This window comes from Lactuca serriola, chromosome 2 (assembly GCF_051521515.1).
Source record: "Lactuca serriola cultivar US96UC23 chromosome 2, Lser_US96UC23_V15, whole genome shotgun sequence".
Taxonomy (NCBI): Eukaryota; Viridiplantae; Streptophyta; class Magnoliopsida; order Asterales; family Asteraceae; genus Lactuca; species Lactuca serriola.
The window spans coordinates 124,680,486-124,752,574 of record NC_136409.1 but is presented as its reverse complement, the minus strand read 5'-3'; the positions used below and the strand labels follow the sequence as shown (position 1 = coordinate 124,752,574).

Here is a 72,089-nt window from a genome sequence, read left to right as displayed (position 1 = left end):
AAATTAGCATTACCTGTAGAAAAGCTTGATAATGTCCTAATTGTGGAAGTTACCAATTGCAAATTCGTACCTGTTAGTGATCATATTAAGAACATCATCATTGACTTAAACAGAAACGAATTTTATGAAGAGCTATTACCCATAGAGTTGAACGGTTTTGACATCGTTTTGGAAATGGATTGGATTAACACTATTGGAATAGTGTCTAAGGCTGCAACTATATTAGGCAAGTATTTGACCCGGTTGTGCATGGTCCTTTTGGGTTGCCTTCACCATAGCAACTTGATAGGATGATTTAATAAGAGAGAGTAAATATTATTAGTATATTATGAGAATAATATAAAGAATAATATATTGTTATTTGATTAATATAAGTCATAGAATTAAATGGAATTAATTTGGTGACTTAAAGAGGTTAATTAAATAAAGGGGTATAAACTGTCAATTGTTTGATAGTTAAGCTTTAGACTGTAAATCCTTATAGATATACAAGGGACGGATTCTAGAGGCTAGGATAGCTTCAAAATCGTCCATGACTTATCTAAGGAAAGGATTTGGATAGCCTTAAGAGAAGATTATCCAAATTAGGGTTTAGGTTGTAACCCTTAAGGAGTCTACAAGTATAAATAGATCCCATGGGCAAGGCAAATCGGCACCTCACCTAAAGTAAGAGAACCCTGGCCGATTTCCTCCCCTCTCCTCTCTCCTAAATCATCTTTCTTGCTATTGGTGTTTGTAAGCCATTAGAGGAGTGACAATTGTGACTCTAGAAGCTCCAAGACAACAAGGTCAACAAGGAACTCAAAGGTATGGTTCTAGATCTGTTTCAATGTTGTTATTTAACCTAATTAGTCATTAGAAGTATTGGATTCAAAGCATGTTTAATTAGAAAGCCTAGATCCAAGCATTAGGGTTTTGCATGCGCACATAGGAAAGTTCTTATGGCTAAAACCCATCGGTGGTATCAGAGCCTAGCTTGGTTTTCTTTAAATTGTTGATTGATTAACTGAAACAAACCTGAAAAATTCGATTTTTTGGTTTCTGATTCATGGACTCGGCGAGTCTCAAAGTGGACTCAGCGAGTAGGCCTGACTCGGCGAGTCCCTTTGTGCACTCGGCGAGTCCAGGCGTCAGGAATGGCCAGATTCGGGTTTTTTTTCATAATTATCTTATGGAAACTTACCTTAATCATAATAGATCAATCTAAATCCGATTTTATGATATATATGACTATTATCTTGATCTAATTAAAGATATTTATCAACTAATAAAATATTTGATTTTCTTATATGATAATTAATTAATTATTTTAATTATTTTGGTAATTATCTTGCAAGAAATCTTGAATAAATCAAACATAGATAATTAGGAAATTAATTGTTAATTCGAATTATTTGTTATTTGATCCTCCATGTTTTAAATGTTTAAAACTTGTCCTCAAGTTTTGAAATTTACATTTTGTGATTAAAAGTTTTAATTTAGAAAATTTAAATTTCAAACCCTAGATTTTAAAATGTTTAAAATACAACCCTATACTAATATGATATTACTAGAATAATATATATATGTATAACTAAATGCTAGTCTTACCGTTAGTAGGCCTCATTCACGAAGCCGATCTATAAGGTGGGTATAAGGTTGCGGCCTATAAAATGGCGCTTAATGGGTGTACACTCACACCCACCGCTTGCTTGATCGGTGGAGGGTCGTTAGCCGAACGGGTAGGATAGGGCAACCTCATCCTCTCATTAAAAGTATAATAAGTAATACAAAGTAACTACATATTTTTTTAAAAAATTTCCCAATCATAGTTACTTTAGGAAAAGTGAATTGATGCAATCCCATGAAATTACACTTTGCACCCTTGCTAAGAAGTTAGTGGAGCGTGTGTGGTTTACCAGCACACTAATTGGTTCTAAGCAAAGGTAGCAAAGGGTGATTCATTGTTTATCATAGTTCGATGGAGCGTGTGTGGTTTACCGGCACATCGAATAGGTGATCGTTACAATGAAGGCACCATGTGAATTTGCATGGTAATTCACACCCGCTTTGTGATCCTCGGTATCCCAGTCACAAACAAGAGGGGCATATCGAGATTTAAACATGCCATTGAATAGTTTCAATGAATCTCATCCGAACCTAGGAATTCTCAATACACTTAGGACTAATAGTTTAGGTTTTTGTGATGGAGAATTAGTGAATCGTCATTCACTTACCTTCAATTTATTTGCATGTTAGATTACGGCATCCCTTTTCTAGTATGTAAATGTTATTGTTGGATCCTAGCCCTAATTTTTCTTATTGGGTGATAATTAGGGATTCTTATTCTAATCTATCTTTGTCCTTTCTATTTGTAGATGTCGAATGCTAACAACGCTGCTGCTAGTTCTTTCACGTTGATGAGCCTTTGCCAAAAGGTCACCTTCGATGGAACGAACTTTAGCGAATGGATAAGATACATTCGCACCATTGCTCGCTATGAGGATAAGGAGTATGTCCTCGATGAGAAGCTCGAGAAGATCAACCCCGAAATCGCTACTCCGGCCGAAATCACCGCTTTTGAGACTCATGAGCGAGATGCAACGAAGGTACACTGTATCATGATTACCACCATGAACTCCGAATTCCAAAAGTCCTACGAGGACATGTACCCGTACGAGATGCACCAAGACTTATTGGAGAGATACCAGCAAAACACGAGACAAGAGCGTTATGAGATTTTCACTAACATGATTTCCGCTAAGATGGGTCATGGAGAATCTCTTACCGTGCACTTGCAAAAGATGCAAAGGTATGCCGACCGCCTTCGCAAGTTAAATGTTGACTTTGGGGAAGACTTTGCGATCGACATGGTGCTTCACTCTTTGTCTCCGATGTACAACCAATTTAGGATGACCTACCACGTGAACAAAGAAGAGGTCACCCTAAGCAAACTCCAAGGTCTCTTGAGGGTTGCTGAGAGCAACTTCAAAGACAAGTCTGTTGCACCGACTCCCAATCCACCTGCTGCTCCTGTCTTGGCTATTGGTCAAGGAAAGGGAAAGAAGAGGAAGGCTTCATCGAAGAACTATCGCAAGGTCAAAGCCCGAGATGGTGCCTCTTCTAGTGGGACCAAAGTTGATCCCGCTAAGCCCTGCCCTAACCCGAAGGAGGCAGAGTGCCACCACTGCCACAAGATAGGACATTGGAAGAGAAGCTGCCCAGAGTACCTGCAAGCAATCAAAGAAGGAAAGATCAAGCCATCTTTCGCAGGTATATACACAATTAAATCTAACGATTCTAATCATGCTATTTCTTGGGTTCTTGATACCGGTTGTGGTTACCACATTTGTTCTAATGTGCAGGGACTAAGAAGAAGTAGGGATGTGGAGCAAGGAAGAATCAATCTAATCATGGGGAACAGAAGATCGTCGCCTGTGACCAAGATTGGAGTGTATTCTTTAGTGCTTAGGAATAATTTGTGTTTAGATTTGAACAATTGTTGCTATTCACCAGAAATGGCTAGAAACATCATTTCATTTCATGGTTTGTTTAGACAAGGTTTTAGATTTTATTTTAATAATGAGAATGGTTCTATTTTGGCTTATCTAAATGGTGTCTTTTACTTTGAAGCTATACCATGTAATGGAATATATGAAACTGTTATGATTGTTGATAACTTAGGAAATGATGTTTTGAATATAGATTCTTCCACTAGTATGGATAAAGCATCCTTGTGGCATTGTCGTCTTGGACATGTCAACAAGAAACGCATAGCCCAACTCCAAAAGGATGGAGTGTTGGAGTCATTCGACCTTAGGGAAGATGACACATGCGAGTCTTGTTTACTTGGAAAGATGACTAAGTCACCCTTCACGAGTACATGTGAAAGGGGTGAAGGTCTATTGGACCTAATACATACCGATGTATGTGGACCGTTTAGATCAACCACGAAGGATGGGAACCGCTTCTATGTGACTTTTACCGATGACTATAGTAGATATGGGTATATCTACTTAATCAAGCAAAAGTCAGAAACTTTTGAAAAGTTCAAAGAGTTTAAGAATGAAGTAGAGAATCAATTGGGCAGGAAAATCAAGATGCTTCGATCCGATCGAGGAGGAGAGTACCTAAGTCTTGAATTCCACGATTATCTCAAGGAGTATGGAATAGTTTTGCAATTGACGCCTCCTAGGACACCGCAGTTGAATGGTGTGGCAGAAAGGCATAATCGAACCTTATTGGATATGGTTCGCTCTATGATGATTCGTGCTTCACTACCTATCTCTTTCTGGGGGTATGCCTTAGAGACTGCTGCCCATATCCTTAACCGAGTCCCTACCAAGAAGGTTGCCAAAACACCTCACGAGATGTCGACAGGGAAAGCTCCCTCGTTGGCACATATCAAGGTTTGGGGTTGCGAGGCTTTCGTAAGACGAGATACTCACGAAAAGCTTGAACCTCGAAGTGAGAGATGTATTTTCATCGGCTACCCGCAGACATCCTTTGGATATCTCTTCTATAGACCGAAGGACAATGTTGTCTTCGTTGTGAGGAGAGGAGTTTTCCGAGAGCGAGAACTCATAGGCCAAGAAGACAGTGGGAGGCAAATCGAGCTTGAAGAGATTCAAGAGTTGATAGATGAAGGAACCTCTACTGCTGGCACTCAACCCGAGGAGGAAACTCCGGTTGAACCAATTGACGAGTCCTTACCTCTTAGACATTCCGATAGAGTTAGAGTTCTACCCCAGTTTTATGGTTTTCATATTACTACTGAAGGGGACACGTATATTAGTGATGGTACACTAATAAATCTTGATGAACCTAATAGCTATAAGGAAGCCATGGCAGGCCCCGAGTCTGCAAAATGGAAAGAGGCAATAGATAACGAGATCCAATCCATGTATGACAACAAAGTTTGGAATTTGGTTGATTATGTGCCCGGACGTAAGACCGTTGGGTGCAAATGGATCTTCAAGAAGAAGACCGACGTGGATGGAAAAGTACACACATATAAAGCGCGATTGGTTGCGAAGGGCTTTACTCAAACTCCCGGAGTTGACTATGATGAGACCTTCTCACCAGTTGTGAAGATTAAATCTATTAGAGTGATGCTAGCAATTGCCGCATTTCATGATTATGAGATTTGGCAAATGGATGTCAAGACCGCTTTCCTTAACGGGAAGTTGGTTGAGGATGTTTACATGGCTCAGCCAGAGGGGTTTGTGGATCCGAAGCATCCGAATAGAGTGTGTAAGCTTGAGAAGTCCATTTATGGACTTAAGCAAGCGTCTCGCAGATGGAGTCTTTGCTTCGATGAGAAAGTCAAAGAGTTTGGATTTGTACGAAGCGAAGATGAGTCATGTGTATATGTCAAAGCTAGTGGGAGTGTAGTAAGCTTCCTCGTTCTATATGTCGATGACATATTGCTCATAGGAAACGACATCCCGACTCTGCAGGAGGTTAATTCCTGGCTCGGGAAGTGCTTCGCTATGAAGGACCTCGGAGAGGTTTCTTACATTTTGGGAATAAGGATAGTAAGAGAAAGAAGTAAGAGACTAATTGGACTTAGTCAGAACACTTACTTAGAGAAGGTACTAAAACGATTTAGTATGGAAAAGTCGAAGAAGGGAGAATTACCGATACAAAGTAATGCCAAGTTGAGTAAGACTCAAAGTCCGAGTACCGAAGCTGAGATAGCAAAAATGAGCCGAGTACCATACGCTTCCGCAGTTGGCTCAATCATGTACGCTATGACTTGTACTCGTCCTGATGTAGCCTTCGCTTTGAGCATGGTTAGTAGATATCAAGGGAACCCTGGCAAAGCCCATTGGATGGCGGTGAAGAATATCCTTAAGTACCTTCGGAGGACGAAGGAATGGTTCTTAGTCCTCGGAGGGAGTGATGACTTGAAGGTCCGAGGGTACAGTGACACCAGTTTTCAGACCGACAGGGACAACTACCGTTCGCAGTCGGGTTGGGTCTTTACCCTAAATGGAGGAGCAGTGACATGGAAAAGTTCCAAGCAGGAAACCGTAGCTGATTCAACGTGCGAATCAGAGTACATTGCAGCGAGCGAAGCATCGTAGGAGGCAATATGGCTGAAGAACTTCATCGGTGATCTTGGAGTTGTACCTGCCATAAAGGAGCCCATGGAGATTTTCTGTGATAACAAAGGAGCGGTTGCCTTGACCAAGGAACCGAGGGATCATGGTAGATCAATACATATCGACAGAAAATATCACTTCATTAGACATCGTGTAGAAGAAGGACAACTCGTAGTGAAGAGGATATCATCAGAAGATAACCCAGCAGATCCGCTTACGAAGGGACTGAGTAGGGTTAAGCACTTGCAGCATGCTAGGAGTATTGGGCTGAAGGATGATATTAGCATAGATTAGATAGTATTAGAAACGTGTAATAGATAAATGTAATTAACATTTGATGATTAAATAAATGAGTTTTATTTATGAGTAATGTTACTGCCTTATGTTAATTGTTTAACTATTGTTTCACTTTGCATGTTTTGACTTCCAGAATAATTGAATTTATTAGGAATAATCGAATTGTTCAAATTGTCCACAATCGTTCATATGTTGGAAGTAGATATGAATGAAGATTGTCATGAATTGGTGTGTAGATTGTCTAAATGGTGTTAGACATAGCAAAGGGTTGCTGCAACGTTCATGAGTGATTATGAACTAGTTTTGAGCATTGGAACAAACCCGCGCTTGCTGGAATCACCTTATGGAATATGATATAAAAGGTGATCGCAAGACGATAATATCATATAGTCTTAAAACCTAGATATATGGTTTGTTATTTCCTCCCCTCTCCTCTCTCCTAAATCATCTTTCTTGCTATTGGTGTTTGTAAGCCATTAGAGGAGTGACAATTATGACTCTAGAAGCTCCAAGACAACAAGGTCAACAAGGAACTCAAAGGTATGGTTCTAGATCTGTTTCAATGTTGTTATTTAACCTAATTAGTCATTAGAAGTCTTGGATTCAAAGCATGTTTAATTAGAAAACCTAGATCCAAGCATTAGGGTTTTGCATGCGCACATAGGAAAGTTCTTATGGCTAAAACCCATCACAACGATGCCGAGATATTATGCCGAAAGAAGATAGTAAGAGTAAACCCACCTGGAAAAGAGTCATTTATGGTGTACGGGGACAAGCGCAGAGTAAATTCTAGAATCATCTCCCTGATGAAAGCCAAAAAATGTTTGTCCAAAGGATGTGCATCATATTTGGCATTTGTGGTCGATGTTAAAAGGAAAAGAAGGAGGTGCAGAATATACCAGTGGTGTGTGATTATCCGGAAGTCTTTCCCAAAGATCTTCCCAGATTACCGCCTGATAGACAAGTAGAGTTCTGAATAGACTTGTTACCAGGGACGACACCAATAGCAAAAGCACTGTACCGAATAGCACCGACGGAGATGAAGGAGCTCATGATGCAACTTCATGAGTAGTTGGACAACGGTTTTATTAGACCTAGTTCATCACCTTGGGGAGCTCCGATGTTATTCGTGAAGAAGAAGGACGGAAGCATGAGAATGTGTATAGACTACAGAGAGCTGAACAAGGAAACGGTGAAGAACAAGTATTCATTGCCAATGATTGATGACATATTCGATCAGCTGCAATGTTCGAGGTATTTCTCAAAGATCGATCCTAAGTTAGGATATCATCAGCTGAACGTAAGAGAGAAGGATATTGAGAAAACTGCGTTCAGAACGAGATATGGACACTACGAGTTCTTAGTTATGTCGTTTGGACTATCCAATGCTCTAGCAACATTCATGGATTTGATGAATAGGGTTTGTAAACCATTCCTCGATAAATTCGTGATAGTGTTCATAGATGACATTCACATTTACTCGAAAATCCAGATATTACTGAAGATTTATCTAATGCTTTTCTTCGATAGCTACTCCATTGACAGCTTTGACCCACAAAGGAGCTACTTATACATGGAGTGAGAAGCACAAAGAAGCATTCGATAAGCTGAAGAAGAAGTTGTGTGAAGCACCGATTCTTTCTCTACCCGATGGAGTTGAAGATTTCGCAGTGTATAAAGATGCGTCGGGAGTCAGGTTAGGATGTGTTCTAACTCAAAGAGAAAAGTTGCTAGCATATGCATCTCGACAATTGAAAGAGCACAAAAAGAACTACCCCACTCATGATCTGGAGTTGGAAGCGATAGTATTTTCCCTAAAGATATGGAGGCATTATCTCTATGGCACGAAGTGCAAACTTTTCACTGGTCATAAGAGTCTCCAGTATCTCTTTAATCAGAAAGAATTGAATATGAGACAACGACGCTGGCTAGAGTTATTCAAGGACTACGACTGTGAGATACTTTACCATCCTGGTATAGCAAATGTCGTCGCTGATGCTCTCAGTCGGAAGGTAAACCTTGAAAAGAAAAGGCCAAGAGCATTAAGAATAGAAGTTGTCTCGACTATTGTGTAAAATATCATGAAAGATCAAGAAGAAGCTTCTGAGAAGAATGACCGAAAGGAAGAACATTTGGGCAAAACATTAGTGTTCGGTATAAACAGTCAACGACTGAAGGTATTCCAAGATCGTATTTGGGTACTTAAGACGGGAGGAATAAGAGATCTTCTGATGGAAGAAGCGCACAAGACCATGTACTCGATTCATCCCGGTAGCATTAAATTTATAGGGACCTAAAACCCTACTACTGGCCAACGATGAAGCTCGATGTTGCAAAGTATGTAGCCGAGTGTGTGACATGTACGAGAGTTAAGGCACAACATCAGAAACTGTATGGGAGTTTAGAACCTTTACCTATACCCATGGGTAAATGGGAAGACATCACCATGGATTTTGTGACTAAACTGCCCAGGAGAAAGAACGGTTACGACATGATTTGGCTAGTCGTGGATCGTTTCACTAAGAGTGCACACTTCATAGCAACCAACGAGAGGTGGTCTATTGATAAGATCGCAAATGCTTACGTGAAGGAGGTAGTCAGAATTCACGGTGTTCCTCTCACGATTGTATCGGATCATGATAGTCATTTCACGGAAAGGTTTTGGAGAAGTATACAAGAGGAATTGGGTACGAAGTTGTGTTTGAGTACAGCTTACCATCTGCGGACTGATGGTCAGAGCGAAAGAACAATTCAAACACTGGAAGATATGCTACGAGGATGTACCGTGGAATTCCAAGGTAACTGGGATGAGCACTTACCTTTGGTAGAGTTTTCCTACAATAACAGTTTCCACTCGAGCATCAATGTGGCACCTTATCAAGCCTTGTACGGACAGAAGTTCCGTACGCCATCTTGTTGGCTTGAGGCTGGAGATAAGCAATTTATGGGCCCCGAGATAGTCCGTGAGACTGTTGAGAAGTTAAAGGTGATCAGGGAAAGGATGTTAGCAGCTCAGGATCGTCAGAAGAGCTATGCTGATAAGAAAAGACGATCGATGACATTCGAAATTGGAGATTTAGTTTTGCTTAAAGCCTCACCTTGGAAGGGACTTATAAGATTCGTAAAGAGAGGAAAGCTAAGTCCAAGGTTTATTGGACCATTCAAAGTTCTTCAGTGGATTGGGAACCAAGCTTACAAGCTCGAATTACCAGAAGAACTATATGGTATTCATAACACTTTTCATGTGTGTTATTTGAGGAAGTTCATGGGAGAAGTTCCCGACATAATACCAATCTCATAGTTAAGGATGGATGAGAATAAGAGGCTAACTGAAGAGCTCGGGGCAATCGTTGACCGAAAGACTAAGAAGTTACGACGCAAGATGGTCGATTTAGTGCTTTTTCGTTGGAAACATACGAATGAGTCGAACCTCACCTGGAAAACAGAGAGTGATATGATGAGTCGCTATCCACATCTGTTTGTTGATGTGTGATTCCGGGATAGAATCATCCTAAGGGGCAGAGAATTGTAACCCCCGTATTTCTAGGCTAAGCATTAATGTGATGATGTAATAGTTAGGGTCAACAATTATAACCTATTTGACGTAACAAAGAAGAATTATATGAATATTATGTGTTTCATGATTATTATAATATAATAAAATAGGAAAAATCAGCCGAATCGTCCGTAAATCGTAAAAATAAGTGCGCCAACATATATATATATATATATATATATATATATATATATATATATATATATATATATATTAAATATTTAGAAAGTACACGTCTTCCCGATCCCGAAAATATAAATTTTATAGAAATCCGACTCCGTATAAATTAGATATGATTTTTATAAAATATAAAAGTGAGATGCGCACAAGGAATATGTGACTTAAAACGCTACGAAGAGAACGGTTGACTTTTAGCTAATGCGACCAAAATGAAAATCGTAGTACTCCTTAAAATATTAATTTTGAGAAAAAGCATGCCAAAAACGAAGTCCGTACGAGAAAGTTATGATTTTATCAAAATGATTTAATTTTATAAAAATAGGGACAAAAATATAAATTCAAAACTAGCCGACGAAGTCTAAACGAAAGTTGTAGATCTCGTCTATAGCTACACATGGATATAAAGAACGTCAAAAATGGAGTTCGTATGAACACGTTTTAATTTTTAATAGAACATTTATGTATTAAAATAAAGTATAAACCATATATACGTATACATATATATACATATGTATATATCATTAGAAAGGTATTGACGATGTGGTCGTTATGAGACTAGTGTTGAGTACTTTCGACAATAGTTTAGTGCAAATATCATTAAATCTATTTAAAATAGTATTATAAAGGGGTGTTTAGTCATTTAAGTAAATATAGAGGGTAGTTTTTGAAAATTCAATTCCTATAAATAAGAACCTCTAGCCTCTCATATTTCTTGCACCATTCTCTTGATTCAAGAGTCATTCTCTTCTTATCCCCTGAGCATTTCGGTCCCTCGTGATTCGAATTCTCTTTCTGTACTTTTTAGTATAGTAAGGTGAGCGCTAAAGCATTGCAAGAATCTTTCTTAGAAAGATTCAGCAACGAAGTTCTGCCCCTGTAGAGCCCGACTCCTAGCTAAGTAAGTTATGCTACCCTACTTTAAATATAGCTTATAATATCGTTATTATGAACCTATAAATAAAATTTATTAGTGATTCAAAGTCGTTATACTGATTGATCTACTTATGGGGATGATGTCTAGGCTGTGATTTAGTGAGGTGTTTAAAGTAGGATTTCCAAACAGTATACTTCGTATACCAAACGGACCCTACCTCCGATATAATCCTACCTGGTTGTTCCTTACTTGATAGATCATGAAGTAGACTCTGAGTTAATGACGAATCTAAACTAATAATTAGTCGCAATAAATATAAGACTAAAATCTAGTGGTAATAATACTAGGTTTCGTCGAATGAAATCATATTGTTAAGAAGCGAAGCGCTGGTCAAATTTTGAATCGTCACTGTAACAAGTGAGTGCATAGTTACTTTCATCTTACACATAGATATGAAGTAGTTTATATAAATTACGTGTTATGTGTGCATATTATCTATTTACTTGATATGTATGCTGGATGAACATTTTTATACATGTTTTAAATAATTTAAACTGTATATGTATTTTATATCAAAAAAATGTGTTGGGTAAAACATGGGTAGATGTAATAGACGATGTGTTATAAAATGATGAGAGGCCTTGATGTTTTAAGATGATCCAGTCATCTAGCGGAGTATAGATGACAACCACGGACTATTCTAGACAGTATAGAGGAGTGCTAGCAGGCTCACAACCTGTAGGTGTTTATTTGAACTTAGTGTTCACCAGCAGTACTCCATCCCCCACATGGTTGCCTTATTTGACATAAATTGTTGAGTAACCCCCGAAGCAGTGTTTTCACCCCGATGAAAGTCCTTAGACTAGGTCCCTTGAGTTAGATGTTTTAGGGATGTAAGGTGAGGATAACGGGAACGGGTAATCGGGTTTGTTTGGTTTTATAAAGTTAATAATTCTATATATTGTGGGTTGAAACCCCTATGTGCTCACCAGGCTCCCAAGCCTGACCCACTCAGTTTCTTGTGTTACAGGTAGTGGCACTCGGGCATAGATGTGATATTTTGGATGAGGGATTACGGATTATAGGCCTGTAGATATGAATAAATGTTGTAAGACTTATATTGTACTGTTTATGCTTCTGATCTGTATCGAACATGACATCCCGAGGTTTTTAATAAAATACATTTCTTCGGAAATGCTTTGATAAATCTTTATCATATTTTATTTTGGGAACAAATTCCGCAACACTTTTCTTTAAAATGTTACTCTGATTTTTAAACAAAGCATAAACAAAAAAACGGTGTTTTCTGGCCTTGAAAATGGGGATGTCACATACTGCTATCTGGGAGAAGTCCTGTATGAATCTCTGGTAATAGCCTGCTAACCCAAGGAAACCTCGAATCTCAGATGGAGATCGGGACCTCACATCTCATCACGACCTCCAGTTTGGCCGGGTCGACCAAAATATCGTTCTGGTTGACAAGGTGCCCCAGAAACTGCACCTCCAACAACCAGAAATCGCACTTGGAGAAATTGGCATACAATCTCTCCCTCCTCAGGGTATCCAAAACCTCCCACAAGTTCTCCCTATGTTGCTCCTGCGTCTTGGAGTAAACCAAGATGTCATCAATAAAGAATATCACAGACTGATCCACATCGGTCTACATACGCGGTTCATGAGGTCCATGAATGCGACAGGGGAATTGGTGAGCCCAAAGGGTATCGCCACAAACTCATAGTGGCCATAGCGAGTCCGAAAAACAGTCTTCTGTACATCCTCCTCTTTAACTCGCATCTGGTGGTTGCCTGAATGCAAATCTATCTTGGAAAACCAAGATACCCCCTATAGATGGTCGAAGAGATCATCAATCCTCGGGAGTAGGTAACAGTTCTTCACTGTTACCTTGTTCAGCTCCCAATAATCTATACACATCCGATGCGACCTGTCCTTCTTCTTTACAAACAGGATCGAGGCTCCCTAAGGCGAACTGCTCGACCTAATGAGTCCTTTGTCTAATAACTCATGTAACTGTGTAGACAACTCCTGCATCTCGGGAGCAGCTAACCAATATGGTGCCTTGGCTATCGGAGCCACACAAGGGTCTCGGTCGATCCTGAACTCCACCTGTCTCTCCGGAGGTATCCCAGGAAACTCCTCTGGAAATATGTCTGGGTACTCTCGCACAACTGGCACATCACTCAAGGTCGCCTTACCCGCCTCCCGGGTATCCATAACGTAGGCGACATACCCTACGCAACCCTGCTGAAGGTAGCACCTAGCCCTCGCTGCTGATTACAAAGTTGGTCCACGCTGCAGCCTCTCTCCCTGAATCACCAACTCTCCCCCACTTAGGGTCCTGACACGTACCAAATGTTGCGCACAGTCGATCACCGCCCCATTAGGGCTCAATTAATCCATGTATATGATAACCTTGTTCCCCCTCAAAGGAATGGGAACCAAATCCATAAGATAGCGCTCGTCTTACAACCTTAAGACACAATCTCTGAAAACCTCTAATACTCGGATGGATCGGTCGTCAGCAATCTCGACCTATAAAGGGCAATCCAACATGACTGAAGACTCAGAAAACCTCTTGCTAAGTGCAAGAGAGACAAATGATCGGGTAGCCCCCGAGTCAAATAACACTTGTATCGGGATGCCGTTCACATGGAACGATCCTAAACAAAACACATAAAACATAGAACATAAATATCATAACCGACATGGAATAAGAGTTAAGGAGAAGAAAACATACCCGTCACCACATCCGGTGTGGCACGCGCCTCCTCGGCGTTCAACTGGAAGGCTTGGCTCCTCACCATTGGAGCATCTGTCTTGCCCTGTCGGCCATCTGTGATCTGCAGGGTCGTTGGATCCGGTGTCGCCACTAGCACTCCTTATGTCAGTCTAGGGAAGTTGACCTTTTTATGGCCCCTCTGATTGCAGTGAAAGCAAATCAAGTCTGATGTCTAAATAATGGGGGTAGGGGTTGTACAATCCTTGCTAAAGTGTCCAGTCTTGTCGCACTTGTAGCAGCCCGATCCCTCAGCCCTGCACACTCCCTCATGTGGCCTGCCGCATTTCCCACAGCGACTCCGGCCCTGCTGTCCCTTCGGCCTCAAGTCGAATCCCTTATCTCTCTTCCCAGAAACCCCAATCGTCCGCCCAATCTCCTCCTTCCTCTTCCTGGTGTGCTCTATGTCAATCTCCCTCTCCCTCCCCCTGGCTATCATATCCTCCAAGGTCGGACATGCTAAATAGCTGACATGCTTCCGAATGTCAGCTCTTAACATGTCATGGTACCAGGTCTTCCTCATCTCCTCGTCACCCGCATACTGGGCACCAGTAAGGCCCTCTCCCTGAACTTGGAGGTATTCTCCGCCACTGACTCAGTCATTTGTCTCATATCAAGAAACTCCCTGGCTAGCTGTTGAATCTCCACAGCTGTCGCAAAGTTAGCCCTAAACCTGGCCACAAAGTACGACTAGGTAATAGCCTCAATGGTTGGGGCTCCCAACGAATCACTGACTACCTCCCACCAGTCTCTAGCTCTGTCTATCAAACAACTCACAACATATCAGACCTTTGACCCCTCAGGGCAGAAGCTCGTCAACTATGCAGACTCGATGCCTGTAATCCATCTCCTGGCCACAACTCGCAAAATATCAAACAACTCGCAGCATACCGCATCCCCTTAAATCCTTGAAGGAGAGCGTGCGTGTCCCGTATTGGCCAGGTGACATGTCGCTCCTAAATGCCCTAAGGCGCTCCTACATCAGCTCGATGATCCCTTCCTTGATCGACCCAAAAATCACTAGGGTCGCCTCAAGGATGCCTCTCATAATCTCAGATGCGATGAACTCGCGTAATCCGTTATCAACCGGCTCGAAACCAGCACTCGAAATTGAACTTGAACCTGACCCAGACCCTGAAACTCCTGCTCCGTGACGTGTCACTACCATTCTGAAACAAAATATATTATTGTCAGGGTCATACATAACCTCGAGAGGTCTCACACACTATACAAGTTCCCCAGTTCTATCTCAGTCCTCCTGGACTCGAGTACGAATCCTCTGCTTTCAGTAGTATGGGTTCATACTACCTTCCACATCTATCCATACTATCCTCAAGGATTGCCTTAACTTCACCAAGTCCCTTTCACTACTAGTGTCCGTTGCACTGATCTCATCCTAGGCTTACCCTAGGGTAACTCTCCGACTTACTCTCCGCCATCAGTTGCATAAGAAATCCCTACTACCTTTACCTAACTAGCTCGCAAATACCATACATATCACTAAGACCAGGTAATTCTTCGAATGAGAGGTCCTACCCTACAACGGTTGGACTCAAACAAGAGCTGCTAAATAGGGCTAAACCTAACCTTCTGAAATTATTTAGTCCTTGTAATATGTAACTTAACGTATTCGTTTACTAGTTAATTAAAGATAACTAGGACTCCTAAAAGCACAAAGCACGCAACATTCGGGCATTGAGTAATCCAAACCAATTATATCCTAATCAGGCTATCATATCTCTGACTAGTCAGTATTATCATGCAGCTTAACAAGCACATACATTAGGCATATAAGGCATCTTCCTAGATCCTTAGACCTAATCTAGCATGCAGTTCTCATAATCATATCATATCATATCATATTATAACATGTGTGGGTATCTTGGGGAAAAGTTGCTTGAGCTTGGCTGATTGCACGCATCACACACCTTGTTCTTTCTCAAAACTCTTAATTTTAATTTTATTTTGAAAAATTATTTTCTTTGTAAAAACTTTCAAACCCTCGGTTTGAGTCCAAACACCACCAAAAGGTGTGTCCGAATCCCTCAAACCAAGGCTCTGATACCAACTTGTAACATCCCAAAATCCAAGACCAAAAATTTCATTTTTAATTTAATACTTCATAAAACAGATTATTAAAAACATCATTGAGTTATCCCATATCATAAAAACCTATAAGTCATGTGTCTCAAAACAAGTCATAATAATGTTAAAGTACAAATCCCAAGAAAATCATAGTGCGGAAAATAGTGGTGTGATGTGTTGCAGTCATGCCGACTCCTTTCCCTTCGAAAAAGAAGTACATGAACCCAAAACTGGAAACCGTTAGCACAAAGTTTAGTGAGTTCCCCCATCATACCACATACCATACAATAAACATACTGCCAAGTATATTTGGTGCCCGACCTACCCTGATGAGCATATCTGGGTGCTCAACCTACCCTTGTTAGGCATGCATGGGTGCCTGACCTACCCCTCCCAAGCATATATGGGTGCTCGACCTACCCCTCCCAAGCATCAGATGATACCATACACTAATCGTCATGTGCCGATACTCCTTAATAAAACAATGTTACATAAAGAAAACAGCAACATCTTGTTAGAACTGCTCGCTCTTTGTTACTATTCTCTAAGGTTCCTAATGCATTTTAGGGAGAATTACTCCCAACCACTGATTACGTGATCAATCGAATCGATACTTCACATAATCTCGAGATATCTTCGTTCGAAAAGCTATATGGTCACGTACTTGATTACTCATCATTATTAATTTTTTGGTGTACTTGGTTTGTTCTCCACCCACATGTTGAGAGAAACAAATTATCTCCACGATCATCATGTATATGGTATTGGTCAGAAATGATATCCCTCCTATGATCCAACGACTCAGAAGTTGTATGTCTCGTGACACACCAGTTTACTTAAGCATATTTTGTTCTTCTACATTCCTACTAAGTCTCATGAAATGACATAGCCAAATCTACGGTCTATTGTTCTTTTTGATAGCTATGTCGATGACATTGCATTTGATGACCCAGTTTATAATACAACCACAATATCAGACCCCTCCTACTCCTAAGACTACTTCTTACCTACATTGACTATGGATCTTCCACTACTTTGTAAGTCCATTGGTACTTTTAAGTCTACCTAACTCATGGAGTTTTCTTCTTCATCTTATTCGACTTTTTTTGCTTTATTTATTGTCAATATACATAATTGTCAAAACCTGAGTCCTAAGTCCTATAGAGAGGTTGTTACTGATATCTTTTGGTAGGATGCTATGGTTGAGGAACTTAAGGCTCTTCACCACACGTATACATAGGATCTAGTTTCGCCCCCACACAAAATTGATGACAACAACGACGATCGTCGTTTCTAATAACATTTGCATCCATTCGTCGGTGAAAATCTTCCAAATGGATGTCAAGAATATGTTCTTGAATGACTATCTTCATGAGCTCTACATGACTACTCCTCCATGTATTGTCCACTAACCAGGTGAAGTTTGTTGCTTTGAAAATCCCTATATGGTCTCTAACAAGCCCTTCGTATTTGGTTTGAGAAGTTATCTTTGGTGATTACTTAACTTAGTTTTATTTGTGCATAAATGTACCGCAAAAGTAATTATTAGCATTTAAAGGTGTACAATTTACATAAAAACAAAAAATTAAAACATATTAAAAAACTAAAAGGTTCTAAAATCTATTTGAAATAACTTTTGAAGTAGAAACTTAAAATTCGTGCTACCAAATGATTTTTTAGAACCGTGGACTTTATTGAAAAGAAAAAATTAACAATTTTTTTTAATTCTAGTTTTTTTTTTAATATAACTAAAACTTGTATTAAAAGCTTGCTGCTTAATATACCCATTGTAGACACCGTTGATCATTTACATGTAAATGTCTATTAATGTGGAATTATCAATGAATGATAATGTTCTTGACATTTTTGGTTACAACATATGTTTTAGGATAAAAGACCCTCTGCTCATCGGTGATTACAGGCCAATCAGCTTAATTGGCTCTCTATACAAAATAATCTCCAAGACCTTAGCTAACAGACTCAGTATTGGCAAGAACATTGGAGATATTCAAACGACTTTTGTGAAGGGACGCAATATCCTTGATGGACCGCTAATCGTAAATGAGTTATGTGCCTGGGCCAAGAAGGTTAAAAAAACAGATCCTACTTTTCAAGGTGGATCTAGAGAAAGCCTTTGACTTCATTAACTAGGAGTACCTTGAATCAGTACTTATTCAAATGGGATATGGAGATAAATGGCGTATGTGGATCAAAAGATGCCTTCAACCAGCAAGACTCTCAGTTCTTATAAACGGGTCTCCAACGGTGGAGTTTGGAATGGTAAAAGGTGTACGGCAGGGTGACCCTCTCTCACCATTCCTATTTATAATTGCCATGGAGGGATTAAATGTTGCGATGAAAGCAGCTTGCAAGAAGGGTCTTTTTCAGGGCATAAAAATTCCACATTCAGAAATCGAAATCTCCCACCTGTTCTATGCCGACGACGCCATTTTTGTGGGTGTGTGGAATTAAAGCAACATAAAAAATTTAGCAAGGGTGTTAAGATGCTTTCAGGTGGCGTCAGGGTTAAAGGTAAACTTTAACAAATCCAGGGTATTTGGTGTCGGAGTTGACATGGCTGAAGTTGCTCGATGGGCTGCTCCCTTGGGTTGTCAACCAGCGTCACTACCCTTCACATACCTAGGGGTCCCGGTAGGTGCGAACATGAAGCTAAAGAAGCATTGGAAGCCTATAATTGATCGTTTTTACTCTAAACTCTTGCCTTGGAAATCGAAAGCATTGTCCTTTGGAGGGAGATTAACCTTAGCCAAAGCAGTCCTTGGCAGTCTACCGTCGTATTATTTCTCTATATTTATGGCCCCGGTGAGAGTTATTGACCTTCTTGAAAAAATTCGGCGGCAGTTCTTATGGGGCGGGTGTGACAACAAGTTTAAAATTGCTTGGGTGTCGTGGGAAAAGATAGTTGGCCCAAAGGACATGGGGGGACTTGGTCTTGGATCACTCAGGGCCTTCAACATTTCAATGATTATCAAATGGTGGTGGGCACTAAAAACAAACAAATCAGCTTTGTGGAGTCATGTAATTATGGGTATTCATAATTTGCATAATAAACCTGCTAACGTCTTATCAAAAAGAACTATTGCAGGTGTGTGGAACAATATCGCTGAGGTGATGAATGATCTGCCCAAAGCTGGGATAAGCTTTCGAGACATCCTAAAAAAAAAGTGAAGAACGGTAACGATACCCTATTATGGATGGATGATTGGTGTGATGGTGAACCACTAAAGGATCAATTCCCAGAGTTGTATCAACTTGAAAGACGTAAAACTTGCAAGGTTAGTCAAAGAGTGCAAGCGGATGGCTATTCTTGGGAATGGAGATCATCCCCTGCAACTGATGAGCAGATCCATAGCTTTCAGCTGCTGCATGAGGTCATTGGCGAGCACCGACCATCTCCAGATCCAGACTCTTGGATCTGTCCTTTATCGGATGATGGTATTTTCCATGCAGAGACGATCAAATCAAAAATCGATAATATAGAGCCAACAATTAATGAAGTTATCATCCCATGGATTCATGAAATTCCCATAAAGGTCAATACCTTTATTTGGAGAGCTAATCTGGGACGTATCCCAACTAATCTGGCACTAAAAAAGAGAGGAGTCGCAATTATAAACACATCATGCCCCAGTGTCATCTTGAGGACGAAGATACGGAGCACATTCTAATACGTTGTCCAGTGGCGAGCAATGTCTGGGATTTGATATTTAAATGGTGCAACATTCCGAAACCACAATTTCAAACCATCGGGGAACTTATCGGTTTTGTGAAAACGTGCGGGAGATGTCGGAGGAGGAGAAACAACCTAATTTGTGTTTGTTTTGGTGTAATGTGGATATTATGGAAAACAAGATGTGAAGGTGTATTCAAAAACATACGAACTTCCCATTTCCAGATCATTGATAGTGTTAAGTCTATCGTATTCACTTGGCTTAGACACAGGAGAGTAGATTATCGTTTTAGTTGGGTTGATTGGTGTATTTGCCCTTTGAATTGTTTGTAATTCAAACTCAATTGTAACTTTCTTTTCGTGGCCTGCCTAGCAACTTGCTGTGTAGTGGTCCGCTAATAAAATTTGCCGGTTCTAAAAAAAATGTATTAAATTATTACTATAAGCCTTTTCATATATTAGACCAACTAATAATTATTGCAATAAATAGAATTAATTTAAAACTTTTAAGAAACTTTTTGGTTACGTATATTTAATTCTATCATATGTTTTAGTTGGTGTAAATGAAATATTACAAGGGTTTGTTTGGTGTAGGGATCTGACGTATACTTTATAGTCGTTAGCAATACTCTTATGCCAACTCCAATCATAACCACTAAAAAACACAAAAATTATGACTTTTTAACTCCAACCACACCCTACATGTTTATACTAAAAACTTACTTTTAATAATATCATATTAAAAAATAATTTCATTATTATTATATAATTCAATTTAATTTATTTAAACCAATTCTATTGAATTTAATATTGGCATGAAAAAGCAACTTTGGTATTGCACATGGATAGCCGCTATATTTGGCGGCCAAAAATTTTCACAATATAATACCGGCCACTATAGCTTACGATTGTAAAACTTTTTGTCTGCATTCAACTATTTTAGTGGGCGGTTGGAGAAGCCCTTAGTACCTAGATTATGACTGTTGACTGCATTTCTTCCACTCATCCAAATCCATAGTTTTTGCAACGCACCAACAATAATTGAGGCTTGTTCATACAGTACTTCATATATTGGCCTTCTTCTTCACAATTCGAACCACTTGTTCACATACATACTTTACAAAGCAGCAAAAACAGCAAGCATTAGCACAGGCCCATACAGTAGAGCGAGGTACGTTTTTGTAGAAAGTTTTTCTCTTTGTTTATGAATAACTTGTTTTAGCTGGCTTTTGTTTTGAATCTATCGATCCTTGACTAAATTATATGAAAAAAATGTTCGCTGTGCTACTCTTTGTGGATTGTTCGTGTATGCTCTACAGATAGAATCAACTTAATGTTTAAATGAATTGACAATGCCTCCTCATTTTCCTTGTTTTGAACAATGTATTGGAGGAATAGTTTTATGAGGACGGATGCTTCCACGTAGAGATCAGCTCTATCCCCAATAAAACCCCTAATTTTATCACTGTAGCACTCTGTTTCCAATTACTAAATCCCCTGTTTAAAGCTACGATATTCTTCCTCATCTTTCACAATTTTACACGATGATGAGGATGTTGAAATTAACACTCTATTCCCACTTTCAATCATTTCAAAGAAAACAAAGGTTAAGTTGACAAGGAAGACAAACAACAAATTAAATCTGAAGTTACCAACTACCAATTCTTTTCTAGCCAAACGTGTTATGTGTGAAGGAAATTTTTATAACACTAACTATCTATGGATTGTATATGATATTTGAAAAAAGATAGTTCTGCAAGTTAATAATGAAAATATCCGTGGATAAATGTATACCAGTCAACAACTTTTAACAATTTCATTCCTTGTGTTGATTTTTTACATGGTTTGCAGGTCTCATTAACAGCTAGAATATTGGAAGATGGAGTTTGTATCCGCAATCATTGGTCCTATTGTTGAATCTTTAATTGCTCCTGTCAAGAAACAACTGGGATATCTATTTTCCTCCACGAAGCATGTTAGGAACATGAATGCTAAAATAAAGCTACTGGATGATACAAGCCGTGATGTCAAAAATCACATGGAAACAAACGATAGAAGTAATCTGGAGATACCTGCTCATGTACCGGGGTGGTTGGAAAAAGTCGAAAAGACTAAAGAAAAAGCTCAAAGGCTAAACATTCCAAGTACTAGGAATGGATGTTTTAACATGAAAATGAGGTATCGAGCAGGAAGGAATGCATTCAAGATCACGGAGGAGATGGAAAGTCTTATTGATGAAAATATTAGGATAATGTGGACAAATGCTCAAAAACCTCTTGGGAAAGTGAAGTCTAATAACGCGTCCACTTCTACACCATCAGTTGGTGATGCCCAAAATCACTTCAAATCGAGAGAGAAGTCTTTTAAGGATGCACTTGAGTTCCTTCAACAAGATCACATGAGCAAAGTGATAGCCCTTTGTGGAATGGGTGGAGTGGGGAAAACCATTATGATGGAACAAGTGAAAAAGACTGTAGAAGATAAGAAAATGTTTAACTGGATTGTGAAGGTGGTGATTGGGCAAAAGACTAACATGCTTTCTATTCAGCAAGCTGTAGCAGAATACATGGGCCTATCTCTAACTGAAATGAGTGTAGCAGCAAGGGCAGATCGTCTTCGTATCACATTTGGGAAAATGTCAGAAAGAAAAGAAAAGATTTTAGTGATATTAGATGATGTATGGGAGACGATTGAACTCAAAGATATTGGACTGAGTCCTTTGCCTAACAGCTTTAAGCTGTTGCTGACATCACGATATGAAAATATTTGCAAACAAATTGCAGTAGAAGCTGATCCAGATTTGAAAATCATTAAAGTGGATGTGGTGGAGGAGCCCGAAGCACAGAATTTCTTTTGGCAAATTACAGGTGCTTTAAAACAACAAGATAAGGAGCTGAATAAAATAGGAACAAAGATTGTGAGAAGATGTGGGTTTTTGCCCCTTGCCATTAATCTCATTGCCAGTCGTCTTAAGTTTGAAGAAAAGGGTGCATGGAGAGATACACTTCGACGTTTGGAGAATAAAAATCTTGATTATGTGCAAGAAAGTATCAAGATAAGCTATGACTATATAAAAGAAGAGGAGGAAAAAGCGATTTTTCTTCTGTGTGGCTTGTTCCCCGATGACTTTAATATTCCAATCGAGGAACTCACAAGATATGCATGGGGCCTACGGTTGTTAAATGGAGTTTCTACATTGAGAGAGGCTAGAGATGGGACAGAGACGCATGTGCACAGTCTCAAAAAAGCAAATTTGTTGATGGATGGCGATTACATTGGGTGTGTCAAAATGCATGATCTTGTGCTCGATTTTGTTTTAAGTAGAGTTTCTAAGAGTGACCGTCCTTGGGTAATTAATCATGGTGATAACTCAATGTGGAGTAGTGATGGAATGAGTGAAATTTGTAACAGAATTTCTATTACTTGCACAGGCATTTTTGAGTTTCCTAGAGACTTTATATACCCAAACCTTTCACTTTTGAGACTTATGGATGGAGATAAGTCGCTTAAGTTTCCTGAAGGTTTTTATGAAAGAATGGAAAATCTTGAAGTTATAGCGTATGAAAAAATGCAGTATCCGTTGCTTCCCAGATCACTTAAGTGCTCCACCAAGCTTCGGACACTCGTTTTCCATCGATGTTCATTGATGTTTGATTGGTCTGCTATTGGAGAACTCTTGAATCTGGAAGTGCTCAGTTTTGCTCATTGTGGCATCACAAATTTACCATCCGCAATCGGAAAGTTGAAGCAGCTAAAGCTACTGGATTTGACGGGTTGTACCAATCTTCGCATTGATGATGGTGTCTTGAGAAAATTGGTCAAGCTCGAAGAGCTTTATATGAGGGTAGATGATAAAAAGGCAATTAGGTTCACAAACAGCAATCATGCTGAATTAGCAAAACTGTCAGAGCACCTTTCTGCATTAGAAGTTGAGTTCTTTGATAACAGTGGTAAGCCCATGAATGTGTTGTTTATGAAACTTGAAAGGTTCAGGATCTCCATGGGATGTGCTTTAGGAGATTATACGGGCTTCAAGAAGCACTCATTTGAAAACACATTGATGTTGGTCACTAGCAAAGATGAGCTGTTGGAATCTAGAATGAATGAGTTGTTTGAGCAAACCCAGGTGCTTTATTTAGAGGTGGATGGCATGAAGGATCTTGAAGAAGTTTTAGTGGAACCCAAATGTGTGCCTCAACATTTGTTTAATAATTTAAAAGTCCTTGATGTTTTCAAGTGTGCAAACTTGAAATGCCTCTTCACAGTTCCTATGGTAAGTGGTTTGATGAAGCTTGAGCGTCTCACAGTTTCAGAGTGCCCTGTTCTGGATGTACTGGCATATGGTGGAGATGGTGTAATTAAGTTTCAGGAGCTAAAGTTTCTAAAATTGGATAGGCTACCAAAGTTGGTTGGTCTTTGCAACACTGTTAATGTAATTGAGCTACCAGAGCTGGTGGAGTTGATACTAGATGGCCTTCCTAATTTCACTAGCATTTATCCTGGGAATACATCTGCAACATCATCTATATCCAGTAACGTTTCTGAAAATCAACCATTATTTAACAAAGAGGTACCTCTATACTAACATTTATGTTAACAGTTATATAGATTGACTAAGTAATGAAACTTTATATGGAGTATTATTTAAGGCATTCCTTAAGAAAAATATATTGATGATCAACATGTCTTTATTATTGTGCAGATGCTGATTCCTAAGTTAGAGATATTGAAAATTTGTAGTATGGATAAGCTGAAAGAGATATGGCCTTATCAATTTAGTAGTAGTGACAAACTTAATGCCTGCATGTTGAGAGAGATTAAAGTGGGGGATTGTGATAATCTTGTGAATCTGTTTCCAACCAATCCCATGTCTTTATTAGGTCGTCTGGAAGACCTTGGTGTTTTAGGATGTAAAAGCATTGAAGTGTTATTTAACATCGACATGAGTTGTGTTGGTGAAATTGAAGAATACAGTAGCAACTTGAGACACATTGAAGTATATGGTTTGGGGAAGCTAAGAGAGTTGTGGAGGATCAAAGGTGAAAATAGCTCTGATATCCTCATCCGTTCCTTTCAATCTGTTGAATGGATACAAATAAATTGGTGTGAGAGGTTTGTAAATGTATTCACACCGACCCTCACCAATTATCATGTGAGAACACTTATGACTGTGAGTATAGATGGTAGGAGACCTTGTGAAGAAATCAAGACAAACATTCAATCGCTTCAGAAAAGCCAAGAGGTATTCTATTTCTATTTTGATGTTACAACACTTATATATTTCTTTGTAGGAGATTTGTAATTATATTTTTTGTTGAGATATGTGCAGATTAATGTCATATCCTCAATTCATCCCAAACCGTTTCTTAATTTCCTTCAAGTAACTGACAGTAAAGATGTTGAAGTGGTGTTTGAGATAGAGAGTTCCAGTAGCAACACAGATTTCACAACAACTCCACATAAAAATAATCATCAACCACCACTACTACTACTTCCCTACCTCAAGGAATTGAGGTTAATTGATATGGAGAGGATGAGTGATGTGTGGAAGTGCAATTGGAAGAAACTTGTAATTCCTCAAAACCAATCACAATCCTACTCATTCCACAACCTCACAAACATACACTTGATGTCTTGTAATAGTATAAAGTACTTATTTTCACCTCTCATGGGCAAACTTCTTCCTAACTTAAAGAAGGTGGAGATATATAGGTGTGATGGTATTGAGGAAGTTGTTTCAAATAGAGATATTAATGATGAAAATAAAGAAATAATATCTACTCACACAAACACCATCTCCTCCTTCCCTCTTCTTGAAAGACTCGAACTGTGGAATCTGCCATGCCTAAAGAGTATCAATGGGGTTACTACAATCACAACTACTTCCATCCATGATCAGTTCAAGGTATCATTTCTCTTAAATGCATCCTTTACATATTCAGTTATTTGTTTTATATGTTTTTTTTAATATTCTATTCTCCTTTAGTTGCTTTATATGACTCCCTAAGCTAATTCTTCGGAAACTGGAAACACAAAATAAATAACTACATACCAATTTTTTTTATTATAGTTTATAGTTTATAAATCATATCAAATGCATTTTTTATTCAGTTTTAGACCGGATTGTGAGGGAGAAAAAAAAATTGATTGATAAATGTATATAAGTCATATCAACATTACTCTTGACTTTTTGTTAAGTAATATGAGAAATGGAACAAAAATGATTTTATTGATGCTTTTTTTGTTTCCTAGCTTGCAATTTTAGCTTAATAAAGTTCAGTTTGTTGTTTAAAAGATTTTTTTCTGACATGGAACTAAAAAATAAGAAACTTTACCTAACTATATCTAGTGTTCCAACTGAAAATATATAAATACAATATGTGGCAAAAGACTCCTGTTTACAACTTTTTTTAAAAATATTAAATCCAAGACATTGATCTATCATAGAGCCAAAAAAACAAGATTGTCAGTTATGAGAAAATCTCAAGATCTTTATTTATCAAGTATAATTTCCCAAGTCTTTATTGAAAATGACTCCCTTTGAAAAAAAACATTGTTCTAAAAATGCTTTCTATTCTGAATATTAGAATCAAGGTACATTTTGCAATATACAATCTAATGAACAATCATAGATGTATAATAAATGGACCTTTATTTTTGATAAGAGTGATTATTTGTTTCTTGGAGTTGGCCTTCTAAATAATTCTATATTCACAAATGCTAAAATATAAACTTTCTTTTCTAAAGATCAGATAAGCTAGATCAAAATATTTGGGTTTAGATGTAGCACACACATATGATGGAAGACTTGGAATAAATTAATTATTAATCAGATGCTAACATTCTCCATATTAAATTTATCTTCTTTTTGTCACTGTGTCCTAAACTAATCGTTCATGTTAGTAAAATTATTTAAAACAAGAAGAAGATGATGTAATCAATGCAAGTACAAAAATTATAAACATATTGATTGCAAACTCATGTCCTAATAATAAATTTATGAGTAAAGTTATGTTTTCATTTTCCCACATTAAGGGGGTAATGGGTTATAGAGTCCAATGCCTTTTATTTTCTCTTCATAATTCATGGCACTATACTAATTTTGAACTGGGCCTGAGACGTATACAGAAAAACCACTATAATTTAGTCATTTTTGTTGTTCGACATACTTTCCTTTATTTGCTTATTATAGCATCCTACTTTCATTTCTTCCAATTATAGCATCATACATTCATACTTTGAAATATATATATATATATATATATATATATATATATATATATATATATATATATAACGAGGGTATTTTGGACATTTGACAAACCTTCTTCCTTAAGGAGTCCAAACAGCACGATCTGGTTTCTCTTTATTTCTAGACCTCTTATCCATTTTTTCACCATAAATCCATCTTGAACTCTCTATCATCTTGTAGACCATTTGAATCCTTCAAAAGTGGGCCCACATTTTGGTCTTCTATCCTTACCTTGATTCTGTTCAGATTGATTGTCTTTTATCTTTCAGATTGATATATAATGAAATTTTCAGACTTGGGTAGGTTTAATGAGCTAAAACTCAAATGGAGTTGTTAAACTCCAAAAAAATGCCCGAATTATAGTGATTTTTCTCCCTTTCATAGTTCAACTTACCTTAGTTGTGGGAAGCACTTTGTTTGTAACCACATTTCTAGAAACAAATATTGCGTTAGATTGTAGTGTGCATGTACAAAGCAAACAGCTAAGCTTTGTTAAGTTAAATAGATCCATTGATTTTTCATGTGTTGTTGTAGTGTTCTCAAGTCGGTGTTGCTTCTTGGTTCTTAAGCCAATACTCCAAAGAGATTATTATACTTGATTGTCATGCCTTGTCGAGAGTGTTTCCATCTTATGCAGTGGATCTATTTGATAGTGAAAGAGTCAACAATGATGGAGTTGATAGTACTACTAATGTTGGTGATGGAAGTGATGATACTTGTAGTACTGAAATCACCATCCCAAGGTCCGCAAATATGACTTTGCTTCAATTGGCCAACCTAACGATGTTGAAAATCAAAAAGTGTGATGTTTTGGAATATATATTCACAAGTTCCACACTTGAAAGCCTCAAGCATCTCAAAGAATTGACTGTAGAAGAATGCAAGGCAATGAAAGTGATTGTGAAGGAAGATGGAGAGCACAGAGAAACGTCTAAATCTATAATAGTGTTCCCACGTCTCAAGTCTCTTACACTGGGTGGCTTACCAAATATCAAGGGTTTCTTTTTGGGGATGAATGAGTTCAGATGGCCAGTATTGGAAAAGGTTAAGATTTATGGCTGCCTACAAATGATGACTTTCACATCTGGTCACTCCAAGGCTCCGAAGCTCAACTACATACATACAATATTAGGCAAACATAGTCTTGAATGTGGCCTTAACTTCCATTTGACCAATGCTACACATGAGGTATGTTGTTAGTTGTTACTTTACTTCATCATTTAACCAAGTCAACATGTTTGTTTTATGATCTTCTAACATATTATTTGCGTACAAATTTAGTCGCTTCATATAAATAAATAAATAATAATCGATAAAATCTAAATTGTTGATTGGAAATACATGTTGGCTCATTGAAGAATAATAGAACGTGCAATCATTTAATACGTGTGTATACTAAATGTATTTTTCTTTTACAATTGTCATGTTTCTGATGATCCATGTTTGATTTTTTCGTAGCATACTCAACTCCCTATGTGCTCTACTCCAGATATGATAAAGCTACTTCAATTCCCTTGGTCTTTTTCAAATTTAATTGAAGTAGATGCATATGAGTATGTTGACAAATTGTTGAAAAGCAGCATAATTTTTCCATGCAAGGAGTTGCTTAATCTGAAGAATCTTGAAAAGGTTTATATTATCAAACCCAAGTATCTTGAATCCACAATAGAGGAGGTATTTGAAGTAGTAGATGAGACAAACGAGTATGTGGTAGTTCCAAAGCTAAAGGAGGTGGCTCTGGATGGACTAGAGAAACTAAAACATATGTGGAAGAGCAATCGGTGGATAGTGTTGAACTTTCCAAACCTTACAAAGGTGTCAGTTAGTAAATGTCCACTTCTTGGACACGTTTTCAGTGGTTGCATGGTTGGTAGTCTATTGAAGCTCCAAGTGCTAAAAATAAGTGACTGTGAGAGTATGGATGTGATTGTGAAGCAAGTTGAAGATTCCAAAACTAGACCGACTACTGAGGTTGTGTTCCCTTGTCTAAAATCCATGACACTTGAAAAGCTTCCAAATCTCAAGGGATTTTGCTTAGGAAAGGGAGATTTTCTATGGCCATCATTAGATGCTTTGGAAATCAAAAATTGTCCGGAGATAGCGGTTTTCACAAATGGACAATCAACTACTCCGGATCTGAAGTTAATAGATACAACTTTCGGACTGTGTCATGTAATGGAAGACCCAAACTCTTTTATAAAGACCAAACAACAAGAGGTATGTGGTGTCTTCTTTGGTTATTATTATCATATTAATGTTTTCTCTAACAAAAAGATTACATTACTCTACAATTTACCACTTGTTGTAATCTCCTACAGGGATGGCAGTTTTAGAGAAACAACAAATTCACACATGCAGTTTGATGCATTTTTGAAGTTAGCTATAAACTATAGGTAAGATTACATCCTATACTTTTTTCCTTTGTCCTTCTCATGTACATGTTTTTCTACCTTAATTGTCTGATTGAATTGACTTGTTGTCATAGTTGCTTGCTTACTCTTTCAATCTTGGTTATTGAACTTCTAGTTTCAAGTAATCTCATGTATGATGTATCTACTAATCTACTTCTTGTATTTGATTAAGATGTGACCAACTAGGCAATAAATACACAAGCTTTTCTCGAGTGGTTTGTTATATTCCATTATTTTAAATAGTGCATAAAATTCAGGGTTGAAGGTGCATAGAATGATAATCTATAAATGAAAACAAAAAGTATCTACCTAATAGAAACCTAATTTGTTGTTACATAAAACTACCCTTAATTTAACATATATGGTTTTTTTATTTTTATGGACACCAAGTGTTTGATAAAATTCTTCAATGTCAACAAGCTTTTGGCTCCTCTTGTAAGATTAAGAACGTAAACAACCAATCAAAGTAACATAGGATTTATAGTGGAAAAAACCCGAAATCGGGAAAAAACCACTTGAAAGAACAATTTATTAATCTCAATAATTTTTAAGGGTTATAATGGCTTGTGTTGGTGTAAAAATGAGAATGAAAGGATAATCAAAGTTGTATCTAATATATCCTATATATAAGAATCAATTAAGAGTCCTAATAGAACTCTACTTGGATAGCATGAAAAAAAAAGAAAAAAAAATGACAGCCTTATTGAAAAAGGAAGCTATGACAGCTTGCCAAACTCTCTAGCGACAGCTTCCAAAATGTGTCACCAAACAGAAAAATCTCATGCATGCTTTGATTCAGATCATATTCAACAATCTCCACCTTGAGACGAAACCAAACTTCAACAACGTAACCTGCAACCATCGAGTGAACTGAAAAACATACGGTGTTCAAAAGTCAAAGTGAAATGAAAAACATACAGTGTTCAAAAGTCACTAAGGACTTAATTTGAAATACAAACCAAATATGAACAAAGTTTAAATTTGGTGGTCGGAATCGGCTTCGTCATCATGTCGACCGGTTTTTCCTTGGTGTTAATCTTTGTCACATTGACATTTCCTTGGGCAATGACATCTCTAATGTAATAGTATCATATGTCAATGTCCTTAGTTCTTTCATGGAACATCGAAACCTTCGTGAGGCATAGCGCACTTTGAATGTCGCAATAAATTGTAATGCATGAGAAATCACCACGTAGCTCACCTTACAACCCTCTACACCGCGAACAAGCCCTTTGACCGCGCCATGGTCCCAATGTCAGATCATGATGGCTTCCTTCCCACTGTGCAAACGGCCAGACTTATGTCGTGTTATGATCTCGTTGATGAGCCACTTGAATAATTAAGAGATTAATCTGACAAGTGCAAGTCTCATACTTTCCATAAGGCCTTAATGCACTCCCATGACTTATTAAAAATCGTAACATTATAGACATGCTTGTCCAATGCATGTCTCATAGCATTCTAGATCAAAAGTGACCAAAATCAGATCCTAACTCTAAGCATGATACCTAAAGACCATGAAAGACCAGATCCATGGATCAAAATACTTATGGGACAAGGTGGAATGATAAAGTTACTTGGATCAAAATACTTATGGGACAAGGTGGAATGATAAAGTTATTGTAACACCATGTTTCAAGTCGTATCATAATTTGGGGCCGTGACCCGAAGATCAAGCCTCATAAGGCTTCGGGATTTGGGGAAAGAGAGGTTTAGACCCATTTAGATGTGGGTAACATAGATTATGTGATCCAAGAGTTCGGTTTGTGTTTTGGAGTCAAATGGTAAAATGGGAAAAGTGGTGTTTCAGACTTCTTTTATGAATTAAGGATTTTAGTTTGATGTGTTTTAAGTCAAAAGTAATTAGATAGCGTTGAAGAGCTCTACAATACCTTTCTGTGGATTTAAAGATAATCGAAAACGGAATTTGAACGAATAAGTTATGACCATTAGAAGTTAGGAAGGTTTTGGGCTTAGTCTAGTACGTTGGGTGTATAGGAAGTACGTCGGGCCTACGCGATTGGAACCTAAACCCTATTTTTGTGGTTTGAGCCCTATTTAAGCTCCTTAAATTCCCCAAACTCATTTCATTCTTAGCCTCCACCTCTCCAACACCCTCCCTTGAAACCCTAACCCTAGTTTGAGCATTGTGAGAAAAAGAAGGTGTTCTTGAGTGCTTTGGAGTGTTCTTGGTGCATCTTGGAGAAGAAGGAGCTCGTTGGAGAAGTGTTGGTTGCATTGGAGCTTGTAGATCCAAACTTTGTTCACCTTGATCTTTCTTTGAATCTTGATGATATGTTTGTTAAATCTAGCTAGTTTTAGGTGTTATGAGCTTTTGGTCACTTTAGTTCATAAAGTTTAGATCTTGAAAGTTTGTGACCTTGTTATAGATAAAGTTGGAAACTTTATCCATCTAAACATCATATTGATTCAGATCTAAAGGTTGGAGGCTTGGACTTAATGTATTAAGTTAAAAAAGAAGCACCTTTGGTCCTTTTGAGACTTAAAAGATTATTTGCTATCATATGGGGTTGATATGAACCTGACACAACTTTTTGCTGTCATATGGGGTTGATACGGACCCGACACAACTATTTGCTGTCATACGGGGTTGATACGGACCCGACACAACTATTTGCTGTCATACGGGGTTGATACGGACCCAACACAACTATTTGTTGTCATATGGTGTTGATATGGACCTGACACAGCCATATGTTGTTATATGTATATATGTTGTATGTGGTACTTTGGGGAACCACTAAGCTTTGTGCTTAGTGTTTATGTTTATGGTTTCAGAAACTTCCGGTGCGAAAGGGAAGGGCCCAATGTGACTGCACAGCATCCCATAAAGTTTATTCGGCATTGATAAATTTTACTCTAGTGTTTATATATTATTTTTATCCTAAATGGCTTTGATAACAAGTTGTTATATGAATTATTGTTTTAAAAATGAAAATTTACCTTGGATTTTCGGGACGTTACAGTTGCAAACTTTAACACATCCAACAACACAACTTCATCCAATGGACCAAAAACAAGCTTAGAATGTAGATCTAGCAACTTATAAGCACAAAGATGGAAACTTGCATCATACCCAAGGTCCATAAGGTAGATGGAAGTTGAGATCTTCTTATGCAAAGCTCCAAAACTCAATCTTGCAAGAAACTTCCTTCTAAAAGTCACCAAAATCTCACAAAATGGAAGAGAGAAGAGATCAGAGGCTAAAAGTAGTGAAAGGGAGGGTATGGTTTGTTCCTAATGCACTCTTGATGTGTTGGAGGCTGAAAAAATGACCTAAAACACGGAACCAATCCTTTAAATATGGGGAAAATACTAAATTTGTGGGCTTGGGCTACACAGATCACCACGCTGTGGTTACAAGCTTTCCTAGATTTCATTCAAGCTTCAACAATCATAAATTCTTCATTTCAAATCCATTTTCAGTGATTTTTATATCCACGAAAAGGTATTAACAAACATCATAATCTTATATAATTAGTTTTGACTTAATTAATACCAAACTTAATCCATTAATACATGCAAATAGTTCAGTATGTTACTTTTTCCCATTCTACCCTTTGGCTCCAAGGCATAACTCAAGGGCTTAAATCACTTAACCAACATAATCAACACCCGATAAGGACTAAAGTTGATCTCCCTTAAAGCCCAAGATCCTTACTTGATCAAATTACGGTCCTCTATTCGACATTTGAAACATCTTGAAATTGGATGTTACTATAACTTTGAACATTACTTATATGTTTCTGCTTGATTTTTTTACTCCAAGGGTCAAAGCCTTTGGTTACAAATGCATCTCTTCCACTTTATCCCCTACTATGTCTCCAAACAAGTAGCAGCACAAACAATATGTCTTCTTCTTTTTAATGTTATACTCTAACCATGGAAATTCATCAAACCATTCCACAACAAAACTTCTTAGCTTCTTACCGGCTAACTTTGATTCAAAATTATACCCATTTGGTTGAAAAGGTCCTTCAATCAAATATTACCTCCTTATTTCATGTCTTTGATTAGTATGATAAAATGTAATTTTTGGCCTATCCACCGGATCCAAAGGAAGATCATCCAGATCAAAAGTTTATAACACTTGTAGTATTTGAGTAGCTTCATTTGGTTGTCGTCCTTATGGAACTAGTGGTCTTTGAGTTGGTTCATTAGGTTATGGTTCTTTGTGGAACTTGTGATTTTTTATTAGGTTCATTAGGTTGTGGAACTTGTGGACTTTCATTAGGCTTATTTCTTTTGGAAGTTCCTTTACCATTGTCATCTAATTGTCTTTTGAAAATTTTGATAATAGAAACCTATAATCAAAATATTTCAACTATAAACTTGATTTCAAGTTTTAACAACAAATAATCACTAAGTATTAAATATTAACCCTAAATCCCTAATTAAACAAACATAATTGCTTATTTTCAAAATTTCAAGTTTCAACAATCAACATAATGTCAAATAATGATAATGGACTATGATTGAGTTAACTTCCTTATTGTGCAATGAGACTATGTGTCTATGTTAGCCTCTTAAAGTCGCTGGCTGGAAAATGGAGATGATAGTTGGTCTTAGAGAAGCGACCGGGGATGGAAGAAAGACGAAGGAAGGGGCGTCGACTTGACAGATCGAGCCTTCTGTTTTGTTTCACAATTCACACATTTTTTTAACTAAATAAGTATAAAGATTTGGATTAGGTTATTTTTTATCATTAAAACATTTGGCTAACATATTTTGGGCTATTTTAAAAAAGTAAAGTATTAAATTTAGGTTTTAAATATTTTTTATTTTTAATATAGAACTAGATTATGACCCGCGTTAAACGCGGAGAATATAAATTAAATACACGTCACATTAATAGATGATATTGTTTTAGGTGAAATTTTAATAAAAAATGTTAGTTAGATTCATTTTGAGTTTTTGAACCAAATTTATTAAATAAAAATATTTAATATTTATATTAGAGCAATTTGGTGTTTTAATACAGTAATTTTTAACATAAATGATCCACGTGATATTTGTTTTATCACAACATGATGCGAATCATTGATTAAAACATGTTATGTAGTAGCTTTATGAATTGACTTTGTTCGGTATACAAACCCCCATGGAGGCTCATATGACACTTTTCATATTGGTCATTTAAAACCAAAAGCAACAATAAGTTGTTATATGTACCAGCAACGTTAAATTCTATAAAGAAATTTGATAAACATTACAATTAAAGTGCATTGCCATAGCCATAAACATCAAACTCATACATTGTAATTTGGTCAATTTCTAAAGTATTTTTTCCTTATAAGAATTAAAATATGATTTTTCAGGCTACACCTAATGAGATATACATATATTTCGATCAAAGAAGTTATTACAAAAAAACCTTGTTATGAAAAAAAATATAATATTAGTTTCATAATTTGCCAAAGGTTAACACTAATAAATAATAATGAACTTTCACAAATCTTTCATTTTGGTCACTGCATCTAACTAACAAATGAATTTCAGTTTAGAGGATTAATTCAAGAAATGCATCCATGACTTCTTGTAGCTGAATTTGGGGAATGCTAAGACCTATTAAGATATGTGGGAATGGTCTATGAGACTACAGTTGGTTTCTGGAGGGCAATACAAATTCAAAATGTTAACACGTATCTTTCCTCTAGTAGATTGATTAATTTTTTATGACATCTCAACAGGAATATAGTAATAACAGGTAATAAGAACAGATTAAATGCATGAAATTAGAGAAAAAGAAGAAGACAGAGTAAAGAAAGAACCTGGAAAAAAGAAATGGAGAAGGCCATTGAAGAAGAGCATTATAAATCGTACGACTCAATCCAAAATCGTAAGAATAAAAAATTCAATGTATATATATATATATATATATATATATATATATATATATATATATATATATATATATATAGTATTTTTGAATAAGGAAATCATTATCTTCCAAAAAATTGGGTTCCTAAGATATCAACTTAGAGATTTTCGGTTATTCAACTGGAAAAAAAAAAGATATCAGTTATATTGATTCAAGATTTCTAATTAATTAACTTGCTTATTTAATGAGTTTTAAAATCCAAACTGTTATCTCAAATTAATTCATTTTACGTGGGATATATTGAGAAATAAATTATGAATAATATTTGTAACACCCATAAAATTCAAGCCAAATTTAAACTTTTTAACACATTTTAAACCGTTAAGTTATTACAGGTTGTTTTCAAAATAGTTTAGACATCAGAGTATTCCCAGAATCAGTCATGAAAATATGAGGAGGTGCACGATCATGCTTTTGCCTTCCCGCAATCATCCGAAGTGCCTGAAACAAAATCAACAACTGTAAGCCCAAAGCTTAGTGAGTTTCCCCAAAATACCAACACCATACAAACATAACCATATCATATAACCAATACAGAACAACATGCATAATAAGTCGTCAGCCTAACTGGACCTCTTCCTCTTCCTCTTCTTCTTCTTCTTCTTCTTCTTCAACCAATACAGAACAACATGCATAATAAGTCGTCAGCCTAACTGGACCTCTTCCTCTTCCTCTTCCTCTTCTTCTTCTTCTTCTTCTTCTTCTTCTTCTTCTTCTTCTTCCTCTTCTTCTTCTTCTTCCTCTTTTTCTTCTTCTTCTTCTTCTTTTTCTTCTTCTTCTTCCTCTTCCTCTTCCTCTTCCTCTTCTTCTTCTTCTTCCATGGTTGTCGAACTATCCATGACTACTCTTCTTCACATGCTCACCATTAAACTTATATCTACCAATTATCTTCTGTGGAAGAATCAAGTTTATCCACTCCTCTCTCATAAAAAACTCCTCCCTCATGCGGAAGGTACTTCTCCTTCCCCCTCTCAGACAATCATAGTTGATGGGAAGGAATCCCCTAATCTGAACTACATATCCTGGCTCGAAAAAGATCAAACAGTCATGCTTCTTCAATCTTCTCTAACCGAGGAAGCCATGGCTGAAGTTATTGACGTCACAACTTCTCGAGACCTGTGGACCACTCTAGAAAGGGCTTACAACCATCACTCATCTGAACGTACAGAAAACTTGCGTGATTCTTTGCGCAAATTGAAGAAAGGTACCTCATCTGTCTCTGTTTTTGCCAAAAAATTTAAATCTCTCTGTGATTAATTGACAGCTACTGGATATTCGGTCGATTCTATGGACAAAACTCACTGGTTTTTATGCGGTCTTGGTCCTGCTTTTGAGACGTTTTCTACTGCACAACAGGTTGTCCAACCACCGCCATCCTTTGTTGGTCTTGTCTCTCAGGCTGAAGGGCACGAGCTTTTCTTGGTTTCTCTTCATGGATCTGCCCCACCTGTTGCCGCCTTTTATGCTCAACATCAGCCTTCTCGAGGCGGCCGAGGTCGTGGTTTCGGTTTCTCTGGTGGTCACGGACGTGGGAAACGTCCTCCACACTGTCAATTGTGGAGGATAATAAAAAAAGTAAAATGAAATATAAGGGTAAAAATAATCCAAAAACTATTTAACATAATGTATATTTCATAAATGGAAGTTAAGTATATAAACCTCATCTACTTGTTGGAGATCAGCAAGAACATGAAAATCAAACTTATGAAGGAAATCGTCATTTGCAGAGTAGAGGATGGAGGACAAAGCGTTGCTACAATTAGCATATGTGCTTTCTGGACTGACTTTTTCAAGAAATCTTAACAATAAATAAGATGTTATTTTTGTTGCTTTAAAATAGGATCATTGATAAAGATCCTAGTCGTGGTGAAACAATTTGTGACGGAGAACCGTTCTAAAATGATGCATAATGAAGTTAGTATAAATGTATATTCATTTATAGTAAAAGGAAGAATCATATTTGAAATTTTTTTAAGGTTTAAGTTGTGAATCAGAGTAACGAACAAACCTCTATAATAAGATATTTTTCCGTATTGAATACCAACTAACATAGGAGTTTGTTTGTTATTTTCCAAATAGTTAGCAAACTGTTGTGCATACCCATCCCAGAGTGTTACATTTATTTGTTTGCTTCTATAAAAATAAAAAAAATAAATATACAATATAAAATGAAATTATAAAGTAAAATTTGACACAAAATTTTGAAAAGTAAACATACTCTAGATCTTCCAAGCTCAAATTTACTCTCTTTGATAATTTATTTTTCTTGTTCACAAGGGTTCCATTGGGAAGCATCTCACAACATCTCCAATAACATATATTATATAAGATAAAAAAATGGAAGATTAGTATAAAAGTTTCGGTATGGTGAGTGATGGTTAATAACATAATATCATTGTATAAATCGTTAGATTGTAACATATAAACTAACCAACATGTGTGTTCTCAACAAAGGCACCATCCAAAATGGTGTTGAAGTTTGCAAAAGAGAATCCATAAAGTGATCCAGTCCACTCATTGAATGGTGTAACTTTGGTTGTGATATAAATATTGATTTTGTTTTCATTATCAACAAAACTATTTTTGTTTTGATTAAGACCAAGTTGTGGATTTTAGATGTAGTAACAACCATCATCATGAAGCAAACTTTTAAATCTTTCAACCCATCTATTAGTAACCTTTTTCTCGACCTTCCTTCCCTAAATGCACAAAAAACTAGTTTATATATTGTTATATGTGATTAGAATGAACTGGTAAGAAAAATTCATAAATAAAAAAATTGTTATTACCTCTTCATCAATGAGAATCATATCAATTTTTTAAGTCTTTGTTGAAGATCCATAAGCAAGATGTTTTATGAGACAGATTATTTTTACTCTCATGGTAAATTGACTTTTTGAAGCATCAAGTTGGTATATGAATGTAATGTTGCTTTGAACCGTGTTTCTGTTTGTGAAAATACTAATCATTGTTAACCACATGTGACTAAATCAAGTAATATGGACCACGTAAAATAGGCAAAACATGAACAATTCAAAATTATAGGGTCAGAGTGAAAATATAGTTTTAAGGATGAAATTTATAACTTTTGACATAGCTCAAGGACGCCGAATGTAATTTAGTCTAAAACATATAATGTAGAAAGTATTTTGTATGTAATCAAAATCAAATTATAAAAATAAAATAAAATTCTTATCATCCAAATATTAATGATGTAATATAATTTTTAAAAAACCTCATAATGCAAACCTGACAATAAAGTTAGTATAAATAGTTTTTTCTAATGCTCATCAGAAAACATATTAAGTAGTAGAAGGGGCAACAGTGGCAGGGGTAGGTGTAGCACCCGGTTCCTGGTACGTAAATGTTATTTGAGTATTTCCTTTCTTTTATCCTTGGACTCGGCGAGTCATAGGTCCGACTCGCCGAGTGGATGCGGGACCCGGGACACGTTTAAGTTGGCGACTCGGCGAGTCCATATCCTGGACTCGGCGAGTCATAGCTGTCGGATGAAACCCTAAGTTTCAGGGGTTTGCACCCTATTTAAAGGACTTATCAGCCCCAAGCCGGCCCCCATTGACCCTTAAAGCCCTGTATCTCTCGTTCTAAGCTATTCTTTAAGAGTTTGAGGTTAGTGTGTGTGTGTTTTTGAAGGTTTGGAAGGAGGAAGGAAGTAGATCCAGAAGAAGGGAAGCCATCCAGGCATTATTTGTGTTCTTCCAGCAGTTCCTTTGAGGTATAACCCGTTTTCCCCTTGATTTTATGCTTAAAACTTCATTTGGGTCCTTCTTGGTCAAATCCCCAAGCTTGTATGTGCATTGTATGTCGTAATAAGATGTTTGGCCTCTGGATCTAGGCAAGATTGAGCTCCAGGAGCTCAGATCTGTTAGCTTTATGGCCCCATGTTGCTTGTTAGCCCTAGATCTACCCTTTTGAGACATTTTGAGCCCTAAAATCCATATTGGTGAATATCCACACGTAAAGTTGGAAACTTTACGTGTGATTCGTGTCCTAGAAGTCCAGATCTGTGAATGGCATGGACTGGAATCGAGCAAATCTGTGTATTTAGTGGATGCATGGCAACGACTCGGCGAGTCGTTCATATGACTCGGCGAGTCTGTTCGCGAGTCTCCGAGTTTGTCCCCTTTTCGTAGTGTCGAGTGAGTAGTGAGTCACGGGGTGTGGCTCAGTGAGTCGGAAGCTTAACTCATCTATGGAGGTACTCGGCGAGTCAATGCCCTGACTCGGCGAGTTCAAGGCAATCTCCTTAGATCAAGAACAGACTCGGCGAGTTGTTCATACAACTCGGCGAGTCTCAGCATAAGTGTTCTTCGGATGAAGATGGACTCGACGAGTTGTTCATACAACTCGGCGAGTCTTAGCATCAGTGTTCATCGGATGAATATGAACTCGACGAGTTGTTCATACAACTCGGCGAGTAGGATGAAGGACTTGAATATTGGTTAAGAAGGTAAACCCGTCGAGTCGTCGCCTAACTCGACGGGTAGGACCGGGATTCAGGGCAGTCGTCTGGATAGGGACTCGGCGAGTTGGAAAGCCAACTCGGCGAGTCGGGTCAACTGAAAGTTGACTCTGACTTTGACTTAGGGCATGGTCAGGGGTAAAATGGTCTTTTTACCCAAAGGTCAGTGCGCAGTGTTTGATTGGGTATATTGTGGGAATTGCAGCCGGAGGATTTCCGGAGCAGCAGCAGTAGCAGCAGTAGGCAGTCAGTTCCCGATCAGATCAGCAGCTACTTCGAGGTGAGTTACCTTCCAGTAGCGGTGGGTCTAAGGCCACAACGCCGACCCACCAGTAGGAGACGTATGGTAGATGATTGTCTTTGTGATATCATCTAGGTTTACTACTACCTGATATGTTATATGCTAGCATGATACGTTGTATGTGATAGTAGTCGAGTTCGGTTGTTAGGACCGACGGGTAGTCAGACACCCCAGATACGTCTGACAGTATATGATGATATGTTTGCATGTTGGCTTGTTATGTTATATGCGATAGAGGTAGTATGAGGGGACCAGTCCCTGTGGTCGGTTGTTAGGACCGACGGGTAGTCAACACCCCAGAATGGCTTGACATGGGTAGTCAGCACCCCAGAATGGCTTGACACGGGTAGTCAGCACCCCAGAATGGCTTGACACGGGTAGGACGGCACCCCAGAACGGTCGTACCGGGTAGTCAGGCACCCCAGAATAGCCTGGCAGTATGTATGTTATGTGTTTGTATGGTATGTGGTACGACGGGGGAACTCACTAAGCTTTGTGCTTACAGTCTTCAGTTTTGGTTTCAGGTACCTCCTCAGCTAGGGGAAAGGAGCCGGCGCGGTAGCAGCATGTCACACACACACTCTCCGGTTTCCGCATTTACGAGCTTCACCGGGATTTGTACTCTGATATTTTGATTGAATGTATGAATTGGCTTTTAGACATGGTTCACTTGTGTTATGATTTGATCAGACAATGTTTTTAGCTTTTAATATTTTCTAAAGTAATGTTTTTAAAACGAAATTTTTGGTCATGAAAATTGGGTCGTTACAAGTTGGTATCAGAGCCCTGGTTTGAGGGATTCGGACACACCTTCGGGAGTGTCTAAACTCAAATCGAGGGATTAAAAGATTTTCTAAAAGAAAATGTTTTCTAAAATTGAGAAAAGAGTTTTGAGAAAGAACGAAGTGTGTGATGTGCGCGACCGGCCGAGCTTAAGTAAGTATCCCCAAAGTACCCATACAAGTTTTTGTTATGTTTATCAGCTTTTGTAGAACAGCATGCTAGAATAGGACTAAGGATCTAGGAGTGATGCCTTATGTGCCTGCTTAATGTGTTTCAATTGTATGAGAATTTGCATGCTAGTTATTGAGTAGATAGTAAGTAGGATAGCCTGATTAGGTTATGCCTGGTAGTATGAGCTTAGCACTTTATGCTAGCTCAGTTCCTGAAAGTGGATAGAGTTAATTGAGATTGTTACCCTTATCTGAATGCTGCTTGCTTCGTGCTTCGTGGGACTCTGAATAATGGGAGTTAGCCATTAGGCGAATGCGTCACGTCACATGTGATCAGGGTTGAATAATCTTAGAGTGCCGGATTTGATCCTACTGCGCAGCTCTTGTTTGAGTCCAACCGTTGTAGGGACGAGTCCGATACTCAAAGGATTATCTGAGCCTCGTCACATGTGATGGTATTCGGGTAATGGCTAACTGGCATTACAAGGAGGCTTGCAGTAGCTGAGGACTGGTTAGAGTGGAACTAGAGATTTCCCTAGGGCAAGCCTAGGATGAGTATAGCAGTAATCAGCAGTAGTGAAAGGGATCTGGTGGAGTCGAGGCATTCCTTGAAGAAGGTACGGATAGATGTGGAAGGTAGTATGGGCCCGTACTACTGAAATCAGAGGATCCGTACCCGAACCAAGGATGGCCAAGATAATACCAGGGAACTTGTAAGTAGATGTGATCCCTCAGGGAGTATCAGTATCACTAATGATTGTTGTGATGTATTGCAGAATGGTGGTACTTCGATCGAGGCCGGTAGATGGCGGTTCAGGAGAGGGGTCAGGTTCGGGATCAGGTTCCGAGCCGGTTGATGAGGGACTACGCGAGTTCATCGCGTCAGAGATTACCAGGGGTATCCTTGAGTCGACTCCCATTATCTTCGGGTCGATCAAGGAAGGGATCATCGAGTTGATGGAGGATCGCCTCAGGGCGTTCAGGAGCGACATGGCATCTGGCCAGTCGGGGTCTCGCACACTGTCCTTTAAGGACTTCAGGGGCAGTGGTGCGCCGGATTTCCATGGGGTGAAAGACCCCATTGCTGCCAGGCGATGGATTGCAGACATCGAGTCTGCCCAGTTGACTAGCTTCTGCCCCGAGGGGTCGAAGGTGAGGTATGCAGCAGGATGTTTACGGGACCGAGCCCGGGATTGGTGGGAGTCAGTGGGTGACTCGTTGGGAGCCTCGGCTATCGAGGCCATGACCTGGTCAGACTTTGTGACCAGGTTCAGGGCAGAGTTTGCGCCGGCGGTCGAGCTTCAGCAGCTGGCCAGGGAGTTTCTTGACATGAGACAGACGACGGAGACTGTGGCGGAGATCACCGCCAAGTTCCGGGAGAGGGCTTTGTTGGTGCCCCAGTATGCCGGTGACGAGGACATGAGGAGGACTCCTTACCATGATATACTACGAGCTGACATCCGGGAGCATGTTAGCTTTTCGGCTTTCCCTACCTTGGACTCTATGATTGCCAGGGCGAGGGAGAGGGAGATAGATTTGGAGCACATCCGGAAACGGAAATTGGAGGAGGGACAGGCAGGAGGGGCTTCGGGGAAGAAGCCCAAGGGATCAGATGGTAGGCCGAAAGGCCAGTCAGGACCGAGTCGCTGCAGGAAATGCGGCAGGCCGCATGAGGTGGTGTGCAGGATGGGATCATCAGGCTGCTACAAGTGCGACAAGTCCGGGCACATCAGCAGGGATTGCACTGCTCCGGCAGCAGTTATTCAGACATCAGAGTTGCTGTGTTTTCACTGCAACCAGAGGGGCCACAAGAAGGCCAATTGCCCCCAGTTGATAGTTTCAGCTCCGGTGAAGGCGCCAGCTCCAGCGACCCTGCGGATCACGGATGGCCGACAGGGCAAGTCAGAGGCTCCAGTGGTGAGGAGCCGAGCATTTCAGCTGACTACCGAGGAGGCACGCGCCGCACCCGATGTGGTGACGGGTATGATTCTTTCCCTCTATCTTATTTTTATAATGTTATGTTGTTGATATGTGCTCTGTATGTATACGTATGCATTAGGATCGTACCATGTGAACGGCCTCCCAGTTCAGGTGTTATTTGATTCGGGTGCGTCCCGATCATTCGTTTCCCTTGCACTTAGCAAGAAGTTTCATGAGCCATCAGGCGAGTTAGATTGCCCTTTGGAGGTGGAGATTGTTGATGATCGATCGGTGCGAGCATCGATGGTATTTCGAGATTGCGTGCTGCGTTTGTTCGAGGAGCGCTATTTGGTAGATTTGGTTCCCATACTATTGCGTGGGAACAAGGTGATTATAGGCATGGATTGGCTGAGCCCTAATGGGGCTGTGATAGATTGCGTGCAGCAGCTAGTGCGGGTCAGGACCCCAAGTGGGGGAGAGTTAGTGATTCATGGAGAGAGGCCCCAGTGTGGACCCGCTGTATGTTCAACAGCGAGGGCTAGGCGCTACCTTCAGCAGGGATGCGCAGGATATGTCGCGTATGTGATGGATACCCGGGAGGCGGGTAAGTCGACAGTGAGCGAGGTTCCGGTGGTCCGAGACTTTGCAGATGTTTTCCCAGAGGAGCTTCCTGGGATACCTCCGGAGCGACAGGTGGAGTTCAGGATTGACCTTGTTCCTGGTGCGGCTCCGATAGCCAAGGCACCGTATCGGTTGGCTCCTCCCGAGATGCAGGAGTTGTCTACGCAGCTGCAGGAGCTGCTAGATAAGGGATTTATTCGTCCGAGCAGTTCGCCCTGGGGAGCCCCGATTCTGTTTGTGAAGAAGAAGGACGGGTCGCATCGGATGTGTATAGATTATCGGGAGCTGAACAAGGTAACAGTGAAGAACCGTTACCCGCTTCCGAGGATTGATGACCTCTTTGACCAGCTTCAGGGAGCATCTTGGTTCTCCAAGATTGATTTGCGTTCGGGTTATCATCAGATGAGGGTTAGGGAGGAGGATATGCAGAAGACCGCGTTTCGGACACGCTATGGCCATTATGAGTTTGTGGTGATGCCGTTTGGGCTCACCAATGCTCCTGCCGCGTTCATGGACCTCATGAACCGCGTATGCAAACCGATGCTGGATCGGTCTGTGATAGTCTTCATTGATGACATCTTGGTTTATTCCAAGACTCGGGAGGAACATGAGGAGCATCTGAGAGAGGTGTTAGAGACCCTGAGGAGGGAGAGTTTGTATGCCAAGTTCTCCAAGTGTGAGTTTTGGTTGCGCGAGGTGCAATTTCTTGGACACCTCATTAATCAGAACGGGATTCTGGTCGATCCGGCCAAGGTCGAGGCCGTGATGAGATGGGAGGTTCCGAAGTCTCCATCTGAGATTCGGAGTTTCCTGGGATTGGCAGGCTACTATCAGAGATTTATCCAGGATTTCTCCAAGATAGTCGTACCCCTGACGCGGCTGACGAAGAAAGTCGTGGTCTTTCGGTGGGGACCCGAGCAGCAGGCTGCATTTGAGACGCTGAGACAGAGATTGTGTGAGGCGCCGATCTTAGCCCTGCCAGAGGGCGTAGAGGATTTTGTGGTTTATTGTGATGCGTCCATTTCTGGGTTGGGCGCGGTACTGATGCAGAGGGGGCATGTCATTGCCTACGCTTCGAGGCAGCTCAAGCCTCACGAGGCGAACTATCCGACACACGATTTGGAGTTGGGGGCGGTGGTCTTTGCCCTCAAGATTTGGCGGCATTACCTCTACGGGGTTCGATGTACCATCTACACGGACCACAAGAGTTTGAGGTACCTCATGGATCAGCCGAATCTGAACATGAGGCAGCGTCGATGGTTGGACGTGGTGAAGGATTATGATTGTGAGATCCGTTACCACCCGGGGAAGGCCAATGTGGTGGCCGATGCGCTTAGCCGCAAGGCGGCGCCGATTAGGGACGTTTGCATGAGGATGACCGTGGTGACTCCCCTGTTGGAGCAGATTCGGGAGGCTCAACAGGAGGCTATCAAGGAGGAGCATCGGAAGAGCGAGCGTGTGGTGGGTCAGGTTTCCTCTTTTGATTATGATAGCCGAGGACTTTTGACACTACACCGTAGGGTGTGGGTGCCGTATCACGGAGCCGTGCGCCAGATTTTGATGGAGGAGGCACACAAGTCCCGATTCTCTATTCATCCTGGGGCGACGAATATGTATAGGGATCTTCGTCTAGACTATTGGTGGCCCTGCATGAAGCGGGATGTGGCATGGTATGTCGAGCGATGTTTGACCTGCAGGAAGGTCAAGGCCGAACATCAGAGACCGCATGGCAAGATGCAGCCGTTGGATATTCCACTGTGGAAATGGGAAGATATCACGATGGATTTTATCACGAAGCTTCCCAGGACCGCACGTGGAGTGGATTCGATTTGGGTCATCGTGGATAGATTGACCAAGAGTGCTCACTTTATTCCGATTCAGGAGAGCATATCGGCCGAGAAATTGGCCGACATCTATATCAGAGAAATTGTGGCACGGCATGGGGTGCCAGTATCGGTGATCTCGGACAGGGATGTGCGTTTTACTTCCAGGTTTTGGAAGAGATTCCATGATGAGTTGGGCACTCGTCTGCATTTTAGCACTGCCTTTCACCCGCAGACGGATGGGCAGAGCGAGCAGACCATCCAGACTCTGGAGGATATGCTGCGGGCGTGCGTGCTAGATTTCGGTGGTAGCTGGGATACCTATCTTCCCCTGGCCGAGTTCTCCTACAACAACAGCTATCACGCGAGTATCGACCGCCCTCCCTTCGAGATGTTGTACGGGCGGAGGTGTAGGACCCCGATATGCTGGGGTGAAGTTGGCCAGAGGGTCATGGGGAGCACCGAAGTGGTGCTCAAGACGACCGAGAGGATCCAGCAGGTCTGGAGCAGGCTTCAGACTGCTCAGAGTCGGCAGAAAAGTTATGCCGACAAGCGTCGATCCGATTTGGAGTTCCAGGTCGGGGATATGGTTCTCCTGAAGGTGTCGTCGTGGAAAGGCGTCATTCGATTCAGGAAGCGGGGCAAGTTGGGCCCGCGATTCATCGGACCGTTCAGGGTCGTAGCCCGGGTGGGCAAGGTAGCGTATAGGCTGGATCTGCCAGCCGAGCTTAGCCAGATCCACAGCACTTTCCATGTTTCTCAGTTGCGAAAGTGCCTAGGGGACGATTCTGCAGTAGTACCTTTGGAGGATATTCAGGTTGATGACAGCCTGAATTACATTGAGCGCCCAGTCGCAATCCTCGACAGGAAGTCGAAGGATTTGAGGAACAAGAAGGTGGAGCTAGTGAAGGTGCAATGGCAGCACCGCAAGGGTTCGGAATGGACTTGGGAGCCGGTGGACGAGATGATGGAGCATTTTCCCGAGCTGTTTCAGGATCGAGCAGCAGACTTCGAGGACGAAGTCTAAAATAAGTGGGGGAGATTTGTAGCACCCGGTTCCTGGTACGTAAATGTTATTTGAGTATTTCCTTTCTTTTATCCTTGGACTCGGCGAGTCATAGGTCCGACTCGCCGAGTGGATGCGGGACCCGGGACACGTTTAAGTTGGCGACTCGGCGAGTCCATATCCTGGACTCGGCGAGTCATAGCTGTCGGATGAAACCCTAAGTTTCAGGGGTTTGCACCCTATTTAAAGGACTTATCAGCCCCAAGCCGGCCCCCATTGACCCTTAAAGCCCTGTATCTCTCGTTCTAAGCTATTCTTTAAGAGTTTGAGGTTAGTGTGTGTGTGTTTTTGAAGGTTTGGAAGGAGGAAGGAAGTAGATCCAGAAGAAGGGAAGCCATCCAGGCATTATTTGTGTTCTTCCAGCAGTTCCTTTGAGGTATAACCCGTTTTCCCCTTGATTTTATGCTTAAAACTTCATTTGGGTCCTTCTTGGTCAAATCCCCAAGCTTGTATGTGCATTGTATGTCGTAATAAGATGTTTGGCCTCTGGATCTAGGCAAGATTGAGCTCCAGGAGCTCAGATCTGTTAGCTTTATGGCCCCATGTTGCTTGTTAGCCCTAGATCTACCCTTTTGAGACATTTTGAGCCCTAAAATCCATATTGGTGAATATCCACACGTAAAGTTGGAAACTTTACGTGTGATTCGTGTCCTAGAAGTCCAGATCTGTGAATGGCATGGACTGGAATCGAGCAAATCTGTGTATTTAGTGGATGCATGGCAACGACTCGGCGAGTCGTTCATATGACTCGGCGAGTCTGTTCGCGAGTCTCCGAGTTTGTCCCCTTTTCGTAGTGTCGAGTGAGTAGTGAGTCACGGGGTGTGGCTCAGTGAGTCGGAAGCTTAACTCATCTATGGAGGTACTCGGCGAGTCAATGCCCTGACTCGGCGAGTTCAAGGCAATCTCCTTAGATCAAGAACAGACTCGGCGAGTTGTTCATACAACTCGGCGAGTCTCAGCATAAGTGTTCTTCGGATGAAGATGGACTCGACGAGTTGTTCATACAACTCGGCGAGTCTTAGCATCAGTGTTCATCGGATGAATATGAACTCGACGAGTTGTTCATACAACTCGGCGAGTAGGATGAAGGACTTGAATATTGGTTAAGAAGGTAAACCCGTCGAGTCGTCGCCTAACTCGACGGGTAGGACCGGGATTCAGGGCAGTCGTCTGGATAGGGACTCGGCGAGTTGGAAAGCCAACTCGGCGAGTCGGGTCAACTGAAAGTTGACTCTGACTTTGACTTAGGGCATGGTCAGGGGTAAAATGGTCTTTTTACCCAAAGGTCAGTGCGCAGTGTTTGATTGGGTATATTGTGGGAATTGCAGCCGGAGGATTTCCGGAGCAGCAGCAGTAGCAGCAGTAGGCAGTCAGTTCCCGATCAGATCAGCAGCTACTTCGAGGTGAGTTACCTTCCAGTAGCGGTGGGTCTAAGGCCACAACGCCGACCCACTAGTAGGAGACGTATGGTAGATGATTGTCTTTGTGATATCATCTAGGTTTACTACTACCTGATATGTTATATGCTAGCATGATACGTTGTATGTGATAGTAGTCGAGTTCGGTTGTTAGGACCGACGGGTAGTCAGACACCCCAGATACGTCTGACAGTATATGATGATATGTTTGCATGCTGGCTTGTTATGTTATATGCGATAGAGGTAGTATGAGGGGACCAGTCCCTGTGGTCGGTTGTTAGGACCGACGGGTAGTCAGCACCCCAGAATGGCTTAACATGGGTAGTCAGCACCCCAGAATGGCTTGACACGGGTAGGACGGCACCCCAGAACGGCCGTACCGGGTAGTCAGGCACCCCATAATAGCCTGGCAGTATGTATGTTACGTGTTTGTATGGTATGTGGTACGACGGGGGAACTCACTAAACTTTGTGCTTACAGTCTTCAGTTTTGGTTTCAGGTACCTCCTCAGCTAGGGGAAAGGATCCGGCGCGGTAGCAGCATGTCACACACACACACTCTCCGGTTTCCGCATTTACGAGCTTCACTGGGATTTGTACTCTGATATTTTGATTGAATGTATGAATTGGCTTCTAGACATGGTTCACTTGTGTTATGATTTGATCAGACAATGTTTTTAGCTTTTAATATTTTCTAAAGTAATGTTTTTAAAACGAAATTTTTGGTCATGAAAATTGGGTCGTTACAGTAGGGGTATTTCAGGTAAAGAGAACGTATACATAGATGTTGTTCTACCCTCATTCATCATGCAAATAGTATTCAATATAGAGGAGTATTTTTTTATTTGGTGTATAGAAATATACCAGTTTCATTTATTGATATATATATATATATATATATATATATATATATATATATATATATATATATATATATATATATCATTGTATTTGATTCATGATTACATTTGATTACACAAGTTTCAGAAATGTTGCAAATAGAGGATATAACGTTGATTATACACAGACTCACAAACAAACATAGGTCAACACATTAAAAAAATCGATATAAAGGATATACTTTTGTTTTTGTAAATGAACGAAACAAATATGCTTAAAGTAGATTGATTAATTTTTTTTCATGACCTCTCAACAGGAATACAATAATAACAGGTAATAAGAACATAGTAAATGCAAGAAATTGGAGAAGAAGAAGGAGAACAAAGTAAAGAAAGAACCTGAAAAAAAAAAGAATTAGAGAAGAAGATCGCTGAAGAAGAACACTGTAAATCATAGGGCTCAATCCAAAATCCTAAGAATAACAACTTCAATGTAATTGTATATAGGATGTTTTTGAATAAAAACAAGCATTATCTTCCAAAAAAAAATTGAGATCCTAAGATATTATCTTAGAGATTTTTAGTTATTCATTTGGAAAAAAAATTAAGATATCAGTTATATTAATTCAAAATTTTAAATTAATTGACTTGCTTATTTAATGAGTTTTAAAATTCAAACCAATATCTGAAACTGATTCATTTTATGTGGGATATACTGTTAGATAAATTATAAATAATATTGATTTTAATTTTAACTATCACATAGATTTAATGGGATTAGATTAGATTTTATATGTTAATAACCGAATTATTGATATGCTTATTTAATGAGTTTTTCAAAAAAAAAAAAAGCTAAACGGATTTGAATTTTGAAGCCAAAAACTATAAATGAGGAAGTTAAATTATGGACAATATTAATTAGAAAAACTGATATCTGGTATATAAATAGAATGATATGCTTTAATTGATAACATAATTGCCGAATATAAATATTCTCGTATTTCTCGAAAAAGTGATTCGATTGATGGGATTCTATAATTAAATGTATTTGTTTTTTAATTCTATTTGGGGAAGATGATATCGGCAATTTGATCTAGGTGAAAAATAAAGGATTGAAATACAACCAAAGACCCTGATTGCTTCATTGATGAATTAAATGTTCTCTTTTAATAATATTAGAAAAGATAGTAAAAATTAACAAAAAAATAAATAAAAAATAAATAACTGCATATTTTATTGGGATCGCTACGAAATGTTAGCGGGTTATATGAAACGAGGGATTTTCTCATAAATATTGTTTGAGAAATTAAATATCCTCCATTTTTATTCCTATTTATTCTTCTGTTAAATTGAAATGATGATAAATATCTTAAAATATTATCAATTTCATCAAAATATAATATTTTTCATCATTTAAATAAGTAGAAAGATAGATATGAAGAAAATGTAGGAGAATATTTAATTTCTCATGTTGTTTTGATATTTTTACTCAGACTATAGGGTATCATACCATACTGACAATTTGTCAGTATTACAGTGTCAAGTCATCGTCATATCATTTTTCCCCTAACCCCACGAAGTTGGTGAGTGACATACCACACACACATACATACAAAACACACACTCCAACCGTAAAAAAAAAAGTATGGTAAGGGCTTCTGGTGCGGTTGCCATACCCTAGTGGCAACTGAGGGGTCGCTACAGTGTTTATCGCACACTGCGGTGCCACCTTTGCAACCGCATTATGCGGTTAGATGTATACCGACCGGCCTTAGGATGGAGGGAGTGGTGTCAAGGTTGTCACATTCCATGTAGACGCTACCTAGAATTTGCCACACTGCTTCATATTTTTTCCATTTACAGGGTGTGAGTTGTCACATTTGTCATGCTAGTTTTTTTTCTAAAATTAATAAATATTAAAAATTAAAATTTCAAACAAATTATTTTATAAAACCTAAAATTTCATTAAACTAAAAAATAAAATTACAACAAGAAAACATAGAATTCAAATTTACAAAACCTAGAAATTTAAAACATGAAACATAGAAATTTAAATAACGAAACCTAGATATTATATTTTTTTTTTTCGCAATCTCCTCTTTGACCTTTAACGTAATTTTTTTTGTGTTCGGTAAGATTGCAAGTGTTTTTTGTTAAGATCGACATGATACAATTTTTTTTTTCTCTTGTGCGAACACCAGGTATTGCTCCAATGTCAACTTCAAATTGTCTATTTTGGTTGTCATATGTGATGGGTTTTGGTCATAAGACATCCTATGTGCTCATACAAACCCTAATGCTTGGATCTAGGTTTCTCTATTGTACATGCTTTGAATCCAAGACTATAAACCCTAATTCTAGCATATGGAAATCAATATTAACATATAATTAGGTTTAAGATAGTACCTTGATTGTTATGTAGCAATAACAATCCCAATTCCTCCTTGAATTGACTTTGGAAGGCTTAGAGTCACAAGTGTCACTCCTCTAATGGTTCACAAACACCATAAGCAAGAGGATGAAGAGGATAGAGGTTAGAGGCTGCCCAAAAACGTGTTCTAACCCTAGCAAGAAGCTTAGCCACGTTTTTGGTCCTTAAGGGATCTATATATAGTGAGACAATTAGGGTTATCTAACATGGAAACCCTAATTTAGTTGCTTAAGCCCTAAGCAACCCATGGACTCATTTAATCAAGCCCTTGGACGATTTCCTTATGGGCTTCCCATAAGAATTCGTCCACCTCTTGATTTAAGACAATCCATGGCCCAAATTGCAATTATCTTATAATTACAATTCCAGTCCCTTAAGCTTAATTAATCTCTTTTAGTCACAAAACTAATTACTAATTAATTCTTGACTAATATTAATTAAACAATATGATTTCTCCTTTAATATATTATTCCCATAATATATTAATAAATCATATTTATTCCTTTCTCTCCATAATTCATCCTATCAAGTTGCTTTGGTGAAGGCAACCCAAAAGGACCATGCACCATCGGGTCAAGTACATACCAAAATAGTTATGGACTTAGACACCAATCCAACAGTCTCCCACTTGGATAAGTCTAATAACTATTCTGCGTATGACTTCAGATCCTGATCTGCAATCGTAGCTTTCCAAAGCCGCTGTCAACTCTGATCCTATCAGATACGCGTGTCCTTTAGATAAGGGATCATATATTCCTCCATTCTAGATATCGTATGAGATATGATTTCTAATCATTCTCTCTGTACTATTTCTCGACTTCCGATTTATGACGACTGACTAATTGAACAAATCAAATTTGCCCTAGCCCGGCCGAGCATTTACGTTTGTTATCACTAAATCATCGAGGGGCCCAAAGATATCGCTTTTATCCTACTTTGGATAAAAGGAACGGATAAACTTTGATTCAATACTCGCTTGCACTCACTCACCGAATCACACACAATAATATGTTTTATAACACCAAGTTACTGGTGCGTTTACATATTATCAATGTGCAACCGATTTACAAGATACAACTCACACATCTCGGTTTCAAGAATATAAGATGTTATCATCTCACCAATCACTCGTGATACAATTCGTGGAGTGATCCAAGTGAGCGTGGGTTTAATCCAATGCTCAAATCATATTCATAAGCACTCATGAACGTTGCAGCAAACATTTGCTTATGTCAAATACTCTTTAGACAATCCACACACCAATTCACGATAGTCTTTATTCATACCTACTTCCAACATATGAACGACCGTGGCCCGTTTGAATAATTCGATTATTCTTAATAAACTCAATTATTCTGGAAGTCAAAACATGCAAATGTGAAACACAAGAATAATACTAATCCCATATGGCCTCAACCCTTTGAGCATAAATAAAATACCTTTTATTTATCTCCATATCGATTACTCATTATTTGTCATTTCAGTTAATCAACTTCTTACTTGAATTACAACACGTGTCCCATGCTCCTAGCATGCACACAATGTTTACCTATGGTTCTTACTTTGTGAAATAGATCACATTGAACACATTTCCAATCATTCTCATTTCACAACTCCAAATCCTTTTTCATAAGTGAAAGAATATCAAATTCTTGCTACTTATATAATATGCTAGATTCTAACATTCTATACAACGATCCTTTCGTAATGTCACTGCACCAAATTCACAAAGACTTTTGTCAATGATGTTACAAAGTCCTCTATCGGAGATTGTTACAAGACAATTCCTTAGATATGATGTCTCTCACTCAAAGTACATTCCTTTGAACATCCTTTTGCATAAAAGTTCCTAATCTAGTCATAGATTTTCAATATTCAATTCCCAATATGGACACGCTTCCATATTTTCCATATGACAACTCATTCTTAATAGAATCTTATCTATTCGTAAGGATGTCGATATGGTCCATCCAATATGGAAACATTTCCATAAGACAACTTATTCTTAATAGAATCTTTTCTATTCATAATAATGTCGATATGGCCCATCCAATACCATGCTTTCAATTACTCACAAGCGACCAATCCTTGTCAAACTTTGGATTGTCCTTTGATAGTTGTTTAATTATTTTAGTCAAAACCAATTCTAGTCCCTTTTCCCTCTAAATGCACTTGACATTTGGAAAATTTTAGAATGGTCAAACATTAAAGCATTTGCAATCGATCCTTTACCCGAAGCGTATGGGACACGACGCATAATGTTTTATTTGCTATGTTCTCAAAATTCGAATTGTGAAGAGGAATGTCGTAATCATAATCGAAATTTTAAGAACACACTATGTACCCTTGACTAAATTTATTAACATTTCTCAACCTAATCCTTTAGATTTGAAATGAAGCATAATATTCTCTCCCTTAATTATAGCAAAACAACTTTACAACCCTTACGACTTTGCAAGGTATAACTCTTGTTTTTCTATAATTAATATTGCCAACTTGCAATACGTGTCTTAATAATCATACAATCATAACTTTTATGCTCCCACTAACATGATGATTATTATAAACATAACACTTATGCTCCCACTAGCTTCGACATGTCTTTAGAAACAGGTTAACTTTCTAGAAAAAACAATGCTTATTGAATTTCTTAAGTTCATGTTTCTAATACTTAGTGCTTTGATAATCTTTTATCAAGGCTTCTTGAACTTATACACCTTTGCCTTAGATAGTTCATATGTGTGTGTAAACAATTGCCAAACCTCACAATTCAAATTATGGAAAGGGATACCGTAACCATAATTGAATTCGAGAATGCAATTTTACAATCACTATCTTCTTAAAATCTTTCTTAGTGAAAGCATTTCCTCACAATCATTTTCATGAAGGAGGAAATCTTATGACACTTAGATTTAAACGGTGTATTTGTTCCTATCCATGTGAATTTGTCAAAACTAAAGTTTACGAAAAATTCAAACTCATATGGACCGAACTTTCTTAATCTTGATTTCTTGCCTTATGGTAGCACAGCTGCCCACCATGTCTTCCAAGTAGTTAAGAAACTCACCTTTTCTTATCAATGTACTTTCCATTGATCAAGGTGCTTTGCCTTTTATGCGTTCAAATGAGAACTCATAGGACTCACATGCATAATTAACTCGATTGGATTGACACAGAAACAAAATAATGTCAACACGATAGGTTGTAAACCTTAACTCGTGTGCTAGTGATGATCGATAAGGTTTATTTGATTTGTTCTTGAAACCTTTCAAGACAATTAAGACTCCCACTGACTCCTTGACCTATAATATTCTCTTGTCAATAACCATTTCTTGACAAACGAATATTCAAGAGTTAGTGTAGCTTTTATCAAAACACTTCATAAATTGGTCCTAGTTGGTCTTTGTCTTATCCAAGACATAACAACTTTCCACATTTGATGAATGTTATAAACCTTTAATACTTTTCACTCATTATCACAATCTTAACTTTAAGAATTGTTATTGGAACGAAGTATGATAGACTTCTTGATTTAACCATTTCTTCAATTCTTGATTCCTCTTCTTAGTCATACAATTGTACTAAGACTCATTTAGAGGATCAATTGAGATATGGTTCTTAATCATTAAGACCTATCATAAAGCATAAAAGGTACTCTCCCATCTTCTTAGAATGGAGAAATTTTTATCTTTCTGCCTACTTGATTCTTCTTATTCGTTCTGCCATTGATCTAAACCCTTTAATCAATTCAGAATCATATTTACTAAACCTTTAGTAAATCATGACGAATATCTTTGATACTCTTATGGTGGACTTGATCAACACGCAACTTTGTGTATTCGATCTCCAAGTCCTTCACTTGACACTTTGTCAATGAATTAGTCTAATTTCCAAATATGAAATTTCTCATTCATCGTGCAACCAAGTTGCATGATTCCAAATTTCTGTCCAATTGAAACTTGGGCGATGAGAAACTCTCCCTATTTGGTAAATTCTCGACTTTCCATAAATAATATAATTAAGAATCCAATCCATTATTGCTAATAATAGAAACATTCAAACACCAATTTTTTCATATACGCCATTGCAAGGATAAATAAATAATATAAAAATCAAAATTTATTTTATTGCGGAAAAAATTTTGTCCTTACAATGCAATTCATTGAAAAACTATGCTAATACATCTTTCTTAGCAATCTAATTCTAACTCTAAGTAGTAGCTCAAGAATCTAATCTTCGAGAAATGCGATCGAAATCCATTCCTTCACAGTTAGATTCTGCTCACTTCTTCCCTTAAGCTTTCTTTCTTTTCTTCGATCCTTCAAAACATCAATTGTAATCTTATCACATTATGTATTAAGAATCTAGAATAGAATCTTAAAAGAGTTAGTTAATGGATTTTACCTATATTAGAGCCATACATTTCGACTCTCCCATCTCTTAGATCTCTTAGGTAAATGGGGCAGCTTCGTCTCCAATGCCCTTTCTCTTGGCAATAAAAGCAAATTGACTCTTTTGAAACATGACATGGAACTACTTCAGACATTGCCTTTCTCTTATGATCAAACTTTTCGATCATAACATGTCTTTCGTTGCCATTGTCTATATCCATAGAGGTCTTGAAGGCAGATTCACCAATCAATTTTGCTTTTCTTTTGCGTCAAACCATTGCTGATTCAGCAGCAATAAGCATATAGGTGAGATCTATAAGGGTCACGTCGCAGTTCACCATATAGTACTCTCTTACGAACTCACTATATGAGTTAGGAAGTGACTGAAGAACCCAATCAACAGCTATTTCCTCACAGACAACGGATCCCAATATTCTTAACCTATCAATGTGTGACTTCATCCCTAGGACGTGTGCACACACCGACTTTCCTTCTTTATGTTTACTTGCCAAAAGGGCTTGAGTGATCTTGAACTTTTCAAGCCTTTCAACTTGTGGGTTAGGGAGAATAATTTGAGGATGAGGAGGAAGTGAAGTATGATCTTTTGTTCCTCGATCGAATCGTGGAATATCATCTTCATGTGGAATGCTTGTTCCACGGGATTTGGGAAAACCATAGTTGTCGAACTTTGACATCTACAATACGGGAGAAAACGAATTCAAGTTAGTTGATAGATTGAGTCCTTAGTAAATCACCCAAATGAAAAAATAAGGCTAGGACCCAACACAATATTCTACAACTCGGGAGAGGGATGTCATAACCCTAATTGCAGAATATTTGAAGGTAAGTGAATGACGATTCACTAATTTCCACCACGAAAAACGAAAAAGAAATTTAAGTTTTAAATCTATGAAAAATCCTAGATCCTTTGAGATTCATTGAACTTTCAATGGCATGTTTAAATCTCGATATGCCCCTCTTGTTTGTGACTGGGATGCCGAGGATCACAAAGCGGGTGTGAATAACCATGCAAACTTACATGGTGCCCTCACATGTTACAGTCACCTATTCGATGTGCCGGTAAACCACACACGCTCCACCGAACTATGACAAACATTGAGTCACCCTTTGCTACCTTTGCTTAGAACCATTTAGTGTGCCGGTAAACCACACACACTCCACTAACGTCTTCGCAAGGGCACAAAGTGTAATTTCATGGAATTGCATCAATTCACTTTTGCCTAAGTAACTAAGATTGGGAATTTTATAAAAACATTTAGTTACTTTGATACTTCATTATACTTATAATGGAAGGTTTCTTCCTATCCTACCCGTTCGGCTAACGACCCTCCACTAGTCAAGAGTGTGATGGGTAAGAGTGGATACTCATTCAATCATCATTTTATAGGCAATTTCCTTAAACACCCCTTATAGACCAGTTTCGTGAATGAGGCCTACTAACGGTAAGACTGACTTTTACTTCTACATATATATAATGTTAGACTTTTAATGTTATATATAGTATGGGGTGTATTTTATACTTTTAAAATATTAGGTGGTCTAATTTAACAATTATACTTTTAATTCAATTAAATTGTAAACCTAAACTTTTATGGATTTATTAAATCTCCTTTAATTATACACCTTAATTAATTAATAAAACCATAAGGGTGTGATTTGAACTTTTTCAAAACAATACTAGAGTTTTAGAATTTAACATTCCTAATTAAACTTTTAATTAACTTTTAAATTCCAAAACTTGAGGGCAAGTTTTGAAACATTTCAACACATTAGGGTTTAGAATTTAAATATACATCAAAATTAAACTATTAATCAAAATTTAAATTCCAAAACTTGAGGGCAAGTTTTGAAACCTTTTTCAAAACATAAGGGTTTCAACTATTTAAATTTCAAAACAACAAAACTTTTGGGTTCAAATTTAAACTATAAAACCTAAAGGGCAAAATATGAAACTTTTCATAACAACAAGGATCAAATAACAAATAATTCAAATTAACATTTAATCACATAATTATCCATATTTGATTTATTTAATGATTTCTTGCAAAACAATTTATCAATTTACTCAAAATAATTAATCAATTATCTTATAAGGAAACAATTATCTTATTAATTGATAAATATCTTCAATTAGATCAAAATTACATTCAAATATATCATATTATCGGATTAATATTGATCTAACATGAAAAGGTAACTATCCATAAGCAAAAACAGCAAGAAATCGCGAAATACCCTCCATCTGACGAGTTGACTCGTCGAGTCTGCATGGACTCGGCGAGTTCAGCCATGGACTCGGCGATTCCAGCCTCCAGAATCCAAAAAATCGAATTTTCCAGTTATACAATGCATCAATACAATTGAAACCAAGCTAGGCTCTGATACCACTGATGGGTTTTGGTCATAAGACATCCTATGTGCTCATACAAACCCTAATGCTTGGATCTAGTTTTCTCTATTGTACATGCTTTGAATCCAAGACTATAAACCCTAATTCTAGCATATGGAAATCAATATTAACATATAATTAGGTTTAAGATAGTACCTTGATTGTTATGTAGCAATAACAATCCCAATTCCTCCTTGAATTGACTTTGGAAGGCTTAGAGTCACATGTGTCACTCCTCTAATGGTTCACAAACACCATAAGCAAGAGGATGAAGAGGAGAGAGGTTAGAGGCTGCCCAAAAACGTGTTCTAACCCTAGCAAGAAGCTTAGCCACGTTTTTGGTCCTTAAGGGATCTATATATAGTGAGACAATTAGGGTTATCTAACATGGAAACCCTAATTTAGTTGCTTAAGCCCTAAGCAACCCATGGACTCATTTAATCAAGCCCTTGGACGATTTCCTTATGGGCTTCCCATAAGAATTCGTCCACCTCTTGATTTAAGACAATCCATGGCCCAAATTGCAATTATCTTATAATTACAATTCCAGTCCCTTAAGCTTAATTAATCTCTTTTAGTCACAAAACTAATTACTAATTAATTCTTGAATAATATTAATTAAACAATATGATTTCTCCTTTAATATATTATTCCCATAATATATTAATAAATCATATTTATTCCTTTCTCTCCATAATTCATCCTATCAAGTTGCTTTGGTGAAGGCAACCCAAAAGGACCATGCACCATCGGGTCAAGTACATACCAAAATAGTTATGGACTTAGACACTAATCCAACAATATGATCGATGTCACCTGAACCACTTGACGAGTGGCTCTTGGAACCTTAAAAGTCTCATATTCATTAAGGTTAATCCCGACATACACATCAGACGATTAACTATGAGTTGTTTCGAAAGTTTTGGTTCTTTTAGAAGAATCACCCATCAAGATTTCCGAATTTTTGTTATCTTTCCACTTTTCTGACATCTTCGCATTATTCCACACATGAAGACATTTGAAATATGTCTCTTTTTTACTCCGAAAAAGTGTTAGAGCTTTTTGCAAAATTGATTCGTCATTTGCACCACTTTGCCATTGTTGTTTGACAGTCAAAAGCACCACATTAAACTCCAACATAACTTTGTTGACGTTTCTCCAATTCAATTAAATTTGGTCATTTTTCCTATAGTCTCCACAATTTATTTCCGCGAGAATATGCCTAGTAATTTTCTCAAAAAAAGTAGGCGAGTCTTGGTTTTTTCTGACCTTCGGATCTTCATAAACATCTACCCATGCACGAGCAAATGCAGTTTCTTTCTCCATGGTCCCTTATTGTGGAGCTGTCATTCATGTTTGCTTGGGTTGTGGTCAAATCGCTTTCGACTCCGAATTTGTTTCGGGTACGACTTCGGGTTATGATCGAGTTTGGAATTAGGTGTGGGTTTGGATTGGCGAGTCGTGAAGATGGTCAAATGGGTTGAAGTCATTTTTCATTTGTGATTGGATTTGAGATGAGAAGTTTATTTGAGGTTGATTTTGGAATTATGGATGGTTTTGAAATTGTGATTGGTTTTGGATTTGTGGCTAGTTTTGAAATTGTGGTTGGTTTTGGACATGATGTGGGTAGTAAGCACCACCATAGTGTAAATTAGGAGGTGAATAAATAAGCCACTCGTTGACTTTGGATGAAAAATAGGTGGTGAATATGAGATTGAGTTTGTGTTTTAGGTGTTCTTTTGATATTTTTTGGAGTTTTTTTGGGTTGGAAGAGGAAACCATTTTTCACAAAAATATGAGCTTTTGAGTGAAAAATTAAAGAAAATAATGGGGTATGAGAAGTGGTAGTGAGTAGTATATATGGAGGGTTAAAAAGAGGGTTAAATTTGAAAAAAAAAATGAAAAAGGTAAAAAAAAAGCCCAAAAAATGGTAAAAAAATTCAAATCTCTCTCATTGGCTACTACTATGCACCGAATTGTCACACTGAGCTCTGTTTGCCGAGTACGTGGCCTGATGTTCACCGAGCACACGTCGGTTTTCGCTAAGTGATGTCGAAGCCACTCCGTCGAGCCTTAGGGTGCGTTTGTTAGAGAAAACTATTTTCATTTTTCAAGAAAATGTTTTCAGAAACTAGAATTGAGTTTTCATTTTCGATTTTCAATGAAAATTAAAACAAAAAAAAAAAAAGAAAAAAAAAAAAAAAAAAAACGTATTTGGTTGGAACCGGTGGAGTTTTCAATTTCCATCTCAAATATTTGAAAATTTTTGGAAACTGTAAAAATGATTTTTCCAATTTACATATAATTGGAAAACATAAAATTTTCATTTTTTTGAAAAACTTCTAAAAACTGAATCAATCAAATGCATTTTCAAAATTTTCATTTTCATTTGAAAATTTTCATAAAAAAAACTAAATTTTTTTCACCAAACGTACTTTTACATTTTACAATAGAACCTTGCATAATAGGCCCCACAACACGAAACGGTATGGACTATGGGAATGTCAAGCCACCGAGATAAATGGCATTGTAAAATGATACTGAGAATTGACTACTGAAAAATACCATTAAAAATGTCATTGGTAAATGGCATTGGGAAATAGCCATAGAGAAATATCATTGCATTCACGGCCCGCTAAAAAATGTAGTGCCTATTTTGCAAAGGGTACATTGTTTATGGGCTAATCCTTCATTTTGCAATGTCAAGTTAAGTAACATTTTACAATGATTGTGAAATGTCTCGTTATTTATGGAATTTCGTTAATTTTTTTACTATCTCTAAATATTATTAAAAGAGAACCCTTAATTCACTAATGAAGCAATTCGGGCCCTTGATTGTATTTTAATCATATGTTTTCCACCATTAGATCAAATTGATGACATCATTTTTCCCAAATAGAATTCAAACACACTTATATTTAATTATATAATCTTTAAATTTAACAATTATGTTATCAATTGAAACATATCATTCTATTTATATAGAAGATATCAATTTCTATAATTAATATTGTTTCTAATTTAACTCCCTTATTTATAGTTTTTTGACTTGCAAAATTTAAATCCGTTTTTTTTAAATATCTCTTTAAACAAGCATATCATTAATTTGGTTATTAACCTATAAAATCTAATCTAATCCAATTAAATCTGCAAAATATTTGAGAGTCAAAATTAAAGTCACTATCATTCATAATTTATCTCACAGAATATCCCATATAAATGAATCGATTTGAGATAATGATTTGAATTTTAAAACTCATAAAATAAGCAAGTCAATTAATTTGTAAATTTGAATCAATATAATTGATTTCTTTTTTTTTTCTAGATTAATAGCCGGAAATCTCCAAGATGATATCTTAGGATCCCATTTTTTTAGAAGATAATGATTTGATTATTCAAAAACACCCTATATATACGATTACATTGAAATTGTTATTCTTACGATTTTGAATTGAGTCCTACAATTTACAGTGCTCTTCTTAAGCAATTTTCTTCTTCAACTCTTTTCTTTGTAGGTTCTTTTTTTACTTTGTTCTCCTTCTAATTCTCCAATTTATTGCATTTACTCTCTCTTCTTATTACATGTTATTGCTGTATTCCTGTTGAGAGGTCATGAAAAAAATTAATCAATCTACTTTAAGTATATTAGTTTCATTCATATCTAAATATTATTACAACAGAACCTTTAATTCACCAATGAAACAATCAGGACCTTTGATTGTATTTCAATCAAATGTTTTCCATCCTCAGATCAAATTGTTGACATCATCTTCCAAAAAAAAAAATCAAACACAATTACATTTAATTATAGAATCTTTAAATTCAGCAATTATGTTATCAATTGAATCATATCATTCTATTTATATACGAGATATCAAATTTTATAATTAACATTGTTTCTAATTTAACTCCCTTATTTATAGTTTTTGGCTTCAAAATACAAATTCGTTTAGTTTTCTCTTTTTCTTTTTCTTTTTCTTTTTCTTTTCTTTGTTTTTTTTGATAAAAATCATTAAATAAGCATATCAATAATTTGGTTATTAACCCAAAAAATCTAATCTAATCCCATTAAATCAGCAAAATATTTGTGAGTCAAAATTAAAGTCAATATTGTAACATCCCATTTTAAATAGAGTAATTAAATAATAAACTCAGAACCTTGAAAAGTAATTTTTTATTATTATTTTATATTATTATAGCCCAAAGGCAAGTAATAATTATTAGATGTTAGAAGTCGGGATTAAAGTGTAAGTTTCGAATTAGTTTTATAAATATTTATGAGGCAGAAATTAAATGGTAACTTCTGGGACTTCATTTGAAAAGATTTTGGAGGCTAAGTATTAGACTTAATTTGTAAAGAATCTCAAGAGGCTGGGTTTAAAAGGTAAATTTCGGACCTTATTTGGAAAGAATAATAGAAGGAGGGGCCATTTCTGTAATTATGGGATAGATCTTAAAAGATCCGGGTATTTAAGCATAATACCACCATAAACCCTAACCCTACTTCACTATTCCCAGCCGTCACCCTTTTCTTCATACCTTCACAGCCGCCGTGAGTAGCTTCTAGCCGCCGTCAAGTTGGTGCCGTGAACCACCGAGGCAGCCACCTCCGCCCCCTTGCTACACCGAGTTATCGAGCAATTGCAGTTGCTTTCCTTCCGGCGAACTCGAGTGACCATCCATCCTCGTTATCTTTTTCTCATTCTCTTTCTCCAACCGCTATATTAGAGCTTTAGCGCCGCTGTTGTCGAGTTATACTTCGGTGGAGGCGCAGCTTCCCTTCCCCCGCTGTAGCGACCTTTTTCTACGATTTTTGCCGCCGATTATGCCATAGTCGCCGTCAGTTGGTGCTTCTGCCGGTTGTGTCGTTCACCGTCATCGCCACCCACCACAGGTTGGTGTGGGTTTCCTTTACGAGCAAAGATGGGGGTGTACGCTTCTTCTATTGTTGTGCATTCCGTGTGTGCGTTTGATGGCCGACGACCACGAAGAACCCCCATGGTCGTCGTCCTTGTCACGTCGTTGCCACCACCAACCACCGTGAAAGGTGGTTATGGGTTTTGGGGTGTTTGTGTTTGAATATGGTGACGATATGAGGCTGCTGGAATGATTCTGGCCGGAGATCCGGAAGAAAACCCCACTGCCACCACCAGGAGGTGGTGGCTGCCGCTCTCTACCGCCGACTGTCGCCAAGGTGGTTGTGTGTGTTATTAGTGTGTGTGTGTATTATTAGTATGTGTGTGTGTTTATTTTGGTATAATCATTGTAACTTGTAACAAGAAAGTGAAATAATGGAAAAAGAAAACCCTAACCACCACTGTGAGGTGGTGGCTGCCACCTCCTGCCGCCACCAGCTGCCGTGTCGGGTGGCGGTGTACTTTGCTTTGTGGTATTGATTTGTTGGGATGCTTGAAACCCTAATGGGCTTAATGAAACTCCAGTGGGCTTAATGGGGCCCAATAAAGCCCTAATTGCCCTAATAAAATCCTAATGGGCCCAATAACTCAATAAGGCCCAATGTGACCTAAAAGCCCAATCAATGGACTAATGGGCTAGTATTGTGTTGGAAAACCCTAATAGCATAAAACCCTAATTCTTTGGAATTGATTGACATGCACACGAGAATTATTTAATAATTTGAAATATTAAATAATAGTCATTAGCAAATTAATGTAAGGCAACAATGGACTTAATAGATTAAGTCCTTAATGGGTTAACTAAGAAACACTTAACCCTAATCATCATTTCATGTGAAAGCCCTACTCTTACTTGGGCCTTGAGTTGGGCCTTACTATTAGGATTTGGTGATTGGACTAATAATGGGCTTTCCAAGAATAAGTAAATGGACTAAATAATTGTATGGGCTTAAGAATAAGGCCCATGTGAGAGATTTGGGCCCAATTTTCCATAGATGGGCCATAATTGGGCCTTTATGAGTATGTGATATTGGGCCATGGGAATTAGATTGAAATAATTGGATGATCCTTAAGGAAAGACCGTGTAGAGGTCTGGGCCCAATTTGGAAAATTGGGCCATATGTTGTACTTTGGCCCATTACTTGACTTTTGGGTCTTTGGAGTGTGAGTTGGACCTTGGACTTGGAACCAATTATTAATTGGGTATTGTTTGATGTTGACAGTTCGGGAAGCTATCAACCAACAACTAGAGTTTTATCTGCGGGACTTTAGCAGTGCCAGGTGAGTTATCCTCACTATATCAACAGGGTCTACGACACCAAGGCTGACCCTTTATGATTTACATCCTGGTTTAGGATGGTTGCTATGTTATTGATATGCTAGATTATATCCTGGTTTAGGATGGTTGCTATGTTATTGATATGCTAGATTACATCTTGGTTTAAGATGGTTGTTATGCTATTGATATGCTAGATTATATCCTGGTTTAGGATGGTTGCTATGTTATTGATATGCTAGATTACATCTTGGTTTAGGATGGTTGCTATGCTATTCATATGCTAAATTTTAGCCTGATTTAGGATGGTTGCTATGTTATTGATATGCTAGATTACATCCTGGTTTAGGATGGTTGCTATGCTAGATTATATCTTGGTTTAGGATGGTTGCTATGTTATTGATATGCTAAATTACATCCTGGTTTAGGATGGTTGCTATGCTATTCATATGCTAGATTTTATCCTGATTTAGGATGGTTGCTATGTTATTGATATGTTAGATTTCATTCTGGTTTAGGATGGTTGTTATGTTAGGTTTCGGATAGATCGGTATCCTGGTTATAATATGCTTGTATGTTGTTATGATCTGTTAGATCGGTATCCTGGTATATAGGATGTTGTTATGCTATTATGATTGTTATATCGGTATCCTGGTATATAGGATGATGTTATGTTAGTGACCTGGTTAGGTCGGTATCCTGGTTATAGGATGTTGCTATGATTGGTGATTTGTTAGATTGGTATGAATGTTATATATATGCAAGTGTATGATATTTATGTATACATGCTTGTTTGATTTGGGGTTAGGTTGAGGCAGTCATGCTTTGTGCTGGAGGCCAACATACCCAGGGCGGTCCGGATAACCTGAAGGCCCTGCAAAGGGATTCAGTCAGACCGAAGGCCCGACGAGCGGTCCAGATAGGCTGTAGGCCCTGCGAGGCGGTCCAGACGTGCCGAAGTCTCGGAGAACAGTCCATATAGACTGAAGGCCTGTGAAGCGGTCCAGTTAGGCTGACGACTTATTATGCATGTTGTTCTGTATTGGTTATATGATATGGTTATGTTTATATGGCGTTGGCATTTTGGGGAAACTCACTAAGCTTCGGGCTTACAGTTGTTGATTTTGTTTCAGGCACTTCGGATGATTGCGGGAAGGCGAAGGCGTGATCGTGCACCTCCTCATATTTTCATGACTGATTCTGGGAATACTCTGATGTCTAAACTATTTTGAAAACAACCTGTAATAACTTAACGGTTTTAAAATGTGTTAAAAAATTTAAATTTGGCTTGAATTTTATGGGTGTTACAAATATTATTCATAATTTATTTCTCACTATATCCCACGTAAAATGAATTAATTTAAGATAACGGTTTGGATTTTAAAACTCATTAAATAAGCAAGTTAATTAATTAGAAATTTTGAATCAATATAACTGATATCTTTTTTTTCCAGATGAATAACCGAAAATCTCTAAGTTGATATCTTAGGAACCCAATTTTTTGGAAGATAATGATTTCCTTAATCAAAAATACTATATATATATATATATATATATATATATATATATATATATATATAGAATTACTTTGAATTTTTTATTCTTACGATTTTGGATTGAGTCGTACGATTTATAATGCTCTTCTTCAATGGCCTTCTTCTCCATTTCTTTTTTCTAGGTTCTTTCTTTACTCTGCCTTCTTCTTTTTCTCTAATTTCATGCATTTAATCTGTTCTTATTACCTGTTATTACTATATTCCTGTTGAGATGTCATAAAAAATTAATCAATCTACTAGAGGAAAGATACGTGTTAACATTTTGAATTTGTATTGCCCTCCAAAAATCAACTGTAGTCTCATAGACCATTCCCACATATCTTAATAGGTCTTATTATTCCCTCAAATTCAGCTACAAGAAGTCATGGATGCATTTCTTGAATTAATCCTCTAAACTGAAATTCATTTGTTAGTTAGATGCAGTGACCAAAATGAAAGATTTGTGAAAGTTCATTATTATTTATTAGTGTTAACATTTGGCAAATTAGGAAACTAATATTATATTTTTGTTCATAACAAGGTTTTTTTTTGTAATAACTTCTTTGATCGGAATATATGTATATCTCATTAGGTGTAGCCTGAAAAATCTTATTTTAATTCTTATAAGGAAAAAATACTTTAAATTGACCAAATTACAATGTATGAGTTTGATGTTTATGGCTATGGCAATGCACTTTAATTGTAATGTTTATCAAATTTCTTTATAGAATTTAACGTTGCTGGTACATATGACAACTTATTGTTGCTTTTGGTTTTAAATGACCAATATGAAAAGTGTCATATGAGCCTCCATGTGGGTTTGTATACCGAACAAAGTCAATTCATAAAACTACTACATAACATGTTTTAATCAATGATTTGCATCATGTTGTGATAAAACAAATATCACGTGGATCATTTATGTTCAAAATTACTGTATTAAAACACCAAATTGCTTTAATATAAATATTAAATATTTTTATTTAATAAATTTGGTTCAAAAACTCAAAATGAATCTAACTAACATTTTTTATTAAAATTTCACCTAAAACAATATCATCTATTAATGTGACGTGTATTTAATTTATATTCTCCACGTTTAACGCGGGTCATAATCTAATTTCTTGTAAAACAATTAAGAAAAATAGTTATATTTGTCATTTTTCTCTACTATAATTATAAACTATAGCGTTTAAATTTTCCAGCATAGTATGAATTAAGAAATTTGTGCAGTATAAATTTTCAAACGTTCTATCACTAAAATTATATGCGTTATCCCTGATATTTTGTTCCACCATTGGATGTTGTAGCGGTTTACAAATGAATGGTAGCTAGAACTCCTTTGCATTAGGTTTTGTTAGCTTTTGTTTAAGTTTTATCTTAAATGGATATAAAAGTTATTTTATATTTATTGAAATATATTCTAATACTGCCATAAATAATGTTATAAAACTTAAATATTAAATCAATTCTTGTATTTATTTTAAAACGACCAATAAAACGTTTTTGTAATTTCAAATAAAAAAAGTTTTACATGTTATTTATAAGGCAAAGGGTTTTATGCAAAAAAATCTCATTATTTTGGGAAAATTTTCGATAAAGCCCTAAATCTTGTTTTTCTTAACAGAAAAATCATATTATTTTGAGAAAATTATATAATCTGTCACACCCTATTAAAATAAAATTAAAAAAGAAAAAGATTTTTTCGTTAATTTGAAAAAATGTTAAATATTTGAGACTGTTCCGTTAAAAAAAAAAAAAGACTTCATAAAAATTTTCCCCAAAATTATAGAACTTTTCTAAATAAAACCTTATAAACAATGACTTTCCAAATTATCAAAATAGATACGCTTCACTAGCAAACAAGGACTCCTCTACATATTCATAAAAATGAATTAATACTTAACGAAACCAAACATATGGATCTCATTCATTTTATTAATGAAAAAAGAACATGTAAATAATTAATGAATATCTAATATTTAATCAGGTGTAGATTGAATGATACTTGAGTTATAAATAATATTAGCATTGACCTTCTAAAGGAACTTCTATCATAACCCCTTTCACTTTTAATTGGTGTGCAATTTGGCTACTTGTTGGATATAATTTCATTTCGGCTACATTTTCTTAAATTAAGAGGCTGTTTGGTAAATCACATTGAATGCTGAACCAATTGGTTCCAACCTCTTAATGGTTAGGAGAAGGCAAAATGGTCTTTATGCCCATTGACAATACACCTTAGAGAGTACTTCATCTCATTCTTACACATTACAAAAGCTCATAACCCTAAGAGAGTAAGTAAAACACCATCTACACTTTTTCTTTTTTTCTTTTTTTTTTTTTTTTTTTTGCAAAAAGTACCACAAGCATGGGCAACTATACAAAGCTTACAAAATTTGAATAAACGAATAATCCTCCTTTTCACAAGTGGCAAAATGGTCTTTTATGCCCATAGCTTTTTTTTCGTGTATAATGTTGTTAATTCATTCCGCTTCAAAAACTCCCAACTCTGCCAGCTGTTTTCCTTTCCTGCAAATGCAGAAAGAACGACTTAATAGAAAAAGTCAAAAATTTGCCCTCATTTAATTTTTTCCTTTGGTTTATCCCCCAAGATAGCATCCTTTTCAAGAGGGTTATTTTTGTAATATTCTTCAGGGATTTAACTTTATCAAATTTCGAGTTCATATGAGCATATACAAGCCACCACAAAAAAAGGTATTTAGGATAAATTACACTTTTAGTCCCTGTTCTTTGTTGTTTTTACAGATATGGTCCTGAAAAGATTTTTTTCAACCTTTTTATTTCGAAAAAATAGAGTAAATTACATTTGTTGTTCTAGGGCTTTTAACTGAATCAATTGATATGTTAGGTCCCTGTGGTTTCGAATAATTACACTGTTGGTCCATTTTGGTGGATGCTGTTAAACATTAGATGTTAAAATTACGAATTGACTATTTTGCCCTTAGACCAGATTAATAAAAACTAGAGTAAACGACAGAAATGGTCCCTATGATTTGGTCAAATTTGCAGGTTTGGTCCATCATTTGAAAAGTTGATAGATCACGTCCCTGTGGTTTGCAAATCTTGTAAAAATGGTCCTTCCATCTAACTCCGTTAGAATATCACCATTAAATCCATATAAAAATGACCTTTTTACCCTCATCTTTTGTATTCTTGTTATTTTTTTTTTGTTATTTCAAAAAGACAAGGGTAAAAAGGTCATTTTATATGGATTTAACGGTGATATTCTAACGGAGTTAGACGGAAGGACCATTTTTGCAAGATTTGCAAACCACAGGGACGTGATCTATCAACTTTTCAAAGGATGGATCAAACCTGCGAATTTGACGAAACCATAGGGACCATTTCTGTTTTTTACTATAGTTTTAATTAATCTGGTCTAAGGGCAAAATAGTCAATTCGTAATACTTAACATCTGATGTTTAACAGCATCCACCAAAAGGGACCAACAGTGTAGTTATTCAAAACCATAGGGACCTAACATTTCTACTTCTCAAAGGTTGGACCAAACCTGCGAATTTGACCAAACCACAGGGACCATTTCTGTAATTTACTCAAACAAATATTTTGTAGCTCCACCCAGTAAATACATCTGTCTACTAGAGGGCCAAAAAACATGAAAAAAATTACTTTTTAGGCACAAAAAGGTTAAAATTCATTTCAGGGACCAAATCTCCAGATATCAATAAAGTACAGGGATGAAAAGTGTAATTTTCCCAAGGATCTATTTAGCCATTGTATCATTTTAATAAGGTTAACCCCATCAAATCATTATCTCTTTTAAACAAAAAGTAGAACCATAAAACAATATTCTTATGCCACCTAAGCAGGTAACTGTGTATCTAATTTACATCTGACATGATGTTCTTGGAACAGGACAGTGTGGGCCAGGTCGGCTCACTTAACCCAATAAGACATGCTTTATGCATTAAGTCAAAAAAAAAAAAAAAAAAAAAAAAAAAAAAAAAAACTTACATGTATAGCTTGGAAAGATCCACTCACAGAAGGCTTCAACTGAGGAACATCAGATATAGACCTACCCGAGCTACTAAAACGGTTTTCACCCTAAAAAACACATCAAATTCACACAAATCATACATACATACATACATACATACATACATGCATACATGCATACATATATACATACATACCTCACGTAAAGATCCATCATCTTGATTATCTGAGAAAAGAGAAGAGTAGTAGACTGGATCATAGATAGAACCCCCTAACACATCACTAGAACCAGAAGTATTATGTCTATTAAACAAAGGAGTTGCAGGATTTATAAAACTGTTCCCCAAATCCTGATCACCTTCTTGAGGATATGTATTATCTACCAGTGAAGACCCTAATCTATACATCTGTATCCATAACAGTGATGATAATGACCTCACTGAGAACCCAATTGCTTGCATTATTAGAGTGACTTTAATAGAAATGATAGCGAATTTTCCATGAATCTCAGAAGACATGTACCTGAATTAAGTGGAGAAAGATTAGGGTTAGGAGGGAGATTTGGTTTATATCGACAAACAGAAAGTGAGAAAAACTAACCAGATTTCATGGGTGAAAAGGATGAACCACAAAATGTCTAACAAAATTGAGGAAAACAAAAGAACAGCATAAGTTCGACCTAGACTCTGGCTGCTGCTCTCAATGGCAACTAAAGCGAATAATGAAATCCCAAGATCAACCAGACAAACTCCAGTGTATAACGCTCCCAATGATCCAATCAAAGCACAACCAATCTTCAAGCATCGATACAAATATACAATTCCATCAATCAACATGAAATACACATTGAAAATACATAAATATTGTGTATGTGTATTTATACTTTGTGTACACAATTCATGCTCTAATTCATTTCGGAATCTTGTATACAGAGATCCATATATATGTACATACCGACACACACAGATAGACATAGAAACTTGTATACATATAAATATCGAGAGAAAGGAGAGAAAGCGTACTTGAATGTAGATGAGAATCACGGCGACAGATTGAATCTTGTCGTAATCACGGAGCCATGTCTGTATCTGAGTGTTCAATTCAGGACAAAGCATCATATAACAAACCCCCCACACCACACCTGCGTCCCCAGAAAACCCAGAAATTCGAATCCACACACACGCTTCGATTAACCAGTCAAGATTGAAAGACACATCGATTTCAAGGGAACAACTACATTGAAAGAAACATACTATTGAATCGATAATTGATAGAGAGAATAGAAGATTCTTCCAGTGGGAAATCGCTTCTAGGAATCACTGTGTGTTTATGATGCATATGTGTGAAAATTAGTTAGTAGGAGTATGGATTTTGGAAGGGAAAAGGGAACAAGGGAAAATGAAAGACCCATCACTGGAAGTCTGGAATGAACTCAATTGAAAATTACTTTACGGTTCATTTGTTTTGTTTTATTACGCTAAAGTACATTTACCACCCTCATTATATCAACAAATGACTTACAAGTCCCCTAACTTTTACTCTTTTTTAGTCTGTCAACTATCCAAAAACAAACATCATTTTGAACGATAATAGGCGGTTTAGCTAGTTTTCGGTGACCTTTCATCTCTGTATCATCTTCGGCGACATTTTCAACATCTCCATTCATATGACTTCCCCCGAGTCCTCCTAATAGGTGTCTTCTCTAACTCCTGCCTATACACATCTAAACCTATGTCTTTATATCATGTCTCCGTATCCTATCTTCGTCTTCCCATAATTATATCTAAATGGTTCATCTTCCCAACAAAAACCTCACACCTTTACACCATTTCCATTTCCAACTCCATCTTCTTGTTCTTGATAGTTTAATCATTGTTTTGCCTTGATTTCCCTTTGATATCTTGCCAAGAACCTTTAAGAAACTTTGAAGAAGCCCCCAAAATCGGATGGTATTTGCAAATGAGTGTTTAGAACCGACTTAGGCATCATTTAAGTTTCGGACCTTTGCGGGACCGTGTAATCTATTACACTATCTGTTTTTGCTAAATTATCCCAAAATACCATTATACTTCATTAAAAACCAAGAAAAAACAAGATTTTGACCTTCGCCTACTTTACATGCTCGTGTAAATCTTTACATGATCATGTAACTTTCCTATAACATTTTTATCTAACTTCTAACATTCGTAAATTTCCCATATGAATTCGAATTCCAGTGATCTTTATATCCATGAATTTGTATTTGAGCCAACTTCAACTTTCCTTTTGATTATTTCTACTCAAAAGTTATATATCTCAGCTTATAATTCCATGAACATAAGGCGATACAACTTCCTTTCATGACTAAATGATATACCATTTTTAAATTGTCAAAAGGAAAGTTGAAGTTGGCTCAAATACAAATTCATAATATGTAACACTCCAAATCAGATATTACCTTGAACCCCTTGAAGAATTTTAAATATAGCATAATAAGTACCTTAAGTACGATGGGCGTACTTATGGGTACACTTAGCGTACTTTGCAATAAGGAACGCGGAGGGGCAACACGTACGTTGGGCGTACCAGGAGTACGTTGGGTGTATGTGACGGACATCT

At 37.7% G+C, this 72,089-nt stretch overlaps 3 protein-coding genes across 3 annotated transcripts; 2 read left to right on the top strand and 1 right to left on the bottom strand.

Annotated features, from left to right (window-relative positions):
- Nucleotides 1-20,563: 20,563 nt before the first annotated feature.
- Nucleotides 20,564-29,438, top strand: LOC145086752 (uncharacterized). Its single transcript, XM_079024593.1, has 7 exons — nucleotides 20,564-20,734; nucleotides 21,415-24,133; nucleotides 24,266-24,805; nucleotides 24,893-25,468; nucleotides 27,350-28,003; nucleotides 28,274-29,032; nucleotides 29,134-29,438. Exons 2-7 carry the CDS (start codon nucleotides 21,443-21,445, stop codon nucleotides 29,146-29,148), a joined length of 5,235 nt encoding a protein of 1,744 aa, XP_078880719.1. The 5' UTR covers nucleotides 20,564-20,734; nucleotides 21,415-21,442; the 3' UTR covers nucleotides 29,149-29,438.
- A 12,059-nt stretch (nucleotides 29,439-41,497) lies between these two features.
- On the top strand, nucleotides 41,498-48,556 carry LOC145090438 (uncharacterized). The gene is made up of 2 exons (XM_079028643.1): nucleotides 41,498-42,846; nucleotides 48,213-48,556. Exons 1-2 carry the CDS (start codon nucleotides 41,619-41,621, stop codon nucleotides 48,248-48,250), a joined length of 1,266 nt encoding a protein of 421 aa, XP_078884769.1. The 5' UTR covers nucleotides 41,498-41,618; the 3' UTR covers nucleotides 48,251-48,556.
- Nucleotides 48,557-67,656: 19,100 nt separating this feature from the next.
- On the bottom strand, nucleotides 67,657-70,917 carry LOC145086751 (uncharacterized). The gene is made up of 5 exons (XM_079024592.1): nucleotides 70,514-70,917; nucleotides 70,092-70,285; nucleotides 69,689-70,013; nucleotides 69,510-69,599; nucleotides 67,657-68,042 (listed from the first exon to the last, which is right to left on the bottom strand). The coding sequence occupies exons 1-5, from the start codon at nucleotides 70,607-70,609 to the stop codon at nucleotides 68,007-68,009; spliced, it is 741 nt and encodes a 246-aa protein (XP_078880718.1). The 5' UTR covers nucleotides 70,610-70,917; the 3' UTR covers nucleotides 67,657-68,006.
- Nucleotides 70,918-72,089: the final 1,172 nt, after the last annotated feature.

Coding starts and splice junctions, on each gene's coding strand:
- LOC145086751 (XM_079024592.1), bottom strand. CDS start 70,609: ATGATGCTTTGTCCTGAATTGAACACTCAGATACAGACATGGCTCCGT. Junction 70,014..70,091: donor CTTTTCACCCATGAAATCTG/GTTAGTTTTTCT, acceptor CACTTAATTCAG/GTACATGTCTTCTGAGATTC. Junction 69,600..69,688: donor ATGATGGATCTTTACGTGAG/GTATGTATGTAT, acceptor TGTGTTTTTTAG/GGTGAAAACCGTTTTAGTAG.
- LOC145090438 (XM_079028643.1), top strand. CDS start 41,619: ATGATTGTTGTGATGTATTGCAGAATGGTGGTACTTCGATCGAGGCCG. Junction 42,847..48,212: donor CGCACCCGATGTGGTGACGG/GTATGATTCTTT, acceptor TTTTGGTTTCAG/GTACCTCCTCAGCTAGGGGA.
- LOC145086752 (XM_079024593.1), top strand. CDS start 21,443: ATGGAGTTTGTATCCGCAATCATTGGTCCTATTGTTGAATCTTTAATT. Junction 24,134..24,265: donor AACCATTATTTAACAAAGAG/GTACCTCTATAC, acceptor ATTATTGTGCAG/ATGCTGATTCCTAAGTTAGA. Junction 24,806..24,892: donor CGCTTCAGAAAAGCCAAGAG/GTATTCTATTTC, acceptor AGATATGTGCAG/ATTAATGTCATATCCTCAAT.